The sequence below is a fragment of the Diplotaxodon limnothrissa genome, linkage group LG9 (genome assembly GCF_057381915.1).
Source record: "Diplotaxodon limnothrissa isolate DT_005_m linkage group LG9, D_limnothrissa_male_GT1.1, whole genome shotgun sequence".
NCBI classification, from domain to species: Eukaryota; Metazoa; Chordata; class Actinopteri; order Cichliformes; family Cichlidae; genus Diplotaxodon; species Diplotaxodon limnothrissa.
In genome coordinates this window covers 25,082,059-25,151,490 of record NC_140604.1, presented here as the reverse complement: position 1 = coordinate 25,151,490, position 69,432 = coordinate 25,082,059, and the positions used below count along the sequence as shown (strand labels likewise).

The window sequence follows — 69,432 nt, the reverse complement described above, 5'->3', positions numbered from 1 at the left end:
ACAACGATTCTTCACTAAGCGATTGATTACATCATTGATGTGTTCAGAGAAATGAGGCAGTGAGGGAGTATCCCTGTGAATGTGATAATGTCAGCAAGTGGCTCAAGTCATGCATCTGCAGAGATAAGGTCATACAGAAGACATCTGTTCCCCTGAGACTAAACGTAATATAGACACACAAGTGCACAAATCAGGTCATGTGCACATGTCAATTCTTTGACTTCCCTTATTCACAACCTTAAACTGTTAGTCTTTCTATATGAGAGTGGGAGTGACTTAAACAACTTAAGTAAAACAGTATTTTTTTTTGTTAAAAGCATTCGGCTCCAGTGTTCATCGAATTCAAGACATCTGAATTGAGTCAACAGCAAAAGAACTTTGGACTCATTTGTCTCATTTGCTCATTTTGTTCTGCAGTGTTTCTGTTCAGTGAATGGGACCATAGCCTTCATGCTGAGATGCGTGCGAAGACGGAAAATGAAGTAACTGCCGAGAAATATAAACTGTTGTAAACGTAACACACCACATCTCATCTGAAAATGCTTTTAACAGTGACATAGGAAATCCATAAGTCATGGCTAAAGCATAAGGTGTTCAACAAAATGAAGAAGATCAGATCAGGTGACACTAGTCATGTACAAAAGAGAAAAATGTGTTACATTTCAGGGAGGGCATGTGCTCGCAATGCATCTGCGCTTGTTAGTATTGTAAATGCCTGGGAGTTGCAGCACAGCTGGGCTCCTTTAAAAAAGAACATTTTAGATTCCTGCTGACCCTGAACTACTTTATATAGCCTGGCTCAGTCAATTCTGATATTAATTTGTCTTCCATTATCGAGTGTTAAATCATGGGACGAAGCTGCTGATACGCAAGGTATGCGGTAGGTTTCTCTGTGGATTAAAAACATGAACCGGCCTGTCTGCCTTTTTCAGCCACAGCTCAGGTTGAGAGGGTGCTGCCTGGTTAGCATTTATGGACAACCCATAACATTTGTCTCTTTTAATTCTATGTTGTTGTACTTTTTCAACATGTTCAAAATAAAGATTCAATCAATCAACCCTTGAAAGTCAAATATATTCCCCCATGTTCACTTTTCCCGGCCTGGGAAAAGTGAACTCGGACTCGCCCTGCCTGGAACATCGTGGTGCTTTTAAATGTTTTATGGAGACTCTGAGGGAGCCACAAGCTTTCAGAGGAGAAGCTTCACGTGCACCCTGCCTCACTGATAAGAAAGACAGTAAAAGTCAGCTGATTCACTGGAGTTGATATTCAAATTATGTTACTCAGACAAAGGGAGAAATGCTTAAAATATTTAGCAACTTATCTAATAGACCAGCATGTAGATCTGTTTAAAGACTTCAGTGTTAAATATAATCCAATATTTTATCCTTCTTATATACGCATGCTGTCTATTTGTTTGAGACATCTGTTGTCGTTGTGAAAATCAGGCTAACATGCAGTGGCTAATGTTATATAAATGCTTGAGCTAACTGAATGTAACTAATTTATACCTCATGGTAATGTTAGAAGGCTGCTCAGTGATCACCCTAACATTTCATTGTGTTTCCCTTCTGTTTCATTTTGTTATTTAAAATGACTTTCAAGAATAATAATTTTGTTTTACTGTCGAAATGATTATTGATGATTGTTTAATTTCTAGTATCTGTAGAACACAGAGAAAATAGTGTATCAACACTCAATCAAGCAGCTAAGACATTAAGAAAAACAAAAAAGCAAAACAAAAAGAAGAATCCTTAAAATCTCAAAATATATGCAGTAATTAAAGTTACAAAGTATAAAGTTACCTTAAAAAGGGTTTAAATATGAGTTTTTAGCTGCTTTTTAACAGACCATCGAGTCCACATATCTAAAGCTCAGTGGGAGAGAGTTCCACAGTGTGGTGAAAAAGAAAAGTGCTACTGAAAACTAAAGATCTACAGTCTGTGGGCCCACTGTTGCAAAAGCTCTGTTTCCTTCAGTTCTCAGCTTTGTATGCTGCACAGCCAGCATGACCTGATCACATGACCTTGGGAAATGTGTGGATGTAAAACTTTATTGATGCTCTTCAATGCAGAGCTCTGAAAGTCAAAATCAGAATCTTAGGTTAAAGTTAATGGGGAATCAGTTGAATTAGCAACTGAATTAGCAACAGCGTGTTGTGAGTACTTAGAAGACTTAGTCAGAAGCCTGCAGACATCCCAATGTTTTGTTTTTTTAAGAAAAGTGAGCAATGAATTACAATAATTCAGACATGATGAAATAAAGGCATGAATAACAGTAATTCTGAGCATGACACACTAAAGTGTGACTTGGAAATATTTCTTAAGTTATAAAAGCACGATAGCTCAGAGATTTAACATCAACATCCACAGTAACAGCAGAAGGGGTTTAATGTTAGAGTTGCCCTGATTCCTGTATGCACCAGAACCATTGTGGTACCTGTTCAATAAGGAACCCAACACCTGACCTAGCTGGATAGAACACAAGCAAGTGGACACAACATAGATCATGTGCAATTACAAGACAAAGAGTAATTTTACGAGAAAATGCAGTGATGTCATGTGAGTGAGCTTGTTTGATCTATGTGTGCACTGGTTTTGCTTTTCTGTGTTATTTGTGTCTCTTTGATGTCTGTCCTCATCTTTAGGTGGCCATTGCCCATTTTGTCTGTTTGGTTTTTTTTTTGCTTGTGTCCAGTTTTTCATCTCTCTGTTTTATTTTGCTGCTCAAGTCTCCTTTTAGTTTTTTTATTTTTGCATCTAACATTAACAGCTCTAAATTTGAACTTTAAAAGAGTACTAATCAGGCAGAGGCCCTCTAAATTTTCATTGAAAGTATGTGTGACCCTCTCCAAACATTGCAGCTCACACCCTGTATTTTCACATCCTGGCAGACTCGAGAGCACGCAGGAAAAAGGGAAGGGCCTAAATATTTGTGTATGAATATTTAAGAGATACTTAAGAGATGTATCCTATGTATCCTAGCCATCATGCACTCTCTATATATGAAGACATTGATTCTCCTTTTCCACATGTTAGCATGTTGTTTGGCTAGTGTGGCTTACATTAATTACCACAGCTGTGTTAAAATGATCAGCACTTCTATGTGCACATTAAGCATCTCCTTTAACTTTCCATGTACTTCCTTGCAGGTCTATGTGGGAGATGAAGAATATGTTCACCTCCGTGTTTACGAGAAACTCCCATGTGATGTAGAAGAGCTCGAGCTGACCGATCTGCAGCACCCCAAGAGTCAATGTGACAGTATTGAGTACTTCTAATGGGAAGATGAACCAGCCAAAGCATCAGTGCCTACAGCCTGTGCTCTCATTGTAATCCATTAATAACCTGCTGCTTCATGTGGGGAAAGTTTTCCTTACTTACATATAATAACATACGGCAGATAATAGCAGGCAAATTACATCAGTTAAATACGAGGTGGGTAAATAAATGAAGCCGATAATTTTTCTGTTATTGTTTCTGATCTGTGAAATGCCTGCAGTTTCAGGAGCAGACCCTATTTCTTCATTTGTCACAATGAAGCCAAACGCATATCTCTTTCCTGATATGGACAATGTTTGCAGTAAAACTCAGCTGCAAGCATGTCTCCAGGCTCTGAATTGATTCATGGATTTTAGCACACAATGTTATGTCTTTTCAAACTCACAAAATAATATTTACATTCTTTATATTCAGGTTTATATGGTTTGAATACTCCTTTCATGTTTTTTTAAGACATGTTTCTGGAGTGTTTTACAAAAATTAAAGTTTCTCCAATCATGCACTTTTCCCCCCTTCAGCTAAAAAATTTGCAGACCTGTCATATTGATTTGGTTCAGGTTTGATTGCTTATCAAACATATTTTACATTCTTGTAGCAATAACCATGTGAGACTGAACTGTAAGTACTTTCCCCCCACATCCCATGTTCTTTAATGTTGGAGAGTTTATTGTAGCATCATTTGGAGAGTTATATTTCATTTAGCATGGTATCCTTTTCTGAAAGTGACCTAAAATAAAGCACAGTTCAGTCTGACCTGAGTCGAGAGTCCCTTATTGATTGAATTCAACTTTTTCGATTTTTAAGAGATGACAGAATTTCATTCCTCATCTCAAAACAATCAAAATTTATTATTTTTTCTCCTGTGCTGAAACATTTCTGCCCTGAAGGGAGTTGTCCAGTGCAGCACTGCCTCCATCCACAGGGCACAAAGGGAATATTTATTGTAAGAATGGTGCTGTCCATCCAGTGGAGCTCTGCAGGCTTTCAGTGGCTAAAAGTACACATGAAAGGTGGTCAATAGGTTGTCAGCAGTATTTTATTAGCAGACTTTACCATTAGTCAGTGTTTGTTTGATCTTGTGACTGACACTTCTCTTTGTTAATCATGTGCAATTTGATTTTTGTTGTTTGTTTTCTTTTTCAATTTACTGAGTGAGGCGTCGTACTTAATAAATCAATGGATATGGAGGATTAAGTAATTTATTAATTAATAATTTATTTAATTCTTATTTTCATGTGGGTGACTCTACTGGTCCTGCAAAGAGTCTATGTCATACTTTATGTCATAAAGTACATGTTACTGATTATTACTTAAAGAAAATAAAGAAAGTGTTTATGGACTGAGTTACTTGTGAGATCCACTGTTGAACACCTTACTGAAGATCTTCAGTGTTCAGCAAGTACAAGTTTCCTCTGATTTGACTCATGTGGGAGGATGCAGCTACCTTCATCTGAGGGTCTGTAAGAAGCTTCCATGTTATGGAGGAGAAGCCGTAGTTACTGGTGTGGAAGACCATCATGACAAAGATCCCATCCAACCTTTTTCTTTTTTCCTTTCCTTTCCTTTCCTTTCCTTTCCTTTCCTTTCCTTTCCTTTCCTTTCCTTTCCTTTCCTTTCCTTTTTGCCTGTCCCGTTTTGGTTCTTTAGCCATCAGAATTATTGTCTGAAGGCCAAGACAGATGCCCAACAGATTTATGTTACCAAGTGGATCATCACGGCCTTGCCATATTGGTCTATTTGATTGACCTTCGTTATTACTATTTATTTATTTATTTTATTTTATTTTCAGTTGTTACAGATGGAACAGGCATGACTTCAGGATAGGAAAGGGAGAAATAAAGAAAGAGAGCGAGGGAAAGAGGGACAGTGAGAAAGGGCACTTAAAAAAATCACATGGATCACCTGTTGAGAAAAGAAAAAAGAGAGCAACAGAATAAACACAACACCGTCGCAATAATCTAGCTTAGTGTAAATAACAGTAAATACTAAATATTGAATGTTATCGTGCAGCACGCAAGACCGACAGCGCCAAGAAAGGTGTAATTTGTGTCTGTGAACAGAAAGTTCACTTTGGTAGCACTGAAGTGTTACCAAAGTACAGAGACAAAGTAACTGAACCTTCAGATGTTTTTACTCTCACAACCATCAAACAAATCTACTCAATTATCATTTTTCCACGTGTGTTTTAATGTATGTCGGTCTTTTCATGTTCCATTTAAAACCTGATAACATTTAACTGTCAGTATTCTTAAAATGTCACTAGATGGCACTGTCATTTTATTTTTCACGTTTTGTTTGGGGATGTGTTAATGACAGACATTAAAATACTCTGGTCAACCAACCAGCAGTCTGCCTGCTGTGTCGTATGAAATGCGTGGAAGGAGAGGAACCGACTGTCTGTTACATATAGATAAAAAACAAAGTTCTGACGTGACCTCAGGTCAGCCAGCCTGACGGTCAGAGAAACAGAAACGTGCTGGATTGTGGATCTCTGAGCTGCACATCAAAGATGCACATATGCACAGATCAAGTCTCAAAAGTGCCTCATATACACGTTGATGCGAAGCGCCGCCAGAGCAAACGTTTCCACTTCATTTGCAGAGGTGTTTTTATTTTGGATTGTGTATTTATTGTTTGCAGTGTATATATATTAGTTTGCAGCTCTTTGCACACATTAATAAAAGGTTCAACTAACTGGTCAAATAAAGTCTGTGCGGTTTAGTTGTTCCACTCATATTAAACCAAATGATGGTGTGGCGGCCTGTTCTAGTGTGAACTAAGAGAGGGTTTGAATGTAAGAGAGAGAGAGGGGGGGGGGGGAGGAAAAGGAGACCTAAAATGTAACCCCCTGCACCTCGACTGAGGAGGTGAGTTACATTAGTGCTTCCTCTTTATTAAAAAGCGGTTCGAGTGAATTAGAAGTCTGTTTTTTTTTTTTTTTTTGGGGGGGGGGGGTTATCTACTCATTAGTCATGCTAGGCATCCATCTGAACTCTATCAAAATAAAGGTGTATTTTAACTCATTTTAATTTTTTCTAATATCAGGGATATAGGACTATACAAAGTAGCTTGTGACATTTAAAACGACAGCACACTTAATGTGTCTTTCTTCACCTCATCACTTTTTTCTGTGTGTTTGTTTTTCCGCTGATGCCTTTCAAACAAAACTAGCCATGATATTTTCCCCCTCTGACAATTAATATCAGTTAACCCCGCCCCCTTTCAGATCTGTTCACCAAAAGAAAAGGAGAAAAAACCCGTCATTAACGCTGTACATCACTTGTCAGACCGGTTTCATTTTCATACTTTGTAAATATCTATGTTGTATGGAGCTTGAACTAAAATGTAAATATGTTTACTGTATTTGTAATAATTATAATCCATTCGCTGTATAGCATAGATGTGTCATGCAGATATCCTAATTCTCTGTATGGTAATCTTGCACCATTGAGCTGTTAGTGAATGAGACAACAATAAAAGTGCAAAACGTGCATTAGCAGATGAAGTGCTGCCTGCTTATTTCCTGCTTTGTGTGAGCTTCTGCTGTAGTTTATTATGTGCTTTTAATCCCAAGAAACCACCCTTTTACTGTGGCGCACGATAACATCTTCTGATGTTTGGTGTCATCTTCCTGTGATCTCCTGTGAACAGGTGGATTCACAGCAGTCGCTGAACACTGTAAAGACTCTAGAATAATTATGGAGGAACATTTAAAGGACTAACACAGACAAAGAATTAATCATACAATGAAGTAATGTCATTTTTAAGTGTTTATTTATAAACAGGATAAAACCATTCAAGTATGGAGTGACAAATAAAACAGCAACCTCTGATCTGCTGATTGGGAAACAGAGGATGTCAGTGTATCTTTTAGTGCTAGTTGTCCAAATTGAGTGAGATGACTTTACATTTGAATAGATTTGATTACAAGTTATATTTGGCTTTAATTGAATGCAGTTCAATTTGATTTAAATCAAGCCAATTCACAACAACATTTTTCTCAATATGCTAAAATTCCCACCGAGACTAGAAAAGATTATTCTAAAACTGGTAAAAATACAATTCTCTTCATGCACAAAATCCTACCCAGTCCCACAACCCAGGATGAATATTCCTTGTGTGTTCTTGAGCTGGACAGAAATTCCTCTTGCTGAGCGGGCTCCACGCCAGCCTCATGCCAGGCAGACGAGGAGCCTCCTGTCCCAGTCTCGTCCGTCCACTGGACCCATCACATCCCAGCCCAGTTCGCATTCTGCATTGGAGTCCATCGCTCGATACCACCGCGGCTCCCCTCACGCCATCACCTGCAAGTTAAAACAAATAGGAGCCAGAACCATCATCCCAGAAGCTGCCCTGGCTTAAAGCCATGGTGACCCTCTCCCAACACAGCTGCACCCAGTGAACAACAGTGAGATGCTACTCACAAATGCAGGCAGTGGTATACATCTGCCCTGATGTCAATCACACACGTTGTCTCCTACTGCTGCCGTTCCTGCTGTCGGGACTGGGTGACCACATCACGCTGACGGGTCTCCAGATGAGGCGTCGCACCCCCACGATCACACAGCGGCTCCCTCTTTTCCACCTGGCCTTCATGCGTTCCTCTTCCAATCTAGGGCCTCTCTCCTTCCAGTGCTCAGCTTGCTTCCTTTTAATAAGGCCTTTAAACAGCTGAAAGGACACCACTGGACACACCCATGCCTCAGCAGGTGATCACTATCAGCTCATTTGTCCCATGCCCAGCCAATCCACAGTGGATTAAAACAATGTAAAAATAAAAGACTAAAAACATGTGATACAAACAGAGTAAAATCGTGCAAATAAAAACAACGCTCACAAATAAACACTAAACTCAGATTACAACCAAAATAAATGATAAACACAGATTTCTAATGTGTGAAACTTAAATACATCACCAAATGAAATTTTTATATTAAAAGTTCAAGTTCCAACATAAATTCATTTAATTTTGCTTAGCAAAGTACTTTTTAACTCTAATAATTAGTAAGAGTATATTTCTTATCATCTATTGGTCACCTGATGAACTTCAATTAAGATTATAACACAGGAGTGATTGTCTCTAAAAGTGGGCTCCTGCACGCTTGCAGACATTTTTCCATCACAACTTATGGATGATGAATGATTTGATTAAAGCTGTGAAAACATTACTGATAACCTTCATGTGATATTACATTAAAGCCAATTTTTTATTTTCTTTAAAGTCTGTCTTTAAATACAAATGAAGTTCAACTTTAGCAAGGCTGATGGTAAACTGGCCCTAACAAGTCCACTTTATTGCGTGCTCATTGACTTTCTCCTATCAGAGCTGTTTAACAAGCCCACTTGATACATGCTGATTAATCTATCACGCGTATCAGTGGCTCATGGTTGCTTAAAGCCTATGTCTGAACTTGAGCACAGAGCCAGAGCATCATTCAATCCATTTAATCCCATCATTCAAGGATGACAAACTCCACTTTCTCTGCATCAAGACAGCTCATAACTTTTTAACAGTGTCTCTCTGTCCTTATAATTTTATGTATTCTTCTGTAATAGATAACTATACGCTATCATTGCAATCTACACTACAGCTCAAAATTTTGAAGTCAATTTTCACCTGGTTTATAACCATGTGATCAGTTCACACATCAGTGTCCAAAAGACGCTCATTTTTTAGCTGTGTCTATCATCAAAAATTGAGTTGATTGCAAACTCTCCCTAACAAGTTCACTTTATTGCGCGCTCATCAATCTCCTCTACAGCTCAAAAGTTTGAAGTCAGTTAGAAACGTCTTTTTTTCTTAAAAAAACAAGATTCTTTTTATATTTTGTAAATTAGTTGTGAATGCAAATAAATATTATTGCTTAAAACTTGCATCGATCACCAATTATGATTGATGTTTGATAAAATATTACCTGGTGTATGGATTACAACAATAATAGCGAGTGTGTAGATTATATTACCTATCCTCAGTTTATCACATTAAATCTCAGCCTACTGGTGACCCAGCATTTTTCAAAATACAGCCACGCTAACCAACATCATTTTTTTCAAGTAAAATAAAAATCAATTTTATTTATTACCTTTTTAAACACCTGATTTTTCTTTCTAATGTCATTAAAACAAGTTTGCACATTTGTATAACAACAGTTGGACTTCCAGATCTTTTAAGCTTTCAGTTTTATTCTCAGTGAGACACATAGATTTGTTTTCGTCTCTTTCAATAAGAAAGTCAAATCTTCAAACCCTAAAGCAATCTTTGTTTCTTTCAATCATTCCAATATTTTTCATCTCCTGTTAATTGCAGTTAACCAGGGCTTAGCTACTCTGATCTACAGTGATTTTGGGGGTGTGGATACCTAATTTTTTCACAGGTGCAGAGTCTTTTTCTACAAAATTATGAACAAACTGCATTTTTTTTAAATTACCATTAACATTAATGTAGACTGACAAGTAACTCAACATGTGACACAGTGATCAGTAGAGAAGAAAGAAAATAACCCATTTCAAAATTTCTAGTTCAGATCAAAATTATTGTTCTGATTAAGGAAACAGTAAATTTGGCCACATTATTGTTCTGATCCTCCAATTTTCCCTTTCCAATGTGAATAAATAAAATTCAACTTTTGTTGTTGTTTTTTAAATAAAAGCAGATGCACACCCGGATATTTCTTACAGTAAGAATCCTCCAACAACCTTTCAAAAGAAACATTTTTTGTCTTTCCTCAATTTTGAGAGCAACTGAACCCACAAACCTGAAGCTGCAGACCCCAAACTAACCAAATGTAATGTTTCCTTAATCAGCACAGTAATTTTTACCTCTTTGTGTGTTATGTTTACTCACAGTTTTGATGCTTGCTTCTTTGACTTGATCCACGATTAGCTCTGCACCATCGCTCTGCTGTTTTCTCTCTCCTCATGCTTCTCCTTCATGCGTCCTGTCCTCAAATATAATCCAACCTGCCTCCTTGTTTCCTCCTTGACTTGTATTTGCAAAATTTCCAGTTAAATTAAGAGAAATCCATAAAAAGTTTTCCTGCTTCAAAAGCTCTTCCAGTTGCCTGTCTTCTTGTCCTCTTTTAAATGTGCATTTTTCTACATTTGTATTTAATTGACTTCATATTGCCATGATAACATAGCACAGAGCATCGTGGTAGATTAAGGCAGGTGGTTCTGTCCTCTGCAGAAATGCTGGTGTTCCATAGTGATGTAAAAGTATGTTAATAATCTTTAAACAGACACTCACTGATCCTGTAAGAGCAGGAATTTAACTACAAACCCTCACAGTCCCCATCAGTATCATTCATTCTGCTCTGCAGCAATGGTCACAGTGGCTGCTTTAAGTACGTTTGCCCCATAGAAATCCACTGATGTTCAGTGAGTCCCTTTGACACATATTTAGACCTTCATAATTTTCGGGGTGCATGAGTGTTATATCTCCATCTCATCCTAAACATTGCACCAACATGTAAAATACAATTAATTTTAATTTAAACTTGCTTTATTCTGAATAAATGTGTGAGATGGCCCTCAGGCCTCTAAATCCACGTCCAGGTTTGGGTGACTACTTGGATTAGGGGAGTATTATTTAGAGCAATGTTTGTCACTTTGGTTAATTGCTCAACTCAGGCCGTTTTTGTTCAGTCTTTTTCTGACTGAACTTTCACATTTAACATGCTAACTGAAGCCTGTAGAGTCTGAGATGTAGCTCTTTTGTTTTCTGTATTGTACAGTCTGACTTAAGGGTGAATTTGCTGGGATTGGTGACTGTGTTGCATGTTTTGAATAATCTTCTTCAGAATAGACTTTTGGTGTAAGCTGATAGTGAATGAAAAATACTATAAAAAGCTGCTGTGGTTTTAATTTTCCAAGAGAGGTAATGCACATAATGCAGAGACGAGCGCACGGGGGATATCCAAATTCTAGGAAGGCAGCCTGCTGCTGTACACGGGCGGATTCTTCTCAGTCATAGTTCTTAACAACTTGACTGTTTTCTCAAACCACACAGAGAGTGCTGTTTCCATTCTGGGAAGTCTACTCATTCGTGTAGGCAGCTCTTCAAATTCCTGAACATCCTCAGTCTTCAACACACTACAAGCATTTCATCTCTCTTGACTCCAGGTTCATGTTGGTGGACCCAGTTACCTTCATCTGGACCTCTTTCAAAGCCTTCCAAATAACGGAGAAGAGATTAAGCTGATTAAAGTGGAGGAAAACCGCACCAAAGATGATCCAATCAACACTTTCTGATCTGATCACACTTCAGCTGCTCAATGTGACCAAATAGCTGTTCATGGGGGAAAAAAAGAAGTACTATTCCGTTAACATCAAATAATTCAATGCAATAACATATAAACAGTGTATTACTTTAAATCCACAATTATTGAGTGCAATAAGCACTGTACAGTTGAGTGAACAATTTTTTAAATGACAAATAAAGCATCGTAAAATATTTTGTTGATTGTTGATTCCTTGAGTCATGAAGTCGTATTTCTCATAGACAATGTGAATTCATGGTTTTTTTTTTTTTTTTTTTTTCTAAATGACATCAGAAACAGCAGTATGCGACATTACGTGATGGCAGAGCTTCAGTTCATCCTTTGTCATTTTTTTTTTTTTTTTTAATAAATAGGACAGGGGGAATGAATGAGAGAGAGAGGGGGAGAGAAAGAAAGAAAACCAAAGGGGAGAAGAGACGGTGAGAAGGGGGGGGAAGAGAGACAAAAAAAAAAAAAAACTCCTGGGTCACCTGTATGGAGAAAAAACAAACAAACAAACAAACAAACAAACAAACAGAGGAGACAGCAAACAACAAAGAGCAACATAATAATAGAGAAAACAAAGCACCATCACAATAAACTAGCTAGTCATAGATATCAGTATTTACTAAGTAATAAACAATATTGTGCAGCACGCAAGATAGACAGCGCACAGTGTGCTTTGAGGCAGCAGCCAAGAAAGCTTTAGTCCGCGTCTGTGAATACCCATGTGTGCATACCTGTGTGGATCAGCATGCTTGCATTCCAAAGGTTTCTCCATGTAATGATCTGCTAGGGAGTGTGGGGGGGCCACAGCCCCGTCCTCCAGGGTGTGAAGCGGGTATGGAGGAGATCAAAACTCCAGACATCCAGAGGCCCCCAGAACACAAAAGACCATGGAAGACCAACAGAGGGGCAGCCGCGCCACTGTTCCAGTAAGAGCTGAGGAGAGTCCCAGATGAGGGCTCACTCAGCAGCCGCGGAGCAGAAGCCAGGGGGGGTTGCAGTGACGCGCCCGTGAGCTCCGCCGGCCCCCAGCTGCGCCTGAGTGACCGAGCCCTAGGCCGAGAGGCCGGGGGCACCCCACCTCCAAAGGGGGCCCGAGCGAGCCCCAGGCCCCAGGCCCCGACAAGCGGCCGCCAAGGAGTGAGCCGGTGTGTACCCGGACGCCCACCCCCAGACACAAAGAACCACCAACACACCGACACCTGAGGGAGTCCGCCACCGGCAGGGGAAGTGGTGGTGGGTGGAGATAGGCCTCCAAACCTTGGAGGGCCTGAGGTGTCCCCAGAGAGGTGGCGTCTGATACCCAACCTGACATATAGACACAGACATACAGGCACACACAGACACAAACATCCATTCCCACCCTCATGCTCTCATATGCACTCACTCCACACTCAACCAACGTGGAGACAGACATAAAGAGACGCTGTACACACAATCACACTCCCCAAGCGTACTCTACAATCCGGGTCTAGGTACCCTTGCCCCATGAATTCATGGTTTTATTGACATGAAGTAAATGTCATTGGTGGGAGAAAAAGTTGATATTTAATTAAACCTGAAAAGTGCAGAAAAACTCTTGGTGGATTTTACATCAAAAACATTGATTCTTCAAAGTTTATATTTTCATATTAGGTCATAAATAATCTGAAAAAGAGAAGACGCCCATGCCTCTCCTTACAGAAGCATAAACATGACACGGAGAAAAAATATAATGAGACAAAATAATCACAGCAGCAGGTGACTGTGCTGGATCTCACTGAAAAAAGCTGAACCGACAAATCGAACTGTAGGTAGAGATGTATGCAGACAATACTGACAGCAGCAACATGACACAGACAAAAACAGCACATGTAGCATATTTTTATTCATGGTGCAATGTTGCAGAGTGCAAAGATGTTGAAAGATGGGCTCCTCCTGAAGTCTGCTGTCATCTGTACTGTTTTGCACATATTCTGCTCTAGTTATCAAATTGTCATGGATGCATTTATTGATTCAGTTTCTTTATACACTCGTAAACAATTTCCACCTGCTTACACACGTGATATAAAATACATGGAAGCATTGCTGTTTGCAGAGTTTTCCATGCACTGTTTTATCTGAGAGAACAAATAATAAGGGTGTTGTTTCCAATGTTTCACTGGAAAGTTTCATCACACTCTGTTGTTATTTGGAAGTGTGAAAGTACTGCTCTCCCACAACTTCCTTACACATGGAAATTCACCATAAATGACTTTAGTTGTTCTGCAGTTACAGGACTTGAATACATCTGCGAGACAGAGTGTGAGAGCATGTAAAGGAGGGTAACAATAATTTACTGCAAGTTTGATTTTGATTGATTATATTCTTGTTCGTGGAATGACAATCCCAGTACCTTCAGTAAATGTTTATGACTTCTCTGCAAGTCTTTTAACATACAGCACAATGTTTTTATTTTTAACTGGCTGTGTTCATCATCTGTGTGGTTTGGTCCAAGAAATTTGAGAATTTATGTTCATAAAAGTAAGAAAAGTTTCAAGAAATATCTGCATCAGCCTAAAAATGTTTGAAAACACAGCTCACAGGAGTAAATATATTTGCTTGCTTTATTTCTGATGGTGGAAATTTTGTTTTAAGAGGAGGAAGACTCAGCTTTTATTAAACCACCAATAATTAATACCATTAATACCCGTTTGTGATCAGGTGGGGCCCTCCAGTGGAAATGAAACAAACTGCAAGTACTGGACTGCTGGAGCTTGTGTGATCACTCTGCTGACAGGAGGCTGCGACAGACCGCTGCAGTGCTTCTGTTTATTCAGTCGGGAAACATTATAGTAATAGAACGTGTCATCCATGACACTACGATCAGTCACACGTCCTCCGTGAAATAGAAGTTTTAGTCCTTTCCTTGTTGAGAGATCTTTACATCTCTGATAATCAGAGAAAATGATCAGATCAAGGCAGAAGCACTAAAAACTAAAATACCAACGTACGTAGTGAATACAGCTCCTGTTGTTGAGCAAGTACAACAGATCACGTTTAACAAAGACAGCTTAGTTTGGAGGATTGGCGATTTCTTATAAGGTACACTTGAGGCTGATGGAAGTGTCGTTCTTTTTGCTGGTGCTTGGTACCAAATCAAATTTTTGGACAGATTTTTGACACTGTATGAAAACTTAAGGAATGATCAAAGCTTGTAGATCCCATCCTGAGGGATGGACTGATGAAGACTCGTCCAAAATGTCACAGTAATCCATCAACCCAGCAGTTGTTGAACCAATTCCTGATGAAGACAGTGCATAGTAAACATTTGAATTCAATACATGTAAAAAGGATGTCTAAGGTCAACAAATGATTTCAAACTCAGACAAACATTTGACTCAATTTTTAAAAAACTCTTTTTTTGTACAATAATTTTGTCTTGGAAGAAGCACACGGGCGACTGTTTTACAATGATGGTAAATTAATACAGTAATGACGCTGGAATATATTTGTGTGTCGGGGAAGAGGTCAGAGATGTCTGGGTGGTGAACAGCCTGCAGCGAGGACTCAGCAGCAGTTCACAGTTTCAGCTCCAGCCTGGATTTAAACCTCGAGTGAAAGAGCTCCTTTCATGAAGCAGGACTTCATTTCACCTTTGGAGGCGTGTAGTGGATTCTGCACCTTTCGTTGAAAACCTGAACCGAGGAAACGTCAGTAAGTAACACACGATAACGACGGCTCATTTATGTGTGACTGTAGGACGAGTCAGTGATGAGAACAGCGAGCAAACTGTACCTTCAGACTTCTGTCATTTACAACTTCTTCAACGTTCAGCTCTGACTGCATCAGCTTTAACTGGGGACAGGAAAAAAAAAACAAAGTACTTCTATTATTATTTTGCTCTAATAAGATAACAGGGTCTGTTTATTCAAATTTTTTTTTAAAAAGAGAAGGATTATATTTCCTCAGTGGTTACTTGATGCATTTAGCCCTGCAGGTTCAGTCAGCTGCAGCAGGTTTCCTCTATATTTTCAAATTTCAAGCTTTTTTCAAGTTTAAGATATTTGTTTACATTTCATTTATGATCCTCACAGCACAGAAAAACTAAATTAAACGCATCCACAGTGGATTCAGTGGAGATAGCTGCTAAACCTACAACAACAATGAAGCAACAGAAAGCAACATATCCTTATTTGTATTCGTTTTAATGGGCAAAAACTGCAGAAACACAGAATCCTACATCTCCCATAATGCAACTGAACAGCTATAGACAGATTTAAAGAAAAAATGACAAGAAAACTACATTAAGAATGTAAAAAAAAAAAAAAAACAAAACATGGAATTTTTATAGACAGGACTTACTTTGGTTTGCTCCTTCCTGAGCTGTTTGATTAGTGCCATGTTTTCATTGTCTTTTGCTCTTTGCTCACGCAGCTGTCCCACCACCTCTGATGTTTGAGCTATACAAGCCTTGATAGCTTTGTCTCTGCTAAGATGAGCCTCCATCATCTGTGAGAAAACAGAAATACACACGCACACATGAGATTAATATTTCTGCATGCCTTCACAGACTTCATGCCAGCTTTCTTGTCTGTTCAGACTCTTATGGCTCCTGCAGCGAAGACTTTGGAGGACAACAGCTGATTCTCACACAAGACAATTATTCAGATATGGATGACGCTGCGAAACATGGACCAATTCTGAAACAGGGATGCTTCACACACATATACCCGGCAGCACAGCATTTCCAAAGTAAGCAACTATGACTAGTTCAGCATGCGACCAGATGTGGATTATGACATCAAGCTCTCTTCCTGAGTTTTATGGCACTGAACGCTGGTCTGTGTAGACCCTTATTTTGCCATATTGTTTGTGATCTTTTACTTCTTTGAATACAAAAATGTCATTAGTTGACCAAAATTTGGAAACTGTCATAATTAGAGTATGAATTCTTGAGTTTTGTTAAGCCACAGTAACCTTTGGCTTATCACCACATGTGCATTAGAGGGCCACACCTCCCTCAGCGTCATTTTACTTCACTGGAGTTCTTCAGGTGCTTGCTCACAGGGGATCGTCTGATTACTGAGGTTTTCCCTAATATTGTGGTGTCTTTACCTTGAGGTGAACGCTGTTTTTTGAAATGAAACTGAACTTAAATGAAAGACTGAATTTGAATCAGTTCATCCCTGACTCTATGTGAAGATTTAAGGCAAGTTTAAAGAGGCTGCTTGAAATTGTTTCTCAGACACTTGATGTTAGACTGACTTCTTAACAGGTCCCCTCTGCACCTCTCCCTGCCATTGCGTTACATAACCAAACTCCCAGGTGTTATGTTCACTGTTTAAAATATGCCATTTATTTATTCTTTATTGTTGTGGTAACGTTTTTGTTGTTTGTGTGGCAATGACAACAATGGGAATTTGAATTCACAACGTGGTGAGACCTGGTGGTCACACTCACAGATTCATAGAGCTGTTTGCAGGTTTGTGTGGCATCCACTTTGCCTGAGAAGGAGACTGTGGGCACGGTGGTGTTCAGGGCATGGACAATGCGGTCGTCTATAGTGCGCATCACCTTCAGTACCTCCTGAAATAACACACAGAAGTACACAAAACGAGTCAGCAGTTTTACTTCAACTAAAACTAAATACATTTGTAACACGATATGCTGTCTTTTGTCTCATTAAGATGGAATCAGATTTAAATCTGATACAACTGTACCCCCCACCCAAAAATGGTGGTTCAAAACACGTTGCTTCCTTAAGGAAATAAGTTTATGTATCGTGTTTATAACAGAGGGCAAGATGGCAGGCAAGATTAACAAGGCTCATTTAGCAGCTGATATACTTTTAAGGAGGGATCCAAACATCTTTAGCCTTCTACCATGAGAGAAATACATGTTTAATATAAATTTGAACCTGTTGAACTGAATTTACATATTTGTTCAGCAAAAAGGTAAAGGGTTAATGTAATATTCTGTGCTCACAATGCTCTGTTTCCACCGCTTTCCTTATATGGTCATCTGCTATAGGAACAGCATGGCAAAGTGTAGACAGTGGGGTGGGGGGATTGCATCAGCTCTAGGAACACACTAATAGGCTGCTATTGGTTGTTGTTTATTTTCTTAACTGTGGTTTAGATGCTTTGCTCGCCAAACAAACAAACTGACAGCATGAATGATCATCTCCAAAACCACCAAGAAAAAGAAGCCAAACTTCTAAATCTTCAAATTTAATGTTAGAATAAGAGGCAAGCTTACATGTAACTAAGAACAGGGCTTTCCCCCCTTAATTTCTACAAGCTAACTCTACTTCTACATATGGTTTACTCATAAAAAGTAAAATAGCTTTGGTCTGTACCCTCCGTACTCTGAGAGGACTTCTGAGTGAAAGAATCTGAAATATGTACTTTTTTTTGTCAGCAGTAATGCATGAGGCTCTTTTTTAATCAGATACAGCTGTGTGTATTCTGGCATCCGCACATAAAAAGATAAGCGCTGCCCTTCTGCTGGCTTGCAAAAGCTGACCAATCAGAAGAAAGAGTGCTTTTGCCGCCTGGAGATAGGCGCTAAAATGACTTTCCAAAGCCTCATAAACAGCCTATATGGAATAAATAAATGTACGTGTGTTAGTTATGAATTATGCAAAGCGAGTTCAGTGAGGTTCTAGCATAAAAATATAAATCTACAAAATAACACAATATACCAAACCATGACATCTATAAGTAGATTATGCCAGTTTAAAGAGTCAGTTATTAAAGGCTGCATGGGTATGTTGATCCACATACTGAAAGCTCTGAGTACTGTGCCTCCTTGAACTCGTGCAGGTCTTTAGTAATCAGGAGGGTCACCAATTCATTGGCTCTCGCACAAAATAAACAGCGCGGCAAATGAATTGCGGGGGAGGCGGTGATTCGACTGGCCGTCGGTGCGTGATCGGCCTGCACGGATCAATTAATCAGTCGTTAACGTTACCTGAAACATTGAATAGTCCTCACAGTTTAAACTTCCACCGGGCGCCGCCATAGTGGACTGCACGGGTCCTTCACCAGGATCACTGGTGGTGGAGGTGGCTGTCCAAGAAAGTGCCTGCACGGAAAGGCTTTAATAATGCCTAAATGCTATTTATTTGTTTTTGCCGCATTCACAAATTAACATCTGCCGCACGTATTAACGCAAAGTGAATATATTAAAATAGATAAAAGTGCAACTATAGTGAATAGCGCCATTTATACTAATACATTTTCCACTTGTTCTTCTCAACTTTAGCTTAACTCCCAGCAGCCCTGTTTGAGACTCCTAATAATTCAACCACAACCTAGCGAAAGCAAAGACCCAACCACAGCCACAGGGCTGTCACTACCCGATCCGTATGGACGCTGTCCAAATGGCATAAATACGGGCCCTAGCTTGTTTCTTTTGATCAGTCACAGGACACACCTATCTGACGGTCCTGTTAGCTGTTTGACTTTCAGCAGCTGAAGAGGGACTGACAGATTTCCAGCGCACTTAAATGGATTTTTAGAAACACTGGACTTTGTGTATTCAATCAGCAAAAGCATGAATTTCATCAGATCCCGCCTTTCCATCGGCAGCCTCCTCGGTTCGTATAGCTAACTTGAATTTCTGTGTTTTCGTTGCGTAATAAGTCGCTTGAATACACTCTAATCCGATGCTTGTTGATGTTATTTGTTTTTAAATCAGCTGTGAGTGAGTTCTGTACTCGGTTATAAATACATGTTTGATGCTTTTTCGACGTCTTGCATTTATTGAAATGGTGTTTGTGCTTGTGGCAGTAAAGGCAGTTTGTGTAAATTGGTGCGTGGTGTCTCGGTAAATTAACACTTGGCCTAGTTAACTTGTTTTATTATCATTATACGCTATTCAGGCCTGGTTAACCAGGCACTCCTGCTTGGTATGAACAGTGTCTATAATTGAAGATATTCGTAGTCGTGGTTTGTTTCTTTGTTTGTAAGTAAAATTAAACAGTTGTCAGTTTTAGTCCCTTCAGGTGTGATGATTTCTGTTTTTGTCATGTAGTACTCACTTGTGTCCAATTTAGGGCTTTAGATATAGATACTTTATTGAGCCCACAAGGAAAATTGTTTTTGTATCAGGAGGATAAAGAATAACGGTATATAATAAATACACAACTTAAAGTGCTATGATGTAATTTCCCCATGGGGATCAATAAAGTATCTATTATTATTATTATTATTATTATTGTGTGTGTGTGTGTGTGTATATAAATACAATTGTGTGATTGATTGATAGCTATCACGCGATTGTAAAAATAAATTAATAAAATGAGATTAAGTTGGGGTAAACGGTAATCCTTTGATTTCGCATGAAGAGATTTTCCCCAGCGTAATTTTATTTTGAGCCTTTTAAGGGCTGTTCTAAAATTTGTAATGTTAATGTAAACGTTACTAATTTTCTTGTTTAACGTTTAATTTCTTTTTTTCAGTAGCATCAGCTAGTTCTATCGTCACTGTGACTTCCTGCTTTACTCGATGTGATACTAGTTCTGTATCTAAACAGGTCAGAGGAGACATGTCATTCAGACATGGAGCCACAGAGGGATGTGCAATAAACTGCAGGGGACCAAAGCGGAGTCCCCACCTGCAGCACCAGCACATGGTAGGGTTTGAACAACAGATGAGCTCAAAAGTCATCATAAGACAATGCACAATATTTACTGATAAACCTGAAAAAACTAAATACCAGCTTCTAAATTTGAATTTGAACTTCTAGGTTTTCATATAAATGTGTGGCATGACTTTAATGTGGAAAATGCTACACTCATAGTGATGTAAGAGTATTCTAAAAATGTTGACTTTGTGCATTACAGGGTATTTGTGATGGCTAAGTATGTGACTTTTTTTAAATCCCAAAAGACTAAGAGGGACACAGGAAGTGAGGTCGCAGTCTGCAGGTCATGATGTGAATCTCTGGCTTTTTGTTCAGGAAGCACGCAGGATTCATTATAATGCATGCTTTGTTAATTCACACAGAGCCGCGTCCCGCATTCAGACTCCCAGGCTACAGGCCCTCAGATATGGACAAGAAGATGCTGATCTGGTCAGGGCGCTTCAAGTCAGCAGACCAGATACCAGAGACTGTGTCGTAAGTAGCCTTTTCCTGTTTATACCAGACCTTCCGGCACACCGCAGTCCCACTGCCTCTGTCACATTCAGTTAAGTTACATCACAAGAACAGGGCTAACTAACAGGATGAGCGGCGGCACAGCGTGTAGCTGGTCCTCAGACAGCTGCAGTTCAAACAAGCCTTCTATTGGTGACTGGAGAGGATTATCTTGGCATCGGGGTGGAGATCACATCTGATCTGCTGCTGCGACGTAAAAACCTGCATGGCAAGCTTATAAACAGAAGCCCTCCTATGTCATGTACTCAAAAGCCCCAGTATCCAAAACAAAGCAAAATGTGTGAAGGACCCAAGAGACTATCTGCTGACAGTCACCAATGCTGCTATAACTGGAACAAAAGGCCCCGTAAATATCATGCTGCTGCGCTGATCTTCAATAACAAGATTAAATGCTGAAGTCTTATGTTTCAAGCCTTCTTTTGAGCCAAGAAAACATTTCCTAATGAGTGTTCATGTGTACATGTGCTTCTTCTACAGGTTTGAGATGATTGATGCTGCCAGAAACAAAATCCGAGTAAAGGCTGCCTACGTGATGATGGCTGCCACGATAGGAGCCTGTATGATTATGGTGTTTCTGGGCAAAAGGGTAAGAATAATGAATGAGTCTTGCATGAAACTTTTTTTTTTTTTCTTTTCAACGCCAGTAACTGTCAACAAGGACAGACATGTCATCACTGCTATCCAGTAATGTAAAAGAGCAGGTTTAAACCTGCCTGTTCACATAAACTCATCTACGTCATGTTATGAATAAACAGAGCAATGACTTGCAATTAAGTTTGGTCACAAAATGTCCCAAAGTTCCCAATGTGACATTTCAACCTATGTTTTTAAAAAAAAAAAAAAAAAAAAAGGATATCGAAGCGGAAAATGTATCACAATTAAGTCCCCTGCAAGAATTTTAATAATTAGTGAGTAATTCAATTCTCACTGCTTTGATTCATGCATTGCCTCTGCATTTTCATTCACATTTAAATAATGCCACATGTATTCTCCTGTTTTTCTGCAGGCTCTTGCCAGGAATGAGACCCTGACGGCACTAAACATCGAGAAGAAAGCCAGATGGAGAGAAGAACACCAGAAACTACGCGAAAGTGCCATTGCCCTGTCTGACAAGGCTCAGTGATGGAAGATGACTCATTCAGACACGCTCATTCTCGAAACCAAGTCAATAGCATCCCACTTTCTGTGTATACCACAACTTCTCCAGTCCCAACCTTTGGAGGTGTAGTGCAACCAAAAAAAAATCAGCAGTAAATTCTGAGTAGTGCTTTTGCAACAAGGAAATTGGCCTTAACAATAGTTTTGCAATAATTGAGTACCTGATGCAAAATGTATCTACTTAGTGAATGTATATAAATAACAGGGTTACAAAGTGGCACTTGATTAATGGCACAAGCCATTATTTTGGTAGTGGCATTTCATTGTCTCAGACCAGTGGAGGGTTTATTGCAGGAATGTGCAATTATGCCTTATAAAAACATTGTCTTTCCCCTTTTTGTGGAACATTAAGTAGCTGATTGGATGTGACTTGTTCACCTGTGCAGTGGGCTGTCTGTCCTGATACCCCTCTAACTGGGCTTCTTTTGTATGTGGTGAGCACCAAAACTAGTTCAATAAAGCAGTGCTTCTATAAAAATGTGCAGTGTAATTTAATGACCCCTGGTTTGGGCACATGTGGGCACCTTCCAAGGCTTTTGGAAGGCTTATTTCAGGAAATATTCACCATTTGTGACCAATACCGCTTTTAATTTTCTTTTTCTTTTCTTTTTTTTTTTTTTTTTTTTTTTTTTTTTGCAGCTATCTTTACTAAAGTTTTGGAGGGTAATTTGGATACTATGGTATATTTTCCCTGCAATATCGTCACGAACTATACTGCTCAAAACTTAAAGGACCACTTTTTAATCAGCGTATCGCTTGGTGAGAAAGATTTGATTGATCTCTCCTGGCTTACCTCTCATTATATCGGCTGGGTGGTAAAAGGTCTTATCTATCATCATGGGTGAAATGATACAGAGTCCTATAATATAGTTTAGCTGTATGTGCTTTCGCCAATAGTAAATCTTTGATTAACAAAAGTTGGAGCAATGAAATTATTCTACCACCTGCCTTTATCTTTTACTGCTGTGTGTGTGTGCGTGCTGTGGTGGTTCTTACACATGCAGGGTATGTAAACATGGCACACGGCTAGGATGACTAAGCACTGAGTGAGGTTAAGTGTTTTGTTTTTGTTGTTTTTTTTGATAATTTTTGACTGTTTCTCTGCTTATTTTCCTGTGTTGGATCATAAATTCAACAGGATTTTGGCCTCTGCTTCTCTCCCATTGGGTTACATATCTACACAGAAGAGAAGTGCGTCAGTGGCCAAGGTGTGGTCATTCTCTCCAATCTCGGTCAAAGATTAGAACTAGATCAACATTAGCTCAGAATAGGTCATTAAGATAGGTCGTGCTTGGCTTTGCTTCTGCTAAATTGCTTTAATAAAATATCCTACATTCAAAAACCCTAAATTGTGGACATTCCCTTTTTAATAATTGTGAGTAAAGGTAAAAACCTGAGTTTTAATGTTCATTGTCAGTACTGTTAGCATGAGGTGATACCTGGACCTTAGAGGGGCTGCACAGGTAGTCCAACTCCAGGATGCTGTCAGCGCCTACACTGGTACCGTGGATCCTGGTTTCACCCTGGTGCATAACAACACCTGGATTCATGAGGCGAGAGCATACAGGCAGTTCCTAGTGGATGAACGTTCAACCTTAAGAGTATTTAAAACAGATTTACAACCAAAAACTACTGTCACTCAGCACAAATTAGGAAATGTCTGTGATGCACCCATCCAGTGTAAAGTCCTTAAACAACTTTGTACTCCACTTGCATCCAAACGTAATCCTTCCTGGCTCTGAAAACACATGGAAGCAGCCAAAATATTAATAAAAGTAAAGCTTTACAAAATAGCTGCTTTCCGAAGCTGCATCCTTTAGGGGTTACCACAGCAGATCATCTGCCTACATCTCACCCCATCGATTAGCATCCTTTTTGGTCCTCCTTCATTACAACCATAAATCTTTCTATGGTCTTCCTCTTTTGCCTGTCAGCTCCATATCCATTCACCATCCCTGCTCTGCACATGTCCAAACCATCTCAGCCTTGCCTCCAAAACCCTTGACCCTTCTGATGTACTAATTTTTAATTTTGTCTATTCTGGTCCTAGCATCCTCAGCTCAATCACCTCCAGCTCAGTCTTCTGTCTATTGTCAGTACTACCATTTTCAAACCATACACAAGAGCAGGGTCTACTATTATCTTGTAGATCTTTTTTACTCTCATCAAACGCTCATCTCCACCCACTCAACCCCGCCTGCACTGTCTTCTGTTTTGAATGGTTGAATCCACCTTCACTACCTTTCCACCCATCGCCCTCTCACAGCCACAGATGCATGGATTCTGTGTGGCTCCTACTGACTTTAACCGTGCAATCAGAGTGATGTCACGGTGGCTTCAGCTATCTTTTAGCAGTTATGATTCTAACATGCTTTGATATAATGACACGGAAAATAATTAGTTGCTACCTTAAACTGAAGGAAGCAAGTTAATAAAAATCTAATGAAAAAAAAACCAAAAAGACTCAGTGACTATAATGAAACCGATTAAACGTTGTAGTTCATGAAACGACTTTTATGCAAATGGCATAACAGGGGACAGATGCACAAACCCAGTACAACAAACAATAATGAACACGTAGAGCTGGTCATCTTTTGCTAAGATTTTGACAAAAATAAGCAATGTAAAGAGGACTTGGTAAACAAACATTCAGTTTTGCTAACTAAGGTGATCACCGGGGTTTTCAAGTTTTAATCTGGATTTTTCTTGAAATTATGTGGAAGGATTTCTGTAGAATAAGGATTATGGCACCATCAGCTACATGGCAGATGCTAAACCCCAAATTAAAAAAAACAAAATAAAACACTTTATTGAAAATAAGACCAACTGTGGGCCTAATAGCTGGCATACTGTATGTTTCTGATTTGGCATGATCAAATTAAAAAAAATACTACCTGAACACGTATTTGAACGTTATGTTTTACACAGCTAACAGCTAAACGGCCAATTTTCAAAATGCTGTCTGATTGGTAGAGGTTGCTTTGTTAGAATAAAAGTTCTTCTAGCTTTGCTGAGGCACCATGATCCTCGAAAGTGTGTGCTAACATTTTCAGTCCACAAACTGCTCGAGTCTCTCTGGTTAAGGGCAAAACAGTGTAAATCCTTGTCATACCAGGAGGGTGGGGGGGACAATGATAAAGACCACCTCTTTGCACCTCGCATTTTTAGGAGGGAAGAGCCGTGTCATTAACCAATTACATAGCTAATGTATAAACGGTGGTCTATTGTCAATGAGCAGGCATCAGTCCTGAACTAAAGTGCTGCAAAAGAAATGAAATTATGGTAATTTAAAAAAAAAAAAAAAAAATCCCCACTGGTCTGCTGCTGGACAGAAACCAGGGTTAAATAGTCTTTTTTGTCTTGTCCAAGTCTGTCCAGTTGTCTCAGTGCGTGGGAAGACTCAGGTTCCCATGATTCCATGGGGTTAATTCACGTCACACCAGAAGGCAGCAGGCAGTCTAAACTCTTCGGGATGGAGCCTGTGCAGGTGGAATAGTCCCATTACTGGAAAGAGGAATGCGTGATATGAGATCCAGGTGGGAATGCAAGCAGCCTGATTTGTCACCGAGGAGCTCCAACCTTCAGCAATTTCTAAAATTGTCCATCTGCGATCGGAGAGCAACCTTCACTCTTGAGTCGTGCCTTTCGTAGTGGTCAGATCAGTCTTTATTTTGGAACTAGCCATGTGGCCCAGTGTGGGCATTTCAGTCCAGTGACCACAGTCGAGTGTGCGGTCAACGTCTCATGGTCAGTCCAGTGTTTAGGTTCATTATTCTCAATGTGGATGGGGGGGGGGGGGGGGGGGGGGGGGGTTGGTTGTGTGTGTGTGTGTGTGTGTGTGTGTGTGTGTGTGTGTGTGTGTGTGTGTGTGTGTGTGTGTGTATATATATATATATAAAGAAATTGAAATCATGTCCATGTTTGTCTGTCTCGAGACTCATTAATGCTTCAATCAGACAAGCAGTGCAGCCCAAATACTACCACTGACTCAGGAGCTAGCAAAAGCCAATCCTACAGGACCACAAAGAGGTTCTTTTATTGGGGATAAGCTGAGGAAGAATTCCCCCCCCCAAAAAAAAAAGCAATAATGTGGGGATGGAGTTATAGGAAAAGTTTATAGCTGGAAATGTTGGGGCTTAACCACACAGGAGAGGTCCAGGTGCTGAGGGAAAAAATTAATTCAGCAAAAGACAGAATGAGTGAAACCTTGAACTGGCTGACAAGACTGCAGAATTCACCCGTGCTGGATGCATGAACAGAGTGTGCCCCTTTAATGGTATGCTTTTAATAATCATGATGATGATTAAACCTCTCAGACAATGAGAAGGGGAACGGGAGGGGGAGGCCGAGGTATGTCACCCTGGATCATGGCTGTAGGGATAGAGTGAGACGGGAGCAAAGGTGAGGATGAACGTGGAGCTCTGGGAAAAGGGAGGAATTAGCATTATAGCTGGAAGCCCTCCATCGGGGCCTCGCACTGCTGGAAGAGGAACTGCTGCTGCTGCAGGTCGACGGCTGGAGCCAAAGATGGATCCTCATCTTCAGTGTTGAAGTAGCGCTCAATCAGGTCAAAGGCTTTCTGGTAGATTTCCTGGTTCTCATGGCTCTGCAGGAACTCCAGTTTGTCCAGACCTGTAAAGATAAAAGGTGGAGAGTAGTGCTAAAATAGAGGAGGCACACTCCAGAAAATAAAAGATTAGCCAGTGACCAGGGTTGCTGACTAGTACCGTTACTTTCCTATTTCCTTCGTCCGGATTTAATTACTTACCATAGGCTTCCTCAATGAGTGCACAGTAGGGGTTGATGCCTCCTCCCCTCTTGGCCTCCAATTCTCCCAGTCGCAGGATGTTCTCCAGGCCATTTAGAGCCACCTGAACTATTTTGGAGTCCATGAGTGTGAGCAAGTCACACAGAGGTTTTATACACCCAAGTTCCACTAAGTGCCTGCAGATGGCAGCACACACACAGAGTAGACATTAATAGTCATCGAAGAAAAATACCTTTTTAAGACGCAACATATTAATCAGTGAACAACACAGTGCACTGAAAGAAATGCAGACATGCAAGGCTACAAGCTGAATGGCAACTTCCCTAATCCCTCTCCAAGTCACTGTCTTGAAAAATGATTCAAATAAACCTGTTTGAAGTCACATTTGCTACATATAATATTTAGATTTTATGCACTTTAAAGTATGAAAACAAAATAATAGTTTTGAGTCTTGAATGATACAACAATGAAAAACAGAAGTAGGTTTGTTTATAATAGAAGAGTCTGTATAATTTAAAATCAGTGGCATCAGTTGACTTCTTCACTCAAGACAAGTGTGACTATTATGGGTACACTGGCTGTATACTGTGCACAGTTTGTACCTGATTTGCTCTGCAGAACCCCCTGAGGTGGCATTGGTAATGGCCCACGCTGCCTCCTTCCTTGTGCGAAACTCTGCTACTTGCAGGATATTGATGAGCGGAGGCAGCAGACCTGCATCTATCACCATCTACAAGAAGTGGGAAACAATTTGTTAGCAGCTCCAATAGTTAGCTTTTCAATCTCAGGGAACAAAAAAAAGGAAGCTTTTTTTTCTAGCTTAGTCTGTAAGAATGCGCAGCACACCTGTATTTGTGCTCTGTTCCCTGCGGTGATGTTGGAGATTGTCCAACACGCTTCCTTCTTGATAGACTCCTTGGGACTGCTCAGAAGCTGAAGTAGAGACTGCAGTGCTGAACAGTTCAGAATCACCTAGAAAAATACCAAATGTTCACAGAGTCACAAAGAGCCATTGCCTTCTGCATAAACTTTTATCACATCTGTCTGTTGTGATGCAGCTACCACCTGTGTCTGTAAATCATCTCCAGTGACTATGTTTCCAACAGCCCGCAGTGCAGGAGAGACCACCTTATAATCCACGTGTCTGGAACAAAAAGCAAAGTCTTAGTGTGAGATGATACAGTTTTTTCATCAAGTTTTAGAAATGTTAACCCTCCAGTTTTAGGATGGTAGCAATAATGTTAAACCACTATTTGTTGTTACTAGGTGACAAATTAAAAGGGAAAAAAAAATGCAGTCTTACTAAGGTCAACATGTGCTGTCAGACCCGCTTAAATGCACCTTTGCACCCTTCCTCTACAACATAACCTAATTCTTCCAGATGTTTCAGTCCTGTTAATTTATAGCACCCATGTGTTACTTGTCACTTTATAGGTATTTAACTAGAGTCCCAAGTGTTTCGCATACACTTTGTAGAACGCCTCTGAAAATATCTGTGTGTGTGTTTGTTTTGGCTCTCACATCAGCAGTTCGACGAGCCTGCGACAGACTCCCGAGTCAATAACAGCCTGAATTTTGTCATTTGGGCCATCTGATAGGTAGGAGAGCGCCCAGCATGCGTCAGCTAGGATGTCCGTATCGTTTACAAACAGCAGCCAAGACAGCACGCTGAGACACGGAGACACCTGCAAGAAACAAAGGGACACATTCAGCAGGTGTAACTGTTATCCAGTTTAGCATATTAGTATCTTCATATAGCCTGTGACCTTGAAATCTGAGATACGATGTGCCTTTAAGCAGTCTAAGAGGTGTGCAGTTACCATAGTGATGTGTTTATCTTGGCAAATTACCTTAGTGAAATCTGGAGGTGGGTTCTTTCCTCTGCACAGGTTTGAGAGCGCCCACACTGCGTTCCTCATCATTGTTAGACGATTCTGTTTGGCCAATAACCTGCAAGAGGAAAATTTGACGATCGCAATCAAAGTTGCTCTTTGTTTCCCCGTAGAGGAAACTTCAAAAGCAGCGAATGTAAGACTGAAGGGATACTTACTGCACCAGTGAGGGCAGTATGTTGCAGTCTATGACAAAGTCTCTGCATTCTGTGCTGTCTCCTGCTATGTTTCCCAAGGCCCACACCGCCTGAGGGGTGAAGGAATTATTCAAGTCAAACAATAAAAACAACATGAAAAACTACAATTTTAATCAGTTTAAATTTGACCTCAACAAGCTGCCAGAGGTCAGTAGACACCAGGAAAGGTAAAAATGAAGCCTCCTCACCTGTTCCTGTACGTCCTCAAAATCCGAGCTGAGCATCTCTATGAATATAGGCACAGCTCCTGCCTGGATGACCACCCGTGTCTGGTGAGACGTACCTGAAGCAATGTTGGTCAATACCCACGCAGCCTCAAACTACAATCATATTCAAAATATATGAAGAAAGTTAGTGCACTGAACTCACAACACATGCAACTTTTTAGATACGATGGTGAAACAGGAAGAGAGCACATTACAAACAAACATGAGGGGGGAAAAAAAACAAAAATCTACAAGCTTCAAATATAATCTAAAATTAGTTTTCTAGGAAAACGTACCTGCAATGTGCAGTTTTCTCTTCTTTTCAGGAACTCAACAAAGCGCTCCACCACCCCTTGAGTGGCAATGACTTCATCAATAGGTGGGTTGGGTTCTGCGTGTGAGGGAGGGTGAGGTGACGTAGAAACAATTAATACAGGCACACTTAACAGCATTACACCCCATGTAACATTCACTCCAGCCACACTGATATTGTGTAGTTATGAATTTTAGGCAGTAGTTAACTGTGAGACAGAGTGGCAGATTATGCAGCTCAAAACAATGCTTTTGTCCTTGCACTGGGCCTCAACCAGTCATTATCCTTCCCTTGTAAGACATACTGAAACAAATGCAAAGACAGGAGTGGCTGTAATGGGCAAAGTTAGAGTCCTGCTTACCTTTAGAAAGTAGTTTCCTAAAGCGCTGAGTACCTATTAGCTGCTGCTCAGGAGAGCTGGAGAAAATCATTTGAATCATGTCTTCAGAGATCACCCCACCCTGTGTGCACAACAATGGGGATTTTTTTAAAAACACATGAATTGCTGTCACAGCCGACTTGATATGTGCAGTGAGTGATGACATCTCATACACCTGGATATCAGGAATCTTTTTGGTACAATGAATTTTGTCAGTTGACAAGAGGGAAGCGTATCTACACTTTTGAATGTTTCACTTTTATTTTTGCCACTTGGAGCAGGGAGTCTGCTCAGTGGTGCTGAGAAAGCTGTAACTCACTCCTCTTAAACATGCTTAGAGACAGTGCTCTTACTGATTAGAACTAAATGCATCACATAGGAATTTATGCAAATTACAGTTTGTGTGATAAAATGTAACTTTGCACACATCATTGTGGTCTGGTGAGGCGACAAACACACTGCACGGTGTGTGAAAGATTCAACATGCTATTTGTGTGGCTCACTACGTGTCAATGTCACTGCATGCATCAAAACTTGTGCTGTTTAGAACATGATACAGAAAAGCTCCTCTACAGCCTCCAGCCTGAGTTTTACAGAAGAATGACCCAAATATTAATTTAAACATAAAGCCAAGATTTTTAGATGCCATCTGATTACCAGAAATGAGTGTATGTGTGACAGAGCAGACATATGAATGCCTTCTCACCATGAGTGGGTCCATGTTGTTGGCCTGGGACTCCAGATAGCCGCTATCAGCCATCCCATCCTCATCCAGGATGCCATCATCCTCCACAGTGGCAACATTTCTTCTCTTAAAAAGCTGCAACAGAAGGACAAATATGCATTTCCCTTCCAAAACTAAATTGCTACAAACAAAGCATGGCCTCAAGTTTACTCCAAACACTGTCAGCATGTAATTTCAGGATCATTACGACGGTTTTAGTTGTACAGTATAACACATTGCTTACTTGCTCATCCTTCTTCTGTTTACGGAGCTGCAGGCCTTCCTCTTCCCTCCTCCTTCTCATCTCATCTGTGTTGAGAGACTTATTCTTGTAGCTTTTGAGGCGTGCATTGTCCTTACCCTGACTCATTGTGCAGCCTGAGAAGAGTAGGAAGTCTATTATTTGGATATGCTTTGGAGCAAATCTTTCAAAGTTCCCAACTGAGAAACAAACCCTCTGTTTTTTTCTTTTTTATTAAAACACCTCCAACTGTACTGCAAAGACTAGCAAGACAGACACCAACTAACGTAGCCAACGCTGGCATAGCTACCGGTGTGTATCATTCCTCTCAAAAAAGATTGTTCAACAAACAGGGTCATGTAAGGATAGCAGCTAGCCTATTAGCTTCCCGTGGCTTGATGCTGCGTGGAAAGAAAGCATCATTTTACCATCTACTGATCGGGGTCCAGTATTTCCGTTGTCAACTCACAACTCGGACAAGCACAAGGAAAACCTAAAAGCACAAGTCCCCCGGGAGGGTACACTTGATCAGCTGGCTAATGTCAACGCCGCTCTTAGCCTCCTCTACTATCGAAAGCTAGCTGGCAGCCAGCGGCTAACTGCTGTAGCTAACGTTAGCTTAGTACCAAAATCCAACATTAACGTTAGCGCAAACGACAGACCACCGTCTCAGACAGTAAGAATTCATTTAACTTTTCATTATGAATCGCTGCCACACGTACACAGCTAAAAATGTAAACGTTTTTCGTTATCTAACCTGTCAGATTGGGCTCCGTAATCCCCTTATTCGCTAGGCCACCGTTTGAACAGCCGTCGCCGGTATGCTAGTGCGCACGCGTCCAACTAAACGCAAATGACCCACAACTCCCCCGCACGTATCTAAGCTCCGCCCCCTCCTACGCCTCTTTTTCCCCCTTCTTTTTGCTTTGTCAATAAACAGAAATGTGACTTTTGCTTCATAAACAGTTTGACAAACAAGCGGTGCCTGCAGGGTTTATATTCATGGTATAACCGGCATACACACAGCCTCACTTCGTGTGTGATTGTGCAGGAAATACAACTGTGCGCTCAGCTTCGAAAAAGGACCGCATCTATCCATTTATCCTCATACCTCACCTCTATGTATGCGCTCTCTATAAGCGCAGGTGCGGCTCTTGGATGTGACACATCTCTAATGTAGTCTAGACGCTCCGGCGCCAGGGGTCATCGGGGGGACACACACACAAACAACAAGTAACACAACATGGACCATCATCATCCTCAGACACACACGCACACACATACACGGCCCATTGTCAGACACAAGCACATTAGAAGTACGAATAATAATAAAACTGTAAACAAGTGACAAAATAAGAAAAGACAAAGAAAAAAAAACGCAAACACATGCAAAACTAAGGGAAAGAATGGAGATTTGAACTTAACAGATTAAATCACATAATTCACTTTGAATTTAGTCTATCTATCTATCTATTAAACACTGTGTGTGTGTGTGTGTGTGTGTGTGTGTGTGTGTGTGTGTGTGTGTGTGTGTGTGTGTGTGTGTGTGTGTGTGTGTGAGAGAGAGAGAGAGAGACAGAGATCGAGAGGGGATGAGAGGATAAAGGCCAACGCACTACGATAGAAAAAAAATGCATGAACTCTGCGTGACCCAACTATACCAAGACAGTTCACCTATTACGAGCCTTTAAAGTAAGCTTATTGCTAAATAGTCTTGATATTTAATCAACAGGTAAGGTAACCCCTGATTCTGTTCACATGGACGGAGTTTTTTCAGTGCTACATAGTCTCCACATCCCGGCTCTTATTATTTATTTTGCTGCGTTATTTTGCAAAATTATCTAATCTAAACATAAACTACATAAATGAGTGCGATGCAATATTTTGCTCTTGGTGTTTTCAGTCCTTTATGTCCATCTTATGTGTCATTTTTTTCTGTTATCAATCAACCAACCGATCATTCGATTAAAGGCCTGTCAACGGGCTTCGTAAAGGTTCTTATAAGGTCACCAGAAAGCTACATAAAAGACTGCACCTGCACCAAAGTTCTTTTTTTTTCTCTCTCTCTGCCTCCAAAAAACGTCGCCAGGCTGCATGCAATCTATAGGCTCCAAACATTGTTGCATTTTAAAACCATCTTCAGTGAGCTATAAATATGAGGCGCTCCAAACACACCCTCAGTTTTACTTCTGCCAAAAAATGACCACAATGCCGAGACGACTGGAGGTCCAGAGCTCGATCCTCACTGGTGGGGACAGCTTTAACATGTGGCACGACTACATGAATCTGAGCCAAGTGTTCGAGAAACTGTGCAGCAACCGTGAGGTTGATAACCGAGACACCGAGCGTCCAAAGAAGGGACAAGCGCCCCCCTGGAGTAAGGTCCACACTTCCACTCGGGGGAAGAAATCCTCCAAAAACTCATCGCAGTTCAGTCCGACCAGCAGCGCGTCGGACACCAGCAGCAGCGCGTCATCCTCGGACTACTGCCGCTTCTGCAAGCAAAACGGGGAGACTCCGAGGGTGTACCGATCTCACAAGCTCAAATCAGACGACGGGAAAGTTTTCTGCCCCATCCTCCGGAACTACACTTGCCCGATCTGCGAAGCCACCGGTGACAGCGCTCACACACGCAGGTACTGCCCGCAGATGAAGTGGGAGGCGGCTGGGAGGATGCAGACAGGAGTCAAGTTCTGGTAGCTGCTGAAAACTGAAGCTGCGAGAAACTGTACATATTTACCGAACTGTTTGGGGTATGTGTTCGTGTTGGCAGAGACCGTTTCAGTTCCAAAGACTGTTTCAAGTTTGACTGTCAAACACTCCGCTGCAGTCTGCAGCAAGGAGCCCTCATCCATCACATCTGCGCTCGCCAGTACGCGCAGGCTCAACGGGAGAAATCTGCGCCAGCTTTGAGGGTGTCCCAAGTTCTGCCAGCAACTGAAAACTGAAGCTGCGAGAAACTGTACATATTTACCGAACTGTTTGGGGTATGTGTTCATGTTGGCAGAGACCGTTTCAGTTCCAAAGACTGTTTCAAGTTTGACTGTCAAACACTCCGCTGCAGTCTGCAGCAAGGAGCCCTCATCCATCACATCTGTGGAGCCCCGAGCCGGGGTGAGCGCTCTCAAGCTTTGGAATAAAATTTAACTCTTTAAAGTCCTCGAGTGTTTATTGTTGTTGTTATTGTTGTTGTTGTTTAATATGATACAATTTCGGGGGTACTTCATAGGTCACAAGTGAAACTCTAAAGTGGCTAACCTTTCTGTGGAATTAAAAAGATTTCTAAAAATGTGCCCATAGTGTCAGTGCGCGAGTCTTTTAGTTAAAATGCAAATGCTATATTATCCCTCATGTCAAACAGATTATTCGACAAAAACATCAGTATTTTGTCTTTTTTTTTTGGTATTATAGAAAATTTTAACTCACATGTTACAGATGTACCTGAACTCACCAGAGAACATGCGTCATAAAAAATAATTAAATTAAATTAAAAGTAACACTTCAAGGCAAAAGTGAAACGATTATGTGAAGTGAGAAATTGAATTAAGGTTCAATAGTTTTAGTTTCAAAATAGAGGGGCTGGGGAAATACAGTATACAAGGTCAAAACAGAGTTTGTACAATTCTAATGAGCGTCAAAGTTATAATTTAGTATGACCACCTTCATTCTTGAGTTTTCTTTGAAGAATAGGCGGTCATTCTTCTAGGGTTTTGCTGTTATGTGTGGACACAACACTGGTTCAGCACTTGTGTTTCGTACTTTCAAAACATGCGTAAATGATTCATAGGTCAGAGTTAAGTGGCTTAATAAAAAACAAAAGAGTCCTTTGAAAATGTTCAGGTACAAGAACTGGACTGAAAATGAATGAAAGAGCAGCAAATGTCCAAAGAAAAACTTACCTTTAGAAAGTAGTTTCCTAAAGTGCTGAGTACCTATTAGCTGCTGCTCAGGAGAGCTGGAGAAAATCATTTGAATCATGTCTTCAGAGATCACCCCACCCTGTGTGCACAACAATGGGGATTTTTTAAAAACATATGAATTGCTGTCACAGCCGACTTGATGTGTGCAGTGAGTGATGACATCTCATACGCCTGGATATCAGGAATCTTTTTGGTACAATGAATTTTGTCAGTTGACAAGAGGGAAGCGTATCTACACTTTTGAATGTTTCACTTTCATTTTTGCCACTTGGAGCAGGGAGTCTGCTCAGTGGTGCTGAGAAAGCTGTAGCTCACTCCTCTTAAACATGCTTAGAGACAGTGCTCTTACTGATTAGAACTAAATGCCTCACATAGGAATTTATGCAAATTACAGTTTGTGTGATAAAATGTAACTTTGCACACATCATTGTGGTCTGGTGAGGCGACAAACACACTGCACGGTGTGTGAAAGATTCAACATGCTATTTGTGTGGCTCACTACGTGTCAATGTCACTGCATGCATCAAAACTTGTGCTGTTTAGAACATGATACAGAAAAGCTCCTCTACAGCCTCCAGCCTGAGTTTTACAGAAGAATGACCCAAATATTCATTCAGACATAAAGCCAAGATTTTTAGATGCCATCTGATTACCAGAAATGAGTGTATGTGTGACAGAGCAGACATATGAATATATATTAAGTTGATAAAATACAACAAAATCTGGCTCCTTGGAAGCGAAATATTAAGAAATGAGTCACTCAAGATGCTTGCACAGTGTTGTATATCAAGACAATTTAATTTCCTAATACAAGTTCTTAAAAATGTACATTTAAATACTTTTGCATACATTTAAAAATGCATTATAAAGCCTACATTTCTAAATATAAGCTTATCTGAATACAAATCCAGCACATAAATCTGAACATTATCGCAGGTTTTGAATCGATAACATGCAAACAAGCTTTTTTGTAAAAACTGTAAAACCCCCTGTTACGACCCGGCTCAAAAGCCGCAACATAAAAAAAGGAGATGAATAACAGAGTGTGGGTGAGAAGAGGTTTCATCCTAAAATGGAAAACCAGGTTGGCTAAAATGGCTGGTGCCACCAAGGCAAAGACTAGTGCACTGCCGGAAAGCTTGCCTCAGGTATGCTTTTATCCACACCTGACTAGGTGTGGCCAATTAGCACCAGCTGAAAACACTGAGACGATTAGAAGCTGCAGAGGGACGTAACACCCCCACAACAAACTGCCTTTAAATACGACATTACATACTTATTGAAATGTTAACATCATCAGAATCAGAATACTTTATTGATCCCTAACGGAAATTATTTCCTGTGTCGTTCAGTGGTGCTTTTTAGTAAGCTCAGTCTCAGTCTCGTCTGTTTTTTTCCCCTTAAGAATCCTCCAAAAAACAATGTTGGATATTAATTTCCAGATGGAAATGTATGAAAAAAGTGCAGTTAACCTACTTCCACTATCTTTAAATGCTCCACAGATGTATAAAAATATGTCCTAAAGACCAGAACTTTATATATTACAGATATCTTTTGTTGGATCACGTGATTCAAATAAGAAACAAAACAGCTGAAAGAAACGAAAATTGACCAAACAGGTGATCATAAACTTTTAACTCAGTGCAGCATTTTACATGTGTTTCTAGTAAAGTCTTGCTCTGATGTGGAGTGTGTGTGGCCTTCTGTGTATGTGCGTGATCATACATGACCTTCTGTTTTCATGTGCACTCCAGCTCTATATAATCCTAGCTGATTTATTTTGCCTGTCATTAGCAAACATATCATTGGCTCTTCTCATTTACCCGTAGAAGTTTTAGAATTGGGATACATAGATCTCCAGCTGGCAGCTACCCAACATTTCATAACTGTGAGGGTTAAGTTGCTTAAAGCTGATATAATCCTTTGGCTCTTCATTCCCTGGTCTCACCTGCTGCTGATACGAGTCTGCGATAAAAACTTGTTACTAAACACGACTGCTGGGGCAAAGTCCAGCTCTTATGTATGTTTAAAGTTATGGAAGATGGTTATAAAGCTGAGTGAGTTCGGCAACAGGATTGTTTTACCCCTTTTTTGTTCAGTTAATCAGCCGAAAACAGAGGACACGTGGAGGATGTCAAACGTGTACACGTGCTACAGGGCTATAAAAGCTCCACTGTTACAAAACCAGCTTCGTTTTATGTAAAAAAAGAAAAGCCCACCCCACACAGCAGTCTTCCAGTGCTTTCAGTCAAGAAAAGACATTAAACGGTACGTCATGGCTTCTTCTGATTAGTGACATGTAATACTGATGGCAACTTGTTAATATGAAATTTAGAAACTTGTTATAATTTGTCTTCAATTATAATTCTTCTGTTTTATAGAAACTGGCTTACTAAAAATGGCAAAACACCACATCACTCTTGCCATTGCCATAGTGCTGGCAGTGATTTTCTACATCGTCACCATTGTGTTGTCTGCTCTGGCAGCGTTAGGAAAACGTAAGTCTGGCTTTTAATACTTTTAGAATTACGTTGTAACCTTTGAGCACTCTGTCTCTCTCTCTGATTTCTGTGTTTCTGCGCCACAGATCCATTTTTATCCACCACCGCGAACATTTCAGATGAGTTTGTGACCCAGATCACGCCTTCAGGGTGGACTTTTACCATCTGGTCCATCATTTACATCTTTATGGGTTCAGGGGTGCTCTATGTCTTTGCAGGCATCTTTAGGAAGTAAGTTTTTTATTCTTGAGACAAATTTTTTCTTCTCCTATATGATGTTTGTTGAAGTCTACATTTACCTCTTTCTGCAGGAATGCCTATGGTTATGTCTACTGCAGCCCTGCAGTTTTGCCACACGGATTTTTTGTAACTTTTTGCTTAAATCTGGGCGTCAATATTGGATGGTTGCTCCTGTGGGACAGAAAGTGAGTGTGATGAGAGTTTTAAATGATATCATTAAAAAGCCATAGTATTGATTAATGTTTTTCCTTGCTGCATTAGAAAAGGGGGCGTATAAATGAGGGCTGGATATAGTGCTGATTAGTTAGGTTAGTCCACCTAAGCTGAGTAACCAAATGAAGCTGTGTTGAATCACATTGTCAGGCCCTCTTGGCCTAAATATGCAGATAAGATTGACCTGAAATCATGCAATAAATGGGAAAAATAAGTATGTCCATGCAAGAAGCATGTAAACACAGCTTCTAACATGCAGGTTAATTGTTTTCATTGTGGTCAAATTCTGTTTTTCATCCCTGCTCAAGGTACACACCTGCTGCGCTGGCTTTCCTCATCCTAATCGCTTTGACTAACTACGCTGTAATATACTTCTCCTGCCACGGTCTGCATAACTATGGAGCTTGGCTCAACAAATACCACAGAACAGACCTGTTGCTCCATCATCTGCTGGTTAGTATGGCACCTGATGTTTGCGTTTCTTTTTTTTTCATGTACATGGTTATAATCTCAGCATCTCTGTCTTTTGCTTTGTCTTCATTGCAGATTCAGAACGGCATTGCCATCTATGCAACGTGGACAACTATTGCCTCCCTGCTTAACCTGACCATTGTGCTGACGTATGATGCAAGCATGTCCCACGCTGACGGCGCCACTCTTGCTCTTTCTGTTTTGTCCATTGTGCTGATAGCGTGGTAAGTTGACAAACAGAGGAAACAACAAGGGCGACTTCTTTAGAAAAAATGGATCAATAAAAGGTGCCGTCTCTCTCACAGGTTCATCCTGGAAAACTCCATTCTTGAAAAATATGTGAGATTCATCTTCAGCATTTACCCCACTGTGATTTGGGCGCTGACAGGGGTGTTCACCAAAAACTACAACACCGCAGCTCCTACCCGCAACAACATCTTTATCGGTGAGGATAAACCATCAACCGGTCTCAATGACACTATAGCACTGACTATAAATGATAACTTCATATGTGGATGCACACTGATGCCACGCTCTGATATTTTCTTTCCACTATAGCTGCCCTGCTGGGTGTAGCCTGTGCCCTGTGTGCCACTCGGATATGTTTGGTCATTTGGAGGCAAATGAAAAAGCCGCTTTACGAAGACGTAAACCCTGACAAAATGTCTCCGATGGAGATTTTAGAGAAGCAGAAAAAGATATTTAAGTGAGAGAGCGAGGAAAAGATTTGCAGTATGATTTCTGTATGATACCAGGGCTGTATTGTAAATGACTCCAGCCTCAGCTGAATATCATCAAGCCTCATAAAGTGATATATAAAGCTGAAGGTTCACACCTGTCAAAAAGTATAAACTGCAATAAAGTGTGTATTTCTGATTTCACCACATAAACATGAAAAATGTAGTTATGCTTTCATTTACTTTTCTTTCATAAGCTGTAAAAATAAACGTTAACACTGACTTTAATGGTGTCTTTTTTGAGTTATTTAACAGACAGCACATCTGTTCAATAAGAGAGAAGACAAAGCAATTCAGATTCATTAATAATGACAAGGATGGATGATAAGATTTAAAAAATGTCATTTTAACACATATGGTTATGTTTAATAAACACACACACACACGCACACACACACACACACACACACACAATGGAGCTCTCGAGCTGATTGTTGATCAGCCTCATAAAAAAAATCATCTTTATTGCATAAACTAAGAGCACACTGCACTTGTAAGTAAATGCATTACTATTTAGAGCGCTGTGGGAATAAAACCATTTAAGCGAATAAAAACGTGAACGGAGTCAACAAATGCACAAAGGTAACAAATCTCAGTTGTGTTCAAAGTTTACGATTATGCGTGTTTTCTGCTCCAGTCTGAGTCCGCTGGTTTTGTCACGTCAGTCTTAAGTCTTCAGAGCCAGCCTCTGTTGGTTGTACACCTTAATAATCTTTTAATGTATATTTTTAAACAAATTCCACTAAACAGCACAAGTTGCTGGTGGCAGACTGCATCTATATCTAGTTGCTGGGTGGATTTGTGTGGCTGCCTCCAAGATCTGTTGTTGTCTACTTACACAGATATGTGGATTATGCTCTTTACTTAGATTTAAAAAGCTGTACAATTTCATCAAATCTATCTTTTTATCTTGGCTTTGCTCTTTTTTTTGTTTTTGCAGATCAATAAAAAGCTTTGATTAAAAAAAACCACAGACCTCCACCCACTGATTTCCTTATGCAAGCAATTACCTGTATATTCCACAAACCCTGTTTTCAAGAGTGTGTTCATCATCAGATATGACCTTATACATAACCAGGGATTACTATCATGCCACGCCACCCGATGAAGGACCTTCAAACTCCGAGTTATACAGTATAAAAGTAATTTTTGTAATGAAGGAGGGCTGAGACAAATAGGAAGTAATAACATAATAAAATCATGCTGTAAACTGTAATTCATTAAACACATACTTGTATATAAGTGCTTTCAAAATTATTTAATATATGAGTAGATATATTTATCAGCGTTTTATGATTGATTGTTTCAGAAATGTAAAGAGGATAAGAGATGCACGTGATGTCTTGAAGAGTCATAAACCTTCTTGCACAACTAGTCGCTCTATATAAAAGTTGGTCCCGTGTCCTCTGCAGTTACTCTTGATCTTCACACGGCTTACACAACATGGAGCAAAGCCAGGTAAGTCTTATTAATCTCATCATGTGGACGCTGTTTTAGTAGACCGGACTAAACATGTATGTCGTGTGGATAATGCACACAGGAATTTAAAAAATTAATTTAAAAATTACTATCTGGCCCTCTCTTAAGAAGAGTCAATTTTCTTGGTGTAGTTTTGTTTTTTATGGTGGCAAACTTTGATAAAAGTTGTAAAAAGAGCTTCTGATAAATGTCTAAAGATATATCAAATCAAATTCAAATTCAAATTTTATTTGTCACGTACACAGTACGATATGTAGTGAAATGCTTGGACAACTGCTCGTGACCTAAAGAAAACAAAAAAAGGAAAAGGCTATGAATAAGATAGGAAATAAATATGAAAAATTAAAAAGGGTAAATTTAACTAGGAAGGAATAGAATATAAATTAAGGTTAAAAATGAAATAACTGTACAACACAAATTAGAATGAAGGGTAAATTTAACTGGGAAGAATAAGATAAAGATAAATATATAAATTAAAGTTGAAAATAAAATAACTGTACAACAAAATACACAATACACAATATAGAACTATATAAGAATGTATGAAGAAATCTAAATATAAATAAATATATACACAATAACAGCAGCTGTACAAGTATTAACCGGAAATGAAGAATATAGTGACCAGTGTTGTGCAAAACCAAAGTCCAGAAAGTCCAGTGTGTGTGTAAGAACTGTATGTGTGGGTCAGTACTGTGTGGTGGTGTGATTGAGAGACCGTATCGCCTGCGGGAAGAAGCTCCTCCTCAGTCTCTCTGTGTTGGTCTTCAGGGAGCGGAATCGCTTTCCTGACCTCAACAGAGAGAACAGTCTGTTGTTGGGATGGCTGAGGTCCTTCACGATCTTCATGGCCTTGGTCCAGCACCGCCTGCTGTAGATTGAGTGCAGGTCAGGGAGCTCGGAGCGGATGGTGCGCTCAGCTGACCGCACAACCCTCTGTAGAGCTCGTCTGTCCTGCATGGTGCTGTTCCCGAACCAGGTTAAGATGTTTCCCGCCAGGATGCTCTCTATGGTGCACGAGTAAAAGTTCCTGAGCACCTTGGAGGTGCTTCTGTGTTAACTGTGTTAACTGTGTGAAAGTGATCGATTGCCACTTCTTCCTGTTCCTGCTTTTGTTTTATAAAATGCTTTTGTTTTATAAAATGTTTTTTCTTCCCATCTTAGAATAAGAGGACCGTGATGGGAAAACACAACCCAGGACGTATCGCTGCAGTACTCATGTCTTTAGCTGCCTTTGTAGTGAGCTTGGTGTTTAATGGGCTGGCTGTAGTTGGAGTTAGTAAGTTGAAACTTTGTTAGCCGTTTGTCAGTTGTGTTCAGCATCTTTGATATTCGTGTAGAGGATGGTAAATGGCCTGTATTTGTATAGCGCTTTACTAGTCCCTAAGGACCCCAAAGCACTTTACACATCCAGTCATCCACCCATTCACACACACATTCACACACTGGATGTGAAGGATGTGAAAACACACCGCGAACAGTCAACTTTCCCTAAAATCGAACCTTTTTCTCCACAAAGGTCCTTTTCACACCACCCAAGCCAATGTCTCAGCTTTGTTTGACACCCAGCTTACGCCTTCAGGATGGACATTTTTCATCTGGACCCTCATCTACATCTGGCTGATCTTCATGATCATCTACATTGTTGCGGGTCTTTTCAGAAAGTTGTGTCCACTTCTTTTTATTTTCTTCTTTAAAACTACAGTGTTATTTTTAAAGCACAGATATAAGATATAATCCAGGTCTCTTCAGTCTATTTTTAAAACCCACTGAAAAACTGTTCCCACAGATTTGTTGATCAACTTTTTATCTTCTAGGAATGGATATGGATATGTTTACTGCACTCCTGCAGTACTGCCTTATGGATTCTTTATTAGCTGGTGTCTCAACATGGGCGTCAATATTGGTTGGCTGCTGGTTTGGGACAGAGAGTAAGAGTCTTTGAGTGTCGTGTGTGAGTTAAGCCTGCAGTGATGCATGGCTGTGAAAGATGTAAATGAAAGCTGTTCAACAGATTCATTAAATGTGTTTTTCTGCTGTATCTATCCTTAAAAAAGACTGATGATTCCTGCACTGGTGTTTCTCATCCTCATCATCTGCACTAACTACTCCATGATATGCTTCATCTGCCATGGGATTCACGTTTATGGAGCTTGGCTCAACAAATACCACAAAGCAGACCTGTGGCTCCTCCGGGTGTTGGTAAGTGTGCATTATTAACTGTAAGCTAAGCTTTTAATCTTGCATGTAGATCAAGTTACATTAGCCTGTTGTGGTCAGACATTATTAATATAATGTTTGCTTGGACTCCATGAAAAAATCTGTTTGCAGGTCCAGAATGGTGTCATGATATACACGACTTGGACAACTGTTGCAACCCTCCTCAACCTGACCATTGTACTGGCTTATGAAACAGACATGTCCCAAGACGATGCTGCCACACTCTCATACTCTCTTTTGACTATTTTGTTGCTTGGATGGTGAGTGTGCTTCTTAAAAACCCCAAAAAACCCAAACGAGAGCATTGAGAGAGCTCAGTTCCCTCCAATTCCCTTTGAAGGGCAACGGCTACACTAAAACTCAGATGCTTTATGCATCAGTATGGAAAGCTAATGTAGTATATTAATCTTTTTGTAATATTTGTCAAATAATGTTTGTTTAAAACAATAATGTTTGAAAGAGTTCAAATAAAGACCGCGCTTATTTTCCCCAATGATTAGTATATTTAAAATTTGGAGATGATCCAATGAAAGCTAAAACTTATGGCCTTTGACCTTGTATGATCTTTATCCATATGACTGGAGTAGAATTGGCTGAACTCTTAGGCTTCTAACATATTAATATATGTTAGAATCTAACATATTAAAATTGAGATGCTAAAGCGACGCGTTTTGTGTTTCATAGGTTTGTTTTAGAGAATCTTGTCCTCGACAAGCATGTGCGGTACGTCTGCATTACCTACCCCGTTGTGATCTGGGCGCTGTCTGGAAACCTTGACAAAAACTATGATGCTGAATCACCCAGTCGCAATGGCGTCTTCATTGGTAAGACTTCACATAAATCCCTGCATCCACACTAAACTTTTTAGATAAATACACCCACAAAATGAGCTCTGTGTCACCGTGTGTCACGTGCAAAAGCTGTACTGATTTGATTTTCTTCTCTCAGCTGTGCTGCTGGCTGCAGCCTGTGTGCTGTTTGTGATTCGGGTTAGTTTGGTGGTCTGGAGACACATCAAACAGCCACTCTATGAAGGTGTCGATCCTGAAGCCATGGAACCGATGGAGATCGCTAAGAAGCAGAAAAAGATATTTCGCTGAGCAGCATAAGACTATTATGTATAACAAATGACTGAATATATATTTATGTTTGTTTTGTATTAGTGCAAACTTACACTCCAAAGCCAAATGTAGTTTTCTTAATATTGACATATTTATTGTGAAATAGACCATACATGATCACAGCTGTTTGTTCAGTGTTAACACCATATAAATGTTGCTACTCCAAAATCAAGGTTTTATAAAATATTATTTCTGATTTAAGATATGAGCTAAAAATTCGTTTATTTTATTTTAAGCATCCTTTTTTTTTTACATTTAAAAAATACAAGGCTTGTAACGTTAGAGAACATACTTTTACTATATCACTATATCATTTACATTTCTATCAGTGTAAAGAAATGTAAATACACACAAAATCCCTGAGATATGTTAATAAAAGAAAAGAAGGAAAATATCAGCTGTAGATCTCAGTTTTTCTACATGATAAATAAATGTTCCTGAAAGCAAATGAAAAAAATCTGTCAGCATGACTCTTTTGGGCTTAAATTGTAAAAATAAATGTGTAAAATTTGCAAAAAGGTTCTGGCTGCAGATTGCCCAGACTGCCCTGCAATTATAAAACATAAAAAAGTTTTTGTTACTTAACAAAAACTGTGGACCCATTGTAAAAAAACAAACTTCTATAGCAGAAAGTGAAAAAACAGTTATTTTTATGCCATGTAATTGTTTATCTATTATTTAAATACCTTAGTGTATGGCCATGGGAGAGGCCTTTATCAGTAGGAAATGCTGTAAAATTTATGAAAATACAGTTAAAAGTCCAGACTTTACACCCTCTTTTATCTTTTCCAAAGCCATTCAGTGGGCTGCATTTGAAATTTGGCCCACGGGCCTTATGTTTGACACCCCTGATTTAGAGCATATACTCTATACAGTGCATACTTTACAGCACTTAATTATTTTTAACTTCTTTATATCCCATGCAGATCATATATGGGTGTGTTATGTTACTGCTCTAGGGATGAGTTCTGTGCAGGCTGTGGTTTCATAGCAAATGACATACACCATAGAGCTTATATGCAACACATTAATATGCATGAAGGAGAAACATTTTGATATGTTTTAATCAGTTATATGTCATATTTAAAAAGTACAAATAAACTTTAAGTTTCATATATCAGTGTGCACTTGTTTTCAGTGAAATGTTACACATTTGAACATGACGATCATTTCCATTTTCTCAAGATAGCGTCCAAATTTTTGCCGTTACTTAACATTTATCTGTATATATGAAAACGAAGATATTTACCCAGTTTACCAAAAGAAAAGACGTTTGTAGGAGTAAACGGCAACAGCTGGTAATTGTAACAACCATTTAACTCTTTCATGCATGAATTATGACAACCTCAGTATTTTTATTCATCTTTAGGCATGAAAAAAAGATTTTTTTTAACTTCTAAGCAGTTAGAGAAATTTCAATTTTAATTAAATAAGAAATGGTTTGTGCACTTACACTGCCTGAAAAGTGGGTGGCAGGGTATGGAGTGGCACATGAGTGTCCAACGTAGTAGTTTATGTGCAAGTACACCATCAACACTGACACAAATACGAGAAAACAGCCTTTGAATAGCTGTCCACTGTAGTAACCATTCATTCAAAGCTGTGTAGCTTGTTAATTAACAAATCACAAAATAATACAACGTATTTCACCAGATAAATACATTGAGGAAACAGCTATTATAAACAGCAGCTAACAGCCATATTTTTTTTGCCATTAATGCACAGCTTTTGGCTGTTTGACTGCGGCTGATCCATTAAGCCTAGAAATTAAGTCAGTTAAGTCATGTTCATGGTTCTGTTGTGAAATAGTGAGACAGCTACACCCTTTTGCACAACCTCTACAATGACCTACAATGACCAACCTAACAAATAACAAAGTTTTAAATTTTAGACTACTATGTCAATATGTGTATTTCACCTCTGTAATATGCTATTTATAATTAAGTAAATATAAGTATTTGTATATATTAAGATAAGATAGCTCTTTATTGTCATTGCACAGTCATACTTACCATATGAAATTGGAAAGCTATTTATTAGAGCTATTTCCTATATTTTGTAAACTTAGTAATAAATTGTAATATTGTAATAGTATTTAGTTCAGTCTTTTACTGTTATTTTCTTGGAGCAACTGTAACCACATAATTTCCTTAGGAAAGTACTGTATTCTGATTTTGATTTTGTTATCCAGTATATGGTGCAGGATGCTGGTTCCGACTTTAAACTGTAGAGGGCAGTAAGCAAAGCGCCAACTTTAATCTGCCGGAAACTAATATGTAGAAGAAGAAAAGAGTGAACACTGATTCCCTGTGCGTTGTTCTTCAGGCAGCAAGTCCGCTGCCAGCCAAAACTTTGTTAAAAATCAGTAGGCCCTACCAATTAGACAGTTATGTTCAAGTCATTACTTAATTAACACACTCACAGCGATGTTATAGAAGACATGGACTGTGAATTACAGCGTGCCAATTTCGCGACACTCCCGCCTTTGAGTCAGTACTCGGGGCATAATGTCGCTTTAGTTTTCTAGAGTGCGCGGGTGAAGTACAAACTGTAAACAGCGCCATTGTTGTGCTAACGGAGGATATTGGCTAGAAGAAAACGTTATATTTGGTCTTTGTATGGCTAAATAGTTATTTTTTACATGATTTTTTAAGGTGTTCACGTGAGGGCTAACAAACTAGAGAGTAAACGAACACGAAATGATTATTACCTGTTAACTCGGGTCTCGCGGTCGGAAACAGTCGGCTAACCATACTGTTGAAAGAACGACAGCCAGCTAACACAAATGGAGATGGAGTACCCAGTCCTAGTAAGTTCTATTCGTGCTTTTGCACAAACTTATTACAAACATTACCCTAGCCCAGGACATTTTCCCGGTGACAAGTTTTTAAACTTCCGAGTCTGGCTGCAGACTACCGTCTTTATTTACACACACCGATCGCCTTTTGTATCCATTTGAACATGACTTGTCATTTAACTCGTCCTCTAAACTTAATATTAGGACTGCATTCTTTAATCTCTGCAGCACCTGTGTGCATGCAAGGTGGAGTGGATGGAGACAAATGTTAGGGGTGATTTGTGACAGAAGGATAGCAACAACAGTGAAAAAATGTTGATGGTAGTAATACCTGCTATGATGCATGGCTTGGAGAAGGTGGCACTAAAAACAAAACAAAACAAAAAAAAACAGGAGGCAGGCCTAGATGCTAAGATTTTCACTGGAGAGACCAAAATGCACAGGATTAGAAATGAGTACATGTGAGGGACAGCTCAGGTTAAGTGTTTTGGAAACTGAGTTAGAGAGGCAAGGCTGGGATGGTTTGGAAATGTGCAGAACCTCAAAAATGGGTTAACTGAAAAGATCAATCCTTTCTCATTTAAACCAGGGTCAAACAAATGTGGGATTGCCAGTTACCAAGCATTTGCTCTGTTTGTTTAAGTTCTCTTTAATATTGTAGGATTTATTTTTACCATCTGGACAGAGACTCTTATGAGATACTTGTTGTTATTGTAATTGGGAAGTCACAGTATATATAAACAAAACTGAAGTGAACTTGACTACATCCATGAATGTTATGATTCTTGTAAAGTTTTAGAGAGTTGATCATTTAGCCTTACATCTGTTGTCTCTTTAGACCCTTTGTATCTATTAGAACAGGGGCTGTGTTTGCTAAGTCAACATAGTTATTCATTTAATCCTGGAGTGGTTTCTAAGCTGGTTTCTCTTCACAGAAGAGACCCAAGAGGAAGCTCTGTTACATTACTGACAATGAAAGGTAAGTTTAAACACGTTTCTAAAATGTAGCTGTTTTATTTTAGTTAAACGTTTGTGTGTGTGTGTGTGTGTGTGTGTGTGTGTGTGTGTGTTTTAATATCTATGAGCTTCATAAATTCATTTTCTGGATTTATTCATGCTATTGCAGATTTATTTGTATTTGATATCACAGAACCGAAATTACAAAAGTTTGGAATTACCCTTTAATTCTTACCTTTGTTTTTCAGCCCAGCTAAGCACTGGGAAGGTACGTTGACACTGCAAGATATTGATAAGATCTTTGATGACATGGGTGAGTGATATTCATCCGATTGGTGTAATTCTTTGTTATAAATTAGGTATTTCCATTTTATTAACCTCTTCTCGACTGTTGTTTTTTTTTTGTTGTTGTTGTTGTTTTTTCCAGATTCAGCCTCACATGCAAATCTACAGCCCCCCTCTCCTCTGCTCCAGACTTCTGATTCAGAAATACACCAGAATAAGAGTGAGAACTCGGTCCCCCCAGAGCGACAGCTGATAAAAAAACCTCCAGGACACCAATTAGTAATGGTACAGTCAGTTGATACTTCTGCTTATATTGCATGCATGTCCTAAGCTCTAGTGTTAAACATCTGTTGCAGTCCAGCTATTAAAACAAACACACTTTCTAATGAATTCTTGTTTACTGGCTCAGCCGTGAGTCCTTTTTTGAACAAGACAATATTTTTGGTAATTTGTGTTCATTATTTTAATTCACAATTTTGAATTTCTTCAGGGAGATGATGGAGATGTCTTGCATCCTGCAAGTACTGAACTGGATATCGGTAAGACACTCAAATTTGTGTTCATAATGAAAATATATGCCTTGTGTGTGTGGTTTTTTTTGTTGTTGTTTGTTTCTTTGTTTGTTTGTGTTTTTTTTTTTTTTTTAATTAAGATAAGATAAGGTAAGATGACCTTTATTAGTCCCACAGGTGGGAAATAAATGAATTGTTTAGGACTGGGCTTTTTCTTGTTGCAGATTTGGACATCCCCTTTAAAGGACATCACCCAGTAAAGACTTCCAGTCCAGCAGAACAAAGTTTGGCTGCTGAAGAAGAAAAGCAGGACGATGAAAAAGCACAAGTTGTGTCCCCAATTCTTTTTATGTGTGAATATGAAGGAATAGAAGAGGTGAAGAAAGACTCTCTACCCACCCAGAATCCCCAGTGTAATGGACAAGTCACAGAGGAGTACGGAAATTCATACTTAGTTCCTAGCAGGAAATGTTGCCTCTACAATTTTTCATGTTTTTATTTTTTTATTTTCCACAAATCTTTCACTAATCCTGTTCTCTAGGAACGGCGAGTCTGGATTGGAGTCTCCCCCAAGAAAGATTGATTTAACAAAGATATCTGGCCACAAGAAGGAGATTGAATTACAAGGGTAAGGTTGCTTTTCATTTAAATACCTCGTTGGGTGTTTTTTCAGGAGGAAGAGACTTTGATGCTATAAATGTGACCATATGAGACCATTAATTGTACAAGATATTTTAGTTTTTTGCCATCTGCCATTTGCCCTTTTCTACTTAAAAAAAATTCCCCAATTAAACGAACATACACAGCAATACTGCACAACAGTAATCAAAGATGAACAATATTTATAGGCTACGGGATTATATAGCACATCAAACATACTGTATTGGTGATACGCTTCATTTTGATCAGTGGAGGCAGGAACAACGATTCAAAAAGATAGGGAAGTGTTTCTGGTCGCTCTATCAGGGACAAACAGAGACTGCAGCGTGTTGTGCGCTCTGCTGAGAAGGTGATTGGCTGCAGACTCCCATCTCTGCAGGACCTGTACACCTCCAGGACACTGCGGCGTGCAGCCCGGATCTCAGCTGACCCTTCTCACCCTGGACACAGTCTGTTTGACCTGCTCCCCTCAGGCAGGAGGCTCCGGTCCATTCGCACCAGAACCTCTCGCCACAAGAACAGTTTCTTCCCCTCTGCTGTTGGACACATGAACAATAACCACATGACTGCCCCCGCCACTCACACATGACCCTACGCTGTGTCACTGCATCATTTCATGTCTGGCACTGATCACCACCTGCACTCATGTATATATCCTTCTACGTAGCACTCTTAATTCTTATTCTCATGTATATATCTCATGTATATCTCATGCACATATCTTTCTTTCTACATAGCACTTTAACTCTTATTGTTTGCACTGAAGCACCGCAGCAAATTCCTAATGTTGTAAACCTCAACATCTGGCAATAAACCCATTCTGATTCTGATTCTGATTCTGATTCTGATTGAAAACGTTTTGATTATTTCAGTCACATTTTATGTCTTCTTTGTTTACAGCAGTCAAGAAAGCACACAGCCAGCTGTTCAAACAGTGAGCCGGAAGCCTGAAGTCGCAGCTCCTGTGGCATCCACACGAGCGGGAAAAGATATGACAGCTTTTCTGCAGAAACTGAAACATGCAGCACAGTCAAAACCTTTCAGGTGAGTTGAGATCAGAGGACACCTTTATAACTTGTCTACGTAAACATGTCTGCATGACATACAGTGCTGGGAACGTTGCTTTTAAAATGTATTCCACTACAGATTACATGCCCCAAAATGTATTTTGTAACGTTTTCCGTTATGTCTCTCAATGACAGTAACGTATTCTGAATACTTTGGAATACTTAATATATTATCATGCTTTTTGCAACTACATGAATGTACTATTGCTGTGGGATTTGTTACTTTTACTGAAGGTTATTCATCATACTAATACCAACTAGATTTTTAAATCTTAATATAAATAAGTAACAGTAGGTGGACATTAGGTAAGGCTGCACTTTTTGCAGTGATCTCGTATTAAAACTGTTTCACGCGTATAGAAAACAGGTCTGCGGCTCCAAACCATAGTAAAGGGACCTCTGGTTAATACGTCGGGTTCTGTGTCGGGCTCGTAACTGAAAACTAGCTTTACTTTGTTGTCTGGGTCAACTTTGCTAGCGAGAGACAGAGAGAAGCATTGAAAGGCTGCTCCAACGGAACTTATTGTTTCAGAGGAAAACACGAACACGGTGTACAGTCGAGTCTTAATAGCTTACTCACAGCTGGGCTCGTCAGGCACTCTTTTTGGCTGCAGTGGTTATTATTATATTTACATGCTTCCAGCTCCCGTTTCTGCTCGGTGACACAGAGCCTCTTAATGCGTGTTTTGTTTGGGTTTCCACTGGCGTGGAATTACCAAAAATAGAGAGGGCATAGCCTAACATATGAAACAGGAAAAGACTGCCATGTAATCCATTTATTTCAACAAAGTAACTGTATTCTGAATACCACCTTTTTAAACAGTAACTGTAACGGAATACAGTTACTCATATTTTGTATTTTAAATATGTAACATTGTTAAATGTATTCCATTACTCCCCAACACTGATCACATAATACCACGTGGCCTCAGTCACATTCTTTCCTAAAAAAATTAATTATATGTATTTATCTTTTTTTTTAAGTTCTGGGAAGAAACAAGTCAAAGTACCCACTCCTCCCCCTGAACCAGAGGATGATTTTATGATCCTAGAAGATGATACACCTCTGTGGTTTTCCATCCCAAGTAAAAGTGCTGCCAGTAAGAAACAAAGTCACAGCAGAATTCCCAGCACAGACAAAGACAGCTCAGATAAGAGGACAAAGGATAGATCACTGGAGATGCCAGAGCCACAGCAGGAAAAAGAAAAGTCAAAAAGTAAATTGGAAGATCAGCCTGTTGATCAGAAAATTAAGAAGAAAACGAAGAAAGAGAAGAACAGTGAGGAGACTGGGCCTAGAAATGAGGAAAATAAGCTTCCTGCTCCTCAAGATGCTCCTGCGGGTGACTTATTGGTTCAAGAAGAGCCAGTAAAAAAGAAGAAGCAGCTCAAGAAAACTTTGTCAAAGGAGAGTGATGAAGCAGAAGATCAGCCTGAAGACACAACGAGTCGCAAAACAGAAAAAGCGAAACCCTCTAAGAAAACAGAAAGGAAAGCAAGTAAGTCTGCTGAAACAAAGAAACAAAAGTCTTCAAAAGATGGTAAAGAAAATACCAAGACACAGAAGGCTGACTCGTTAAAGGCGAGCAGGAAAGAGCTGCAGGGAGAACCTACTGTTAAGGATGTTGATGAGCAGACCAGTGACAAGCACAGAGATACTGAAGACATAGTTTCTACTGTTGGTGAGTCCTTTGTACTTCCTAAAAACTCTTCTATAATTGGTTGTTGAATATTTGTGCTAGCTATTGTCATCTTATGTGATCTTAACCTTTGAAGTTTGATTAAAGTTTTGATCTTTATCATCAAAACATGTTAATTTTTGGAATTGCAACAATTTTTTCCTTCATTCACTTAAAATTACTTTGCTTACTTTATATATGTTTTTCCTTTGATCCCTTTAGACAAAGAAGCTATGAATTGTGAAACAGACGGACAGGTGAAACAAAACAACCAGTCAGTTGTTTCTAAAGGGACTTCATCTGAAGACTGTCAGGTTCTCGGGAAAAGGAAAAGGAAATCGACAGGAGAGTGGTGGTTGAGTTGCCCTCAGAGCACAGAGGAAGCGGACAACAGCCAGCAGGCCACGCAAAAGAAGTCCAAACAGAAACCTAAAGACTCCAGCGAAGCAGTTCCTTCACCTGCAAAAGCAAAGAAAGACAAAGCCTCAAAGAAAAGAAATCAGAAACGGCTTAAAGTGTTGCCCAGTCAGGAGACGAGTGAGTTTAAAAAAAGGAAAACAAAACAGAGCGAAAAAGGAAATAAACAAGGAGAAAAGTTAGACAAGATGAAAGCAATTGATAAAGATTTAGTAACGGCTGAGCCGGAGCTTGCCGACGAGCCGGAGCAGCAGGAGGTCCCGGATCAAGAATTGGACCAGGAGTCTAGCCCTTTGGTCTTTACTCAGAGGGACCACAGCCTTAACTCAGGTAAGGTCAAGGTAAAAGTGCCAGTACTACAGAGGAGTTTCTGCGACTGATGTTTTATATATTGTGCTATTGGACTCTTAGTACTGATGCATGTGTAGATAAAGAGAATTTGGCCTTTTGTGTTGGATCGACTTTTAACAGATGTCTTGACAGGTAGTTTAGCCTTCCAAAGTAAAATAGGTAAATCTTGTTGGCTATGAGTTAATACTGTGATAGTGTTAACAAGTCATTAAAATTTGGCTTAGATCCACCAAGCTCTTCAAGGTCAACTCAATGATTTATTTGTCTAGAATTGGCAAAATAAGGAGACACGATAAACTTGGGATCAGAAACTTTTCTTTTTATTGCTTAAAACTTAACACAAATGTAACTTACTAAACAGTGAAATGAATGCTACACATAAAGAAAAAAAAATTGTGTCCGGTATATTAAAATGAGGTTCACCAGGGCAAATGAAAAAAGGCTGCACTTTGCACTTGCTTTTATTGTACTCATAAAGCACAAACAAAATAAAAGTGCGATATATAAAACTGTTAACTTAAAAGTAAAACTAAAGTATTCTCTTAAATGTTTGCGCTCTCAGAGTGCTCCTTGTTTGCCTCCTAGTTGGTGTGAAATATTAAGTAGCAAAGAATGGAAAGGAAATGTGCTTTTTGTTACAGGAAATAAGATATTTCAGAAAGTATATCAGCACGATTCTACTGGAAAACTGTCAGCCACACCAAAAGCGCCCGTGTCGCAAAGTCGACCTAAGGAGCGGCTCACGGAAGCAGATTCAGCCAAACGGAGAAGGAGAGCCCCGGGCGATTGGTGGCTTGTCAACAACGTAGCTGAAGATTTGGAGAACGTGTCCTCAAAGCCTCAGCAGCTTCATCCCAAGAGGCCTGAACCTAAAAAAGAAAGGAAGAAACAGTCTAAACAGAGCAAATCTCCCAGACTCGGTGTTCCCAAAAATGGCAACACGGCAGTCTCATTAAAACCTCTAGGAGGAGCTCCAGTGCCTCCTTTGACAGCAAAGTCACCGATCACTCCTAAGACTGTCAAACGCTCTCTGGCAACATTTAGAGACATTTTTGCTTCAGTCATAGAGTCTTCGACTGTGGACAGACGTCAGACTAACAGATGTAATGTCAGATCACGTCCGTCTGAGGAAATCTGTGTAGCAGGCAGTAACACTCATGCAGCTGACAACAGCCCAGACAACCAGGAGACCACACGAGACAGCAGGTATCAGCTACATGACATGCAAGGAAAAGCCTGAATTACTCTTAACCTCTGTCTTTATTATATTTTCAGTATATTTCTGACTGTCGTTCATCTTTTATCGGCAGGTCACAAGTCCACAGGAGTGGACCGTCCTCCATGATTGAGCTGGAAGACTATGAAGACGCTGACAGCATAAGTGGGTTTTAAATTACATTAAAACATTTTCCAACAGTTTCATCTTTCAAAGAACATTTTACACAATTCTCTGAAAAGAAAGCTTCACTATAACATTTAATAAAGTGTAAAGAAAAGTATAAAGTGTCAAACACTGGCTGCTTCACTCGTAGTAAAAATGAGACGGGATGAGCTGAAGTCATTAAAATGCTTTTACTTTACATGAGAAAGAAATCTAATCAACAAGGATTTAATGTTATTGGCTTGTTTTGAAATCAAAACCCCTTTAAGTATTTTGCTAATTTAAAAAAAGGCAGTTTATTGTTTTTTATAAGTCTCAAGGCCCTGAAATTCTTTCCATTTTGGGTCAGACTTCAAGCTGGTGACATGCCCAGAACCATTAAGCTCTGTGATCATCTGATATTTCATTCATAATCTCTCCTAGCCTCTCAGTGTTTCTGATACTGCAGGCATCTGCAGACAGTCAGATAAACCACTATAAAGTGCAGTGTTTGTGGACGGTCCTTTTCTACAAATATTATAGTATCAGTAATTGAAGCGGGAACTTGGGGCACTGGCACGTTTTAAAACCTGGATGAATAAGTAAATAACTGAGAGCAGAATTGTTTTTCACAATGATTTTCAATGTCAGACCAACTAGGAAAAAAACTGTCAGTCCCACAAACTACCAAACAGATAAAGAGACTCAGAAATGGTTTTGAAAGGATTCAGAATCATTAGAGGAGGAATTTAAAAGTGCTGAAGCTTTTCCTTTGTTGTTAAATAGTAGTATAACCGGCTGAAGCCTAATCTAGTGTTTGTTGTGGATGAATCAGTGTGTGTCACTGTGAGTTCAGTCTTGAATTAATGAAATGAATCCGTCACATTTGACATTTTCGTCTGTCAGGCTGGCAATACGAGCATTCATACTGCAATATTTACAGCCCTAAAATGGTCGTCCTTGTTAACCTCAGTTGGCTTGAATATAAATGATAAATATCTGAAAGTGTGATCACTGTTTGGGTGCGTGCCCGAATGGTTTAAAAAAAACTTATTTTTTCATTATAAATATCTGCGTTTTATTTTTATTATGTTCCAGTTTTGCCGTCATCCAGGAGCACAGTTCTGCTCTCTGCTTCAGATCTTTGTGCCCCTCCCCTCAAGCCGCTGATCTTACAGCGGAAGGATATGGCCAACCTGGCTGAGTGGTTTAGGAGCCTCTGGTTGGCTACACCAGAAGGTAAGAAAATTCTAAGAAAGAAAAGAGAAAAAATAAGAAAAAATAATTTCCAAATGTTGTTTTTGCACTGACTTCACAGATACAGGTGTTTAAATGTCTGTTGTCTTTTACACTGTTAAATAAAATAAACTGTTTGGTCATAAATGTGGTTTGTGCTGTTTGTAAAGCAGATTGGCTACAGTGTCTGCAGTCCATTCAGGTTGCACAGGTAGTCCAACTCCTCCAGGACAGCGTATCACAAGACGGTTTGCTAGGTTTCCCAGCACAGTCTCAAGACTGTGGAGAAGATGCCGTGACAGGGGTCATTAACCGAGGACTCCTGAACAAGCACGTAGAAGGGGATCAACAGAGCAGGAGCAGCATCTGCTCCTTTGTTTTAGGAAGAACATGAGGAGCGCTGCCAGAGGTCTACAAAATGGCCTTGAGTGGGCGATTCATGTGCATGTTTCTGACCAAGCTGTCAGCAGCAGACTGCATGAGCATGCCATGAGGGCCTAACTTCCTTTAGTGGGACTCCTGCTCACAGCTCAACACTGCGCAGCTCAATTGGCATTCGCCAGAGGACGCCAGAACAGGCAGAACCGCCACTGGCCTCTCTTTTCACAGATGAGCACATGAGCACAGGGCCACACTGAGTACATGTGACAGATGTGAAAGAGTCTCAAGACAACCGTTTGTAGCAAATGTTATGCTGCCTTCAAAATCACCCTGCATGACCGTGGGTCAGCGATGGTATGGGGAGATATATCACTGGCAAATGCCAGTTGAGCTGCACGGTGCAGAGCTATGAGCAAAGGTCCCACTAAAGGACCCTCAGCTATGCTCATGGAGTCTTTTTCTGACAGTTTGGTCATTTTGTGGGGACATTTGCAGCCATCCGTCTCCCTGCACAAAGGAGTCAATATCCGTTCTGCTGCAGGGCTGATGACCTTCTATGGCCCTATTCGGCTCTTCTCCTGTAACGGCCCATCTGTTATCTCGTCCACGCTCTTTAGACTCTGCTGGGAGACACGACAAGCCTTCTTGTAACGACACATATGAATGTGCCATCCTGGAGGAGCTGAACTACAGTACTTTTGCAAACAGAATGGGCTAGAGCAGGGGTGGGCAATCTCAGTCCACGAGGGCCGGTGTCCCTGCAGGTTTTAGATCTCACCTTGGGTCAACACACCTGAATCACATGATTAGTTCGTTACCAGGCCTCTGGAGAACTTCAGGACATGTTGAGGAGCTAATTTAGCCATTTAAATCAGCTGTATTGGTTCGAGAACACATCTAAAACCTGCAGGGACACCAGCCCTCGTGGACTGAGATTGCCCACCCCTGGGCTAGAGGCATCATCTCATGTTACCAGCAGGAACAAAAACACAAGCAAAAAGCCAAACTGAGAACAATCAGTCAGCAGGGATAAGGAGAAAGCAGTGGTCCATGGCAAACACCTGTTAAAACCATGTTGTGGCCGCTCCAGTGCACCTGTTGTCACTTTCACTTGCACCAAAACAGCTGAAAAGGATTCACAGTAGTTTATCCTTCCTAACTGGACAGATCGATCATCACGTCTTTTATTAATTTTCTCTTTATTGTCAGTTAGGATCAAAATAAAATACTTAAAATGCCTGCATCAAAAAACTCAAAGCATTTATGTGTCTAATTTGGTTTGCTTTCTTTTTAATGTAGACAAGACATTTTAAATAAATAAAGTTATGTCATCTAATGATCCTTATGTCTTCTTTGTATTACTGTAGGCGATCCTGGTGTCACTCCAGACCAGTTTGACTGGTACTTCTATCAAGACAGAGCTATGGGCCTCCAAGAGGACGTGAGCACCAACTCCTTCTGTAGTGGAAAGCTGCTGCTGGGATCCCTCATGAAGAAGCCTCTCTGGGTGGACCACAGTGCTACAACAGTGAGTACTACTTTATTCTGTTTCTTGCATATAATTATGCAGTAACTAGGCCTCTTATACAACAGTCCTAAAGTATTTCCATTATTTATTTCTGTCTTTTTAAAGGTTTTTAACTTACTAACCAGCTCAGTGGGTGTGACCATCGATGGCTGTGAGTCATGCTTCAGTCCTGGAAAATCTTTTGTGGTGGAGTCTGGTAAGAATATTTACATTTACTGTAAGATCTCATCATAAAAACGTTTGCAAATACATAATAGATCTTTAACATGGTTTAGTGATAAAGGCACATATTTTTGATGCTTTTTTTGTTTCTTACAGTTACTGTTCTCTTCTTACAGGACATGCATACGCCATCAAGAATCTGACTGCGCAGCCTGCGGTTCTGTACTTCACCAGAATGTTAGTTGAAACTGTAAACTGATGCATTGTGAAAATGTAAATAGAAAATTGGCTGTAATTTTTTTTTCCTAAGACTTACTTCAGTTTATGATTCTAGGAAATAAAACTGAAAGAAAATGTTGGTAAAAATGTAAAATATTTGAATAAAGTTTGCTTTTAAATACCGTATTTGCCATTTCCAAAGCCTGCGTTAAACTGCGTCTTTATCAGAGCGTGACTATCGAGAAATTCGGATATAATTTTAGTTCAAGATGTTTGGAGGTGGTTTTGTTTCCCCCTCTGAAGAAAAAGGTGTGTTTGTTAGCTGTCTGGCATTCACAGTTCTCAAGATATGTTGTTCAAATTTTGTGTTACGGTAGATGCCAATAACAGTTTGACCTGATTTCATTTTTGTGAAAATTGGGTCAAGGTCACAATAAATGTGAAAATCAGTAAAACTTTATATGATTCTCTTCAAACTTCTAAACAATATACCAGGCCTTGGAGGACGAGAGTACAAAGGCTGGCTAAGCATTTAACCTTGACCTTCATTTCTGGAGCCATATCTGGCTGTAATCTAAGTAGAAGAGGCCATTTATTTTTAATAATGTTGAAATTATGTTTTAGTTTCAGTCTCCAGCACTTGGATATATGCAGTGAAAGGTGGAGGTAGACATGTAAGCATCATTAAAACCTTTCTTGTCACATTCTCAGATTTTCACTGAAACACAGCATTCAGTGAAATCCTGACTTGTGAATGCATTCAGGGTTACTGGTCCACAGGTGTGCACAGACGGTTTGTCATTAGAGAAACTGCCCTTCAGAAGTCATGTCATGTTAGAGGCATTGCCAGAAATGTTTGCCTCTTCCTCTGTTCTGAGTTTCTTTTCACGTCAAGTTTGAAAGAATTGTGATCTTTCAAAAAGATAAAGAGATGAGAAATACCACACGTAAACACATTATACGTGCTACCAGTGATCTTTCACATCCTTAAAGACTACCTTTGAATATTACTATATTTAAAAGATACAGTATTGTATCTTTTTGCAGAAAAAATTAAAATTACTTAGCACTGTGTGTGACTCATCTGACATGCGACACGAGCTTGGACTCCACTGGAAGCGTTTCTCTTCTCCCCACACTACTCCCCTCACCTGAACGCACCTTTCTGTCTTTCCTTTGGCAAGAATCCACAGAATAATGGATTATAGAAGTTTTGGTACACTCAAGGCTTTTGCTGTGAAATGCAATATAAAGGATGTGTAAGAAATAAAAAAGATTTAAACCAGCTGAAATTTCTGACCAAGTAACGATCACGTAACGCACGGAAGAAATAAAAAGCACATCACTGAGAGCAGTGCAGTAAAGTCATACCAAAAGTAACTGATGATAAACGGGCGTTTGTCATATGTTTGTTTTAAAGCAAAGCTCACACATCTGCTGGCAGGCACTAAGTCACACCCACAGCTCTGCTCTGTCATTAAATATTTACCGAACTACCTCAGGAGCCAAAATCATGTTTCCGTAAGTGAATATGGTATTTTCTCCCCCACTATACTGTTGAATAGTTTATGAGACAATGATACCAACATGTTTCTTAAACAAGAACTTTGGGGTTAAGCCTTGAAGCTTCTCCTTCATAATGTATCACACACAAGTGGCTTTGGAAATCTTTCGCTGTGCAGCGAAGCGACTTCCATTAAGACGTCTGTTTCTGCAGGCTACAAAACGTCCATCACTGGTGCAGGCATGCTGATAGTCGCTAATTAACTGATCACCACCCATGACTTGAATGTAAAATAAAGGAGAAATGAATCTTCTCCACGGTGAGGATCCAACCACCTGCCGGTTTGATAATTCATCACTTCTGAACGTCTGGTTTTTGCATAGTGCACCCACGGACTGACTCTCCTCGGGGCAGGAACTCTCACTCAGGATGTGTGTGGACCTCCAGAGTATTCACGGGAATAGCCTCCCAAGGTCTTTAATTATAAACTACTGTAATATGCCGCCTGTAACGCAACATCTGTGCAAGGAAGTGAGCGAAATACATCGAGCCTGATCTGGTGCAGTGTTGGTCAAGTTACTTGAAAAAAGTAATCAGTAACTAATTACTGATTACCTCCCCCAAAAAGTAATCCCGTTACTTTACTGATTACTTATTTTCAAAAGTAATTAATTACTTAGTTACTTAGTTACTTTTTAAAAACACGATTTACAACCTGAAGAGGTGATAAAGCGATAGATCTTTCAGCCCAATTCTACTTTTTCTGCATAATCCATCATACAAAATGTAATCAAATGGAAAAGTCTCTTTTTAACTTGTTTTATTAGTTTTAACCTTTTAACTTTATGCATCAAGCAAAAATTTAATTATATGCAACATTCTCTGACTGGAAGAAATTAGTTTAACATTTAAACCTATTTTCTGCACATTCCACCACATAAAATAAAATATTTTGTGTGTTTACACTCAGTCTTTCAAATAGATGCAAGTAAAACACAGCAGAAAATAAATAAAGTCAAAGACTCAGCGGTCCTGTTGCTCTATTTTCACCTGTAAAGCAGGAGTTGGGTAGGCGGAGGTTTACCCTGGTGCAGGTGTGCTGCGGTCAGTGGAAGGATATGGCAGTTCTGTGAGTTTCCCATTACGTCGTAGCTACTCGGTGCTTCCTTGGAAGTTTAGGGTTTTTTTCGCTGTAAAAAGAAGTTTTCTTCCCACGCACAGCGGACACTAATGTTTTTGTCACTTTTTATGGAATCAAACTCAAAGTAAGGTCAGTACTTCCACACTTTAAACGCTGCACGCTCATACTCTCTCCTGCACTCGATATGTGATCCACTGTTGATCTGCACACAGCTGTTGTCACCAACGGCGCACTCGCTTACGTCACTGTCGTGAGACATTCTCGCAAAAGATTCACGGTTTTAGTAACGCAGTAACGCAGCGTTCCTACGGGAAAGTAAAGGTAATCTAATTACCGTTTTTGCAATAGTAATCCCTTACTTTACTCGTTACTTGAAAAAAGTAATCGGATTACAGTAACGCGTTACAAATAACGCGTTACTGCCCATCTCTGATCTGGTGTTGTGAAGGAAAAGCAGGGCGCAGAGAATAACGTCAAAGTGAATTTTTGCTCACTAACCGTCTCCTCGTGTTTCTCACGTTTTAAAAAAGGTGAGGTTGGTGGAAATGCAAAGGATGCAAGGATCAGAGATAGTAAAGGTGGATGCCTTTAAATGGCTGGGTTCAACCATCCAAAGCAACGGACAGTTCATGAGAGAGGTGAAGAGGAGAGTGCGGGCAGGGTGGAGTGGGTGGAGACGACTGTCAGGGGCGATTTGTGACAGAAGGATAGCGGCAAGAGTGAAAAGGGAGGTTTACAAGATGATGGCAAGACCAGCTATGATGTATGGTTTGGAGACACTGGCACTGACAAAAAGACACGAGGCTGAATTGGAATCGAAGATGTTAAGATTTTTGATGCAAGTGACCAAAATTGTAGAATTAGAAATGAGAGAGGCAAGGCTGAGGTGGTTTGGATATGTGCAGAGGAGGGATAGTGGATATATTGGACAAAGGATGTTGAAGCTAAAGCTGCCCAGCAGCAGGAAAAGACCACAGCGGAGGTTTATGGATGCTGCAGGGAGAGCTGTTGTTACAGTTGACAGGGATAGGGTGAGATGGAGGCAGATCACCCGAAAGAGAAGCGGAAGACAATGTGAGAGGATGCAGTGTTTGATTTGAACTTTTAATCCTAATTTGAGCCTAAACGCTCAAATCACATGGATCCCTTAGGAACTTGTGGCTTGAGCTCTAACATAGACACTCAGAAATGATTAGGCCTCGGTCTTGCCGATTTTTCAAACGCACAGATTCATGTGCTAAATTTCCTTTAGAAGTCTAACGATATTTCAGTCACCAAAATTAAGAACAAAGCTGCAAGCCAGTTTGAAAAACCCTCGGCTAATGAGTGACAGAGTGAAAGAAGTGTGCTGTCTTAGTTTGCGCTAAAGTGCAAATGTGGACTCCCATTCTCAGATAAGTTGGTTTAAGTGGTAAGACAGACACTGAATAATGTATCCAGAGTCTGCCTAACACAGAGCTTAACCTCAGCCTCTGCCAACGAAATGCACTCTCTTACTCACAGTTCTACTCCTTAATGCATCTGACATAAGTGTATCTAAAACCGCATAATGACTCATTTAACCGCCACAGATACGGCGCTTAGTTCGCCGGTCTAATACCTCGTGGGGATCAGCATGTATTTTATTAAAGTTTCACCTAAGATGTCAACATGAGAAAATGAAAAGAAGTATTTTATGTTTTGCACCCAGGGCTTGCAATGTAATCAGATGCAAATAAATATATATTTAAAAGCTGATTTCAATCAAACTCCATGTGATTCAGCTCAAAGTGCAAAGCAGAGGTGTGTGGCTTCAGGCGTGCTCGGGAGAGATGAATGACCTTTTGTGTTTATCTCTTTCTGCCGAGAAACGTTTGATGCAGGAAGTTGTTGCTCAGATGTTTGATTTCTTTCGCAAAAACAGGTCCTTTGTGAGTAAAGTGCTTATCAGCAGACAACTTCTGGAGAGCCAGTGTGTACATTTCTGAGATAGTTTAAGCAGAGTTTAAGCTACGATGAGTCGGGATAGCAATCACAGCTTTCTAATCTTGAATTAAAGCAACTGGGATAAACCATGGACAGCATTTATAATGAGAAACCTGGCTGCCAGTGAGTATATTTAACAGTCTGAGCCTACAGACATCACACAGGGCTTGCATTCACTGAGCCTGCCATGAATTCATTTGTCCAAACAAAGCCTATTCAAGTTTTCAGTCATTAATCTTAGTCTCAGTTCTTGGACCCGACTTCAGGCACTGATCATTTTCCTTGCCTTTGTTCGAACTGGCTCCAAGTAACTGTTTGGGGCACTTGCTAATGGGCGCGTGAGTGTATGATAAACCAATTTGCAACAAAGCTGTTGTGTTGTTTCATGAATCACCCTTTATTAATCAGTGAGCGCTTTCATGTTCAGGCAAATAACAGGAAATCGTTTTTTTAATGCTCATTTGAAATTTTAACACAAAGACTCGTTGAGAGGGAAAATAAAGCCTTTTAATTAATCCTTAAACACATGTTTGTGTTCCTGATGTGTACCCTGAGTTGAACAGCTGAAAGAGCCAGTCTCCTACCCCTGTCTCCCATGTCACTGAACTCCAGTGTGTTGTTTTACATCCTGTTTACACCCCTGCTAACAGAGGATACTGACACTTTTGGCACAAACAGAATTTGAATATCTCTCATTGAAAAATTATCCACAGGAGTTGCACTGAGGAGTACGCCCCTGCAAACAGACGCAGTGTTTTAGTTATTAGAGAAGTAAATCATATGCACATCCATTATGCAGTGCGGGTGTACACAGAAGACATGCAGAGATGTCCAAACAGTTTAGTTTTATCACAGGATCGATATCCTGAAATAAAACCACTTCATTTTGACTTATTGATGTTCTCGGATTAAGAAATAGGGATTAGCAGACTTTCGTAAAACTCTAAACACTCACTGGCCACTTTTTACAGCTGTTCAGCTGTTTGTTCAGAAAATTATCCAATGAATCACCTGCTGAAGTTCAAACCGAGCATCAGAATGGGGAAGAAAGTTGATTTAAGTCGCTTTGAAATTGGCGTGGTTGTTGGTTCCAGGCGGGCTGGTTTGAGTATTTCAGAAACTGCTGATCTTCCCACACAACAATCTCTAGTGTTTACAAAGAACAGCCTGAAAACACGAAAATGTCCAGTGAGCACCAGGTCTCTGGATAAAAATGATCCTACAGGTCAGAGGAGAATAGTCAGACTGCTTTGAGCTGATAGCAAAGCAACATTAGCTCAAATGACCACTCATTACAACCAGTATATGCAGAAGAGCATCCCTGAATGCACCACAAATTGAATCCTGAAACAGATGAACTACAGCGGCAGAAGACCACACCAGGTGCCACTCCTGTCAGCTAAGTCAGGAAACTGAAGCTAGAGTTCACAGCCTCACCAACACTGGACAACGGAAGACTAGAAAATGTTGCCTCATTTGATCTGCCTCAATTTCTGCTGCAACATTCGCATGGTAGGGTCATTCGGCATAAACAACAAGCAAGGATTCATCCAGGCTGCTGGCGTTGCAGTGGTGTGATAGTTTCTTGTCACACTTCGGGTTCCTCTGTACCAACTGAGCATCATTTAATCACCATAGCTTACCTGAGTATTGTTGCTGACCACAGTGTTTCCATCTTCTGATGGCTTCTTCCAGCAGGATAACGCACCACGTCACAAAGCTCATGTAATCTCAGACTGTTTTATTTATCATGACTGTTTCCAACCTGGTACTAATAAAGTTGACCTAGCAAAGTGGCCGGTGAGTGTAAATTTTGATTAAAATTGTAATTTTAAAACGTTTGTCTTGCCCCTGCTACAGTCCTGTATGAGAGGGACAAATATAGTCGCTCAGGTTGGCGGACTTGGCTTTATAGACTGCGCACACTTTACTGGGCAAACAGACTGGAGTAAAAACTAACAGTGAAATAATTATCTTCAGCTGTGTAGGAGTCACTCTCAGCAGCAGCAGGAAGACATATTATTTGATTTCAATAACAACAACAACAAAGAAAAAGAAAAAGGGAGACTGGATTGAGTTTATTAATCCAAGCCTGTGTTAGGAAAAGAATACATTCTGAACACACACAAAAACCTTTTCAGTAAAACTCAAAGAGGTGGTTTGAACAGTCAGCCTTGTTCGTTTAGTCTAACTATGTTGTAAATAGTTTGCAGTGGAGCATTCATCAAAATGAACATTGATTAAGTAGATTTAATAAATCTGGTGATGCACTGCACCAGTGTTTTATTCAAGCTAATATAATATATAATAAAGCACTGATAAAGAATATTTTACGTGCCATGTGTTGTCAAAAGTCAGTAATCAAAAATTAGACGTAAATAAGAAAAGGTTTCCTCTGACGTCACTTCTTGTGACATTAACCTTTTCTACAAATATCATTATGATGCAATAATATGGAAGCAGTCTGAAAAATGTAAACATTTCACCCTGATGACCTGATTCACCTGCGGTTACAGAAAGAGGGGGCTCTCAGACCATGATGGACCAGCGTTTCTCTTTATAAAGAAGTACAGTAGAGAGATGTGTTCAGGGTTACTGTCTTGATGAGGGAGCCGAAGCAGCCTTTGAATCTAAAATTCCCAATTATCTTTTGTCAGCAGGTTTGGCTGCTTCAGCCAAGTATGTTCGCTTGTCAGCGTAATACATATATTGAGAGCTTCTTGTTTTTTCTTTTTTTTAAAGAAGAAATCAAGGGGCACAGTCATTATCTTCCCTGTGTTAAATGATAAAAGGTCATTTTAGTGGAAAATGGTTTTCCATCTGTGTGCTGTAATGACACACATACGCTTCAAGAATCCTCCCTGAACAGCTCGTTCAGGCCTCTCTAACCTTGGATTCAATCTGTTCCCGCTGAACTCTTCTACAGCTGCAGATGGATGCTGAGAGAAGCACCTTCAGCCAGGTACACTAGCTGTAACTGGCCAGATATAATTTAAAAGAGAACAAGACGAAAAGCAGACCTGCAAATTCCAGTGTTAGTGTTTAAAAAATGGCCACGTGTGTTTTGAGTATCAGATATATTCGGTTACTAAGCCCATTTAATTACATTTGTGAAAAACAAATAAATATACAGTCCAGTGAAAATTATCCAGCAGCTTGCAAGTTGAGGTAATCATCTTTTGTTTGCTTTCTCGGTGTCGCACATGGTTGTGGAGGATTTGTTTGGCCCACTCTTCTTTTAGGCGTTGCTTCAGTTCATTGAGGTTTGCGAGAATTGATTTATGCACAGCTCTTTAAGCCCCGTCACAGTATTTCAGTCAGGTTGAGGTCTGGACTGACTGGGCCATTGCAGCATGTCGATTCTTTCATTTTTGAGTCACACCGTTGTAGATTTGCTGCTGTGCTTGGGATCATTGTCTTTAGGTGTCAGAGAGATGGACTCTAAAACAGAGTTCATGCTCGGCTCAATGACTGGAAGGCCGTCATGTCAAAACAAACCCCTCCACCACAATACTTGACCTTTGGTATGACGTGTTTGTGGTGATAAGCTGTGTTTGGTTTTCACCAAATATGGTGTTGAGCATCTCATCTGTCCAAAGGACATTGTTTCAGAAGTATCATGGTTTGTTCCTGGCAACAATCCTCCGTTCTTTTCTAATTGCACTCTAATGAACTTTAACATTTAACACACTAATGAGGCCTGTCGAGTCTCAGATGTAGTTCTTATGTCCTTTCCCTGCACAATCTAACCTTCGGCTAAACAGTTTACCCAAGTATCCTTGATCCCATTTCTTCGCTGTGAGAAACTTTTGGGATGGTTTGGAGGATGCTTTGGGTCATTAATTATCATTATCTGATCGGTTTTCTAGCATTTGGCTGAATTAGCTAAAAATTCAGCCAAATGAATTTTCTGCACCAGTCCGTCGTGGTGAAGAGGGAGCTGAGTGTAAAAGCGAAGCTCTCAATTTACCGGTCGATCTACGCCCCTACCCTCACCTATGGCCACGAGCTGTGGGTAGTGGCCGAAAGAACGAGATCGCGGATACAAGCGGCAGAAATGAGCTTCCTCCGAAGGGTGGCTGGCCTCTCCCTTAGAGATAGGGTGAGAAGTTCGGCCATCCGGGAGGGGCTCAGAGTAGAGCCGCTGCTCCTCCACATCGAAAGGAGCCAGCTGAGGTGGTTCGGGCATCTGACAAGGATGCCTCCTGGGTGAGGTGTTCCGGGCATGTCCCACCGGGAGGAGGCCCCGGGGCAGACCCAGGACACGCTGGAGAGATTATATCTCTCGGCTGACCTGGGAACTCCTTGGTGTTCCCCCGGATAAGCTGGAGGAGGTGGCTGGGTAGAGGGAGACTCAAAGATTGAAACAATTAAAAGAAACCTGTTTAATTAAGACTTCAATAATAAATCACATTTTATGGAAAATTGATTTAAAACAGATAAACACTGGAATAAAATTTGTGTGTCAAAATAAACTGCTTAATCAGTATGAATCACAACCCATCTGAGACATGACAAGTGGTGTCAGCGAAGGCTGTAGGAGTATACCTGACAAGATAAGGTGATAAACCACTACAGCAGGACTGAAGGCGCTCTCAGCAGCTGCATCCTCAGCGAAATCTTGCGTAATATTTGAAAGTGTTTCCATTCTGTTGCCAATCTTTATTAAATTTCAATCAGTCCAATGTCGTCCCATCATCTTCATCAAATGCAGGGGCGGAGCGTGGGGGTGGCTTACTGGGCTTAAGCCCGGGTTGTTTTGTCAGAAGCCCGGGGTCTTTTGGAGTGTAATTTTTTCATAGTTAGATGCCTGGCTGACAACTGTATAAAACAAAAAGTACACACAATATTCGAAGCACATAATGCACACAGTGGGAATTTACGACTGTGCGTGAATCCCCCCTGATATTGGTATGATCCGAGCTCAGGCACTAAGCAACTGAGCGAGGGGGCGGGGCTGCAGCCAGGTGCTCTTGTGCCTGTGAGTGCGCTGTTGGAGTAACGGAGCCAGCCATACTAAGGAGAGCTTAAGTTTGACCAGGTACCAAAGCAAACCATTCATACCGTACAAATGACGGTGAATCACGAAAGATTGATATCAAACTGATCACTTGACCAATATTACGTTACTTGCTCTTCAAGTGAATCAACAAATGGCGAAATGAAAAGCCGAACAAATGCTTTTTTTTTTTTTTTAATAGAGTCTTATCTTACGTGTGTTTATTTCATATTTTCAGTTCTTACCCTCCCCGACTAAATCGGTTTCAGTTATGTACTGAAATATAAGAATGGACATTAGAGGCTTCTTTCAAAGAAAAAACTCAGGTAAATGTTATTTTATATATTATGCTTTGTATGTTGTTCAGTATATTTCTATGCAAAACAAGAGGGATTTCAGTACACAGCAGGATATTCACATTTGTAACCAGATATTTACATACACTTTAGGGAGAAAACATAAAACATTTTTTCTGTACAACATCAATTTAGAGTAAACTTTTGTTTTAGATAAATATTGAAATATCTTTTGAATTAGTTAAATGTCAGAATAAAGAGAGACAGAGCTTCTATTTTTTATCACTTTCATCAAATTTAGGAGTACATATACACTAAGTTTGTTAATTAATAAGAAAACCAGATGATTCCATTCTGAGCTGAAGAAGCTTCTGATAGGTTAGTAGAGTCCATGTGAGTAAACTGGTGGCACAGCTGTGGATGCATATAAGGCAAAACACAGAGCCTGTTTCTTTGAAATGGGAAAATTAAGAGATGTCAACCAAAACACCAGGAAAAGAATTGTGGAGCTCCATAAGTGTGGCTCAGTTTGAATACAATTTGGTGCCATTTGCAATTAAGAAATACAGATAGTTTCTCTCTTTACTCTTAAAGTTAACAAATATGTTTTTTATATTTATCAATCTAAAAAAAATAAACATTTAGTCTGATTTGATGTTACAATTAAAAAAGTGTTTTTATCTGAAGAGTTTGTAAATATCTGGTTTCAACTGTATATTTGATGATTGTCAGCACAAAGAGAGAGAGAGAGGAACAGAGAGGGAGAGAGAGGAACAGAGAGGGAGAGAGAGGAGACAGGACAGGACAGAGATGAACAAGAGCAGGTGAGACACACATGTTAGTCAAATGGTTGTTTACCAAAAGTATCACCGTATCATAGGTACTCATGTATTTCGTACCTAGTGTTTCTTTTTAGGTTTGTTATTTTTCAAATTCTATATTTATTAAGTTATGCAGGCTTGTTTGCACAACAAGGCTAAATAATTATATAAACTTTTGTGAATCTACATAGTGTACTTTGGTAGAATTAAAAAATAAGTGTAGTGCAGGTCTATGATGATTTTTAGTGCTACTATCATCTAGTTCTGATTCTGGTTCTGTCTTGGTTAAATCCTAAGTAGTCCTGATTTTGAACTCTTGTAGTCCTGTTTTAATTCCGGATCAGTTCTGGGTCTGGTTGAATTGGGGTTTAGTCCTCGTGTCTTGATGCAGCCCTGACCTTGTTCTGCCTTGCTGCTTAATTAAAAAACTAGTTTAAGGTGTCCTGTATATGTGATATCTTTTTTTCCCTATATGAAGTCATTCTTTTTTGAACAAAACTCAAAACAGAGCCTATTAATCTTTCAGTCATTTCTACACCCCCCCCCCCCCTCCCCCAAAAAAAGAAAAAAGAAAAAAAAATCCACATGCATACTACCCTTCAGGGCTAAGCCCCGGGTGTTTCAAATGTCTGGCTCCGCCTCTGATCAAATGTAATCCACACGGGCCTTTTACTTTCCCTGCGTCGTCTCAGATGGTTGAAAATCAGTTGCTGATTCCCATCAGAAGTGGCAGTTTACATTTTCCATTTTTCCACTTTACAACCTTGCAGTCAGATTCATAGCAGCTGAAATCCACAAACAAGCTTTTTCCGTCTGCACCTTTCGAGGCGTATCAAATGAAAGATTCTCTCAAAAAAGTGTCCCGGCTTTAGAAAAGCAGAGCGAGAGCTTTAGTCACAGATACAGGCACGAACGACTCACGGATTAATCAGTGTTTTTCTGCTACAGCTCTTCTCAACTGAAAGCTGCTGAGAAATGGATTTCAGGGAAAGTCTCTTTTATTTTTATATGATTACTTCTGCATTATTTTTAAAATATAGTTTATTGTTTTAACTGTTACGGTAATTGTTTTGCAATTACTATAACTAAATTGTTTCTAATGTTTTTTTATTCAGGTGTGACATGCATCCAGGATTCACACAAGTCTTAGCACATCAGCTGCCTTATTTCAATTACAATAAACTTAAACCCTTTGAATGTTTAATAGTTATTTACAGCGTATCAGAGCTGTGAATTTTTGTGAGGCTGCGGTTTGTGGTGTTGTGATTAAGCTGTGTGGTATTTGTATTACGGACTGTATTACGGAGACTTTTTACAATACAGGTCACACCACATACATTAGCCACAAACGCCCCAAACACCCACCCAACCTTTCAGTTCTGAATTTAGCTTAGAATATGTACTTAAAATGTTCAGAGCATTAAAAAAAACACAGCGAGGCGAGAGATAACAGCTCATTTGTGTTTAGTTACAAAACAGAACAAAAAGACCATAAAAAAGGAGGATTTGGCGCATGATAGATTCAACATTTATTTGATAATGAATGCTGTGGAAACCCTTTTAAACTCTCCAGACTCACAATACAGCTTTCACATACTATACCCACCTGTCAATTTGTTGCTCAAACATGATGTCGGCTCATTAATC

The 69,432-nt window shown here is 39.9% G+C and overlaps 8 protein-coding genes across 8 annotated transcripts in view; 6 read left to right on the top strand and 2 right to left on the bottom strand.

Moving 5' to 3' along the window:
- Positions 1-3,280, top strand: part of LOC146625626 (cystatin-B-like) — a 9,799-nt gene extending 6,519 nt beyond the window's left edge. The window contains exon 3 of the mRNA XM_085362334.1: positions 3,152-3,280. Coding sequence (XP_085218460.1) covers positions 3,152-3,280 — 129 coding nt within the window. The remainder of the gene's footprint in view (positions 1-3,151) is intronic.
- Positions 3,281-14,941: 11,661 nt separating this feature from the next.
- Positions 14,942-18,538, bottom strand: mix23 (mitochondrial matrix import factor 23). Its single transcript, XM_085362332.1, has 5 exons — positions 18,479-18,538; positions 16,967-17,092; positions 15,869-16,015; positions 15,302-15,361; positions 14,942-15,201 (listed from the first exon to the last, which is right to left on the bottom strand). The coding sequence occupies exons 1-5, from the start codon at positions 18,527-18,529 to the stop codon at positions 15,151-15,153; spliced, it is 435 nt and encodes a 144-aa protein (XP_085218458.1). The 5' UTR covers positions 18,530-18,538; the 3' UTR covers positions 14,942-15,150.
- A 273-nt stretch (positions 18,539-18,811) lies between these two features.
- Positions 18,812-22,246, top strand: fam162a (family with sequence similarity 162 member A). Its single transcript, XM_085362921.1, has 5 exons — positions 18,812-19,106; positions 20,045-20,143; positions 20,518-20,629; positions 21,146-21,254; positions 21,675-22,246. Exons 1-5 carry the CDS (start codon positions 19,064-19,066, stop codon positions 21,789-21,791), a joined length of 480 nt encoding a protein of 159 aa, XP_085219047.1. The 5' UTR covers positions 18,812-19,063; the 3' UTR covers positions 21,792-22,246.
- A 2,120-nt stretch (positions 22,247-24,366) lies between these two features.
- kpna1 (karyopherin alpha 1 (importin alpha 5)) lies at positions 24,367-31,356 on the bottom strand. The gene is made up of 14 exons (XM_085362919.1): positions 31,304-31,356; positions 30,550-30,683; positions 30,288-30,401; positions 29,564-29,663; positions 29,186-29,280; positions 28,872-29,003; positions 28,645-28,733; positions 28,445-28,544; positions 28,116-28,279; positions 27,660-27,738; positions 27,441-27,566; positions 27,197-27,324; positions 26,595-26,770; positions 24,367-26,458 (listed from the first exon to the last, which is right to left on the bottom strand). The coding sequence occupies exons 2-14, from the start codon at positions 30,673-30,675 to the stop codon at positions 26,271-26,273; spliced, it is 1,617 nt and encodes a 538-aa protein (XP_085219045.1). The 5' UTR covers positions 30,676-30,683; positions 31,304-31,356; the 3' UTR covers positions 24,367-26,270.
- Positions 31,357-32,745: 1,389 nt separating this feature from the next.
- LOC146625622 (nanos homolog 2-like) lies at positions 32,746-33,246 on the top strand. Its single transcript, XM_085362920.1, has one exon. The coding sequence runs from the start codon at positions 32,746-32,748 to the stop codon at positions 33,244-33,246; it is 501 nt and encodes a 166-aa protein (XP_085219046.1).
- A 3,615-nt stretch (positions 33,247-36,861) lies between these two features.
- LOC146625621 (uncharacterized) lies at positions 36,862-38,601 on the top strand. The gene is made up of 7 exons (XM_085362923.1): positions 36,862-36,964; positions 37,054-37,198; positions 37,279-37,392; positions 37,729-37,873; positions 37,967-38,115; positions 38,197-38,336; positions 38,450-38,601. Exons 1-7 carry the CDS (start codon positions 36,865-36,867, stop codon positions 38,599-38,601), a joined length of 945 nt encoding a protein of 314 aa, XP_085219049.1. The 5' UTR covers positions 36,862-36,864.
- A 2,685-nt stretch (positions 38,602-41,286) lies between these two features.
- Positions 41,287-43,427, top strand: LOC146625620 (uncharacterized). Its single transcript, XM_085362331.1, has 7 exons — positions 41,287-41,386; positions 41,627-41,771; positions 41,925-42,038; positions 42,165-42,309; positions 42,439-42,587; positions 43,012-43,151; positions 43,276-43,427. The coding sequence occupies exons 1-7, from the start codon at positions 41,287-41,289 to the stop codon at positions 43,425-43,427; spliced, it is 945 nt and encodes a 314-aa protein (XP_085218457.1).
- A 2,700-nt stretch (positions 43,428-46,127) lies between these two features.
- Positions 46,128-57,124, top strand: LOC146625619 (uncharacterized). Its single transcript, XM_085362330.1, has 16 exons — positions 46,128-46,257; positions 47,181-47,224; positions 47,451-47,515; positions 47,630-47,772; positions 47,978-48,026; positions 48,224-48,434; positions 48,541-48,627; positions 49,560-49,703; positions 50,711-51,408; positions 51,628-52,152; positions 52,815-53,379; positions 53,484-53,554; positions 54,632-54,772; positions 56,518-56,678; positions 56,784-56,874; positions 57,017-57,124. Exons 1-16 carry the CDS (start codon positions 46,234-46,236, stop codon positions 57,097-57,099), a joined length of 3,102 nt encoding a protein of 1,033 aa, XP_085218456.1. The 5' UTR covers positions 46,128-46,233; the 3' UTR covers positions 57,100-57,124.
- Positions 57,125-69,432: the final 12,308 nt, after the last annotated feature.

What these genes read in the sequence shown, in the direction of transcription:
- mix23 (XM_085362332.1), bottom strand. Translation starts at nt 18,529, where the DNA reads ATGGCGGCGCCCGGTGGAAGTTTAAACTGTGAGGACTATTCAATGTTT. An exon ending in GCAAACAGCTCTATGAATCT is followed by an intron (nt 16,016 to 16,966) that starts GTGAGTGTGACC and finishes GTTTTCTCACAG; the next exon opens with ATGATGGAGGCTCATCTTAG. An exon ending in TAAATGACAGAAGTCTGAAG is followed by an intron (nt 15,202 to 15,301) that starts GTACAGTTTGCT and finishes TCCTCGGTTCAG; the next exon opens with GTTTTCAACGAAAGGTGCAG.
- fam162a (XM_085362921.1), top strand. Translation starts at nt 19,064, where the DNA reads ATGAATTTCATCAGATCCCGCCTTTCCATCGGCAGCCTCCTCG. An exon ending in ACCTGCAGCACCAGCACATG is followed by an intron (nt 20,144 to 20,517) that starts GTAGGGTTTGAA and finishes TAATTCACACAG; the next exon opens with AGCCGCGTCCCGCATTCAGA. An exon ending in CAGATACCAGAGACTGTGTC is followed by an intron (nt 20,630 to 21,145) that starts GTAAGTAGCCTT and finishes CTTCTTCTACAG; the next exon opens with GTTTGAGATGATTGATGCTG.
- kpna1 (XM_085362919.1), bottom strand. Translation starts at nt 30,675, where the DNA reads ATGAGTCAGGGTAAGGACAATGCACGCCTCAAAAGCTACAAGAATAAG. An exon ending in ACAACATGGACCCACTCATG is followed by an intron (nt 29,664 to 30,287) that starts GTGAGAAGGCAT and finishes TTGTGCACACAG; the next exon opens with GGTGGGGTGATCTCTGAAGA. An exon ending in GAGAAAACTGCACATTGCAG is followed by an intron (nt 29,004 to 29,185) that starts GTACGTTTTCCT and finishes ATATGATTGTAG; the next exon opens with TTTGAGGCTGCGTGGGTATT.
- LOC146625622 (XM_085362920.1), top strand. Translation starts at nt 32,746, where the DNA reads ATGACCACAATGCCGAGACGACTGGAGGTCCAGAGCTCGATCCTCACT.
- LOC146625621 (XM_085362923.1), top strand. Translation starts at nt 36,865, where the DNA reads ATGGCAAAACACCACATCACTCTTGCCATTGCCATAGTGCTGGCAGTG. An exon ending in TCTGGCAGCGTTAGGAAAAC is followed by an intron (nt 36,965 to 37,053) that starts GTAAGTCTGGCT and finishes TCTGCGCCACAG; the next exon opens with ATCCATTTTTATCCACCACC. An exon ending in TTTGCAGGCATCTTTAGGAA is followed by an intron (nt 37,199 to 37,278) that starts GTAAGTTTTTTA and finishes CTCTTTCTGCAG; the next exon opens with GAATGCCTATGGTTATGTCT.
- LOC146625620 (XM_085362331.1), top strand. Translation starts at nt 41,287, where the DNA reads ATGGGAAAACACAACCCAGGACGTATCGCTGCAGTACTCATGTCTTTA. An exon ending in CTGCTGGTTTGGGACAGAGA is followed by an intron (nt 42,039 to 42,164) that starts GTAAGAGTCTTT and finishes TCCTTAAAAAAG; the next exon opens with ACTGATGATTCCTGCACTGG. An exon ending in TGTGGCTCCTCCGGGTGTTG is followed by an intron (nt 42,310 to 42,438) that starts GTAAGTGTGCAT and finishes ATCTGTTTGCAG; the next exon opens with GTCCAGAATGGTGTCATGAT.
- LOC146625619 (XM_085362330.1), top strand. Translation starts at nt 46,234, where the DNA reads ATGGAGATGGAGTACCCAGTCCTA. An exon ending in CAGGACACCAATTAGTAATG is followed by an intron (nt 47,773 to 47,977) that starts GTACAGTCAGTT and finishes GAATTTCTTCAG; the next exon opens with GGAGATGATGGAGATGTCTT. An exon ending in TGAAGACGCTGACAGCATAA is followed by an intron (nt 53,555 to 54,631) that starts GTGGGTTTTAAA and finishes ATTATGTTCCAG; the next exon opens with TTTTGCCGTCATCCAGGAGC.